A 72,089-nucleotide genomic window follows, 5' to 3' on the forward strand; every position below is an offset into this window, starting at 1 on the left:
ATATTTAAAGATGTGATTTTTTTGTAACTGAAACTTTCTGAAAACAGGCAAAGGTCTTTATACAACCCCCCGTAAATTTGTTCATTGGAATGTTCCATTTTGCAAAGATTTATGAACAAAACTTATATGTATTTAGGCTAAGTGAAATGATATATGCATTGCACAACGAAGTCTTGCCATGTCGTCCTTTTAATGTTTGCGCCTTATATTTCAATATGATGCGCGAAATTTCCGTTTTCTCCAGCAAATTAGGCCAGAGATCAAACACATGACATTATTGACAGCGAACAAGCTGAGATCGGTGTTATCTTCGGAAGGGCCTTTCTGTTCTCTGGTTACCTTGCCACGCAAGAACTACCTGAGAAGTGTTACACGAAGCAAGTTGTAACTGATATTTACTGACTAATTTGCTCTGAACCAATGCGGTGCAATGATTTCAGGAGCTTACAACAAAAAGTCAGCAAGAGTCACTGGCAATCTGTTTCATGAAATGCTCACCCGTTGTGTGGTTGTCTTGCCACACTGGACTTACCAGATAGTCTCCACATGCAGCATATACCTAACAATTCTAAAATCAATTCAGGATTGTTTTATATAATGCTTGGAGTTAATATATCTTTGTTAGACTATATTTAGGTCAGAAGTTCGGTGTATATGATATATAAATATGCATGGTCACAAGCAAGGTCCCGGGGGGGCCACTTACATTGACGAGTGGATACCATGCGCGACCAAAAAAACACGTAAAAGGGATGTCTTTTTCAAGATAGGGCACGTTACGTACGTAACGTGATAAGGGTGTCAAAAACACAAAAATATTGAAAAAAGGGTATCTATTTTGCCCGGAAAAATATACGTGTTTAGGGTCAAATGTGCGGGGATGATAAAACACTAAATCAAAATGTTTTATAAAGGATGTCCTTTTTGCCCCAACACTACGTGTTTAGAGTCCGATTTGCGCGAGGTGTGGAAGATGGAGCCGTACTTAACCAAAATAATGGTGTCTAAAGGTAAAACCGACGACCGACGGACGCGTGACATAAAAATAAAATATATATGTACTTGTTTAGGGGTTCATTTCAGGGAATACTTGCTAAGAGTATCGTTTTGTTTCCAATACTTGTTAAGGGGTGCATTTTCAGAATATGGAAAATACATCGCTGTACTTGTTTAGGGGCTCAGTTCTGGGAATACTTGCCATAGTATTTGTTTCCAATACTTGTTAAGGGTAGGGTTTCACACGCCAATACTTGTTAAGGGGTTCATTTTCAGAATATGGAAAATACGTGTTTAGGGTGCTTCTCAAGACCCCGTGGTCGCGCATGGTATCCACTCGTCAATGGAAGTGCCCCCCCCCCCCCGGGAGCAAGGTGCAGTCTTAGAATCAAAACATATTTGTAAAGAACATGAACAAAACACAGGTTTGGGTGTGTGTTAACACTGCAGACCAATGGCTCATGGTCTCCAACCATGCCAGCCTGCCATGTCTGCAGTGGTTGTTACAGCCGTGAGTGCTGCTGTGTCGAAACTTTACTTTAAAATATCCAGAAAAGGATCTTACTAGTGGTTACACACTCAATATGAATTTTTGATCAGAGATCTCTTTTATCTTCCAAAGTGTGCGCGCGTGTGTGCTTTATATATAGATACACACACAAACTACACTCCACACACGCCCAGACTTGGTAAGTGCAATTAAAAATATCACTGTATAATATACAATTCTCAGAACGGACATCTAACGATATATTGATAAAAATATTAGATCCAGATAAAGACTTATTAAAATGTATGTATACAAAAAATCACTGGCGGCTGTAGGTCTGTCAGCCAAAAAACAAAAACAAAATATTAAAATACGACTAGAAAGAAATAAGAGATATGAAAAAAAAAATCACATTCTGGAAATGGTGAATAAGATTGCCCTTCCAATTTTCTTGTAATGAAAAGCTGCCTGTGGTTGCCCGGCGGGGAAGGAGGGAAACGTTGGTTTTATTATGGAAAGGAGAGGGGATGAATAATTTCGATAATACTGACGCGTTGACAGTTATCTGTCATTAATTATCCCATCAAATCGTTACCAAGAACTCGTAATATCTCTGACCCTCTCAGTCTTGACAACCAACCCCATCCAAAAAGATTACCCAATTAAAATTGACACGCGTGTATTAACGAGATATACACCCAGCTCATGAGGCTAGGGGCCAGAATCCGCCCCGGGTTGCGATCGCGGTTTCGGAGCGTTACACATTACATGAGGATTTTCTTCCTGAGAACAAGAAGCAGCCAGGATATGATACAATCCCGTGATTATCCCATTTTTAGAGCCACCGAAATTCGATTAAACTCCCATTTTTTTTCTCGTCACACGAATCAGAAACTTCCAATTATTGTAACCATGGCAATATACAATTACCGATCGCAATCATTGCTAATATATCAAATAGGATGTTCCGGGAGAAAGGACAAATTAATTGTCGGGTGTTCTATTCGTACATTTAGTTTCATGAAAGTATATACTTTAGAGCATGTAGTCCCAAAAGCAGTACAGCAATTATTATCAGGATGTAGAAGTGACCAAAATATGTCTCACAGTCTCTCATGAGGCGATAGCAATTTCAAACGAGAAATAAGACTCTATCAAGTCTATTTATATGTGGGATGATTTCAGAAGACTGTATAATTTATGAATAAATAACATGCATTAAGTATGTTTACATGATTAAGCCGTACAGAGGGAATGTTACTTAATGATGAGCTCTAAATGTCAAAATTTTTAAACACCTATTTATAATTGAATTTTTTTTTTATGATGGTGCTAAAAGTAGAATCGAAAGCAGAAATTCATAGGGTGAATGTCATGCACTTTGCTACATTGGAGCTAATTGATTGATTTGATTTATTTCATTTCTTTTCTTTCCATTTTTCACATACAAGTCAAAAATACATAAATACAATTACAAAAATGAACAAAAGTAACGACCTTACATTTGCAAAGATTGGGTAATTATACGAACAAAATACGATACTTATATCCTCATTTTATAAATCTTAACATTCTTAAAAGCATGAGTATTCGTGTGTATGTTAAAAAAGAAAGGGGTGAAATGAAAAGAGAGACCAGCTGAGAAGCTAGGCTTGTTGGACGCTGATCTCTCGAATTCGTAATTAATGTAAATAACGTAATATAATGTAAACTTGGTAAATGATCATTCGAATCAAGGGAACATAAATAGTAGGAAAATCGCTGAACATATGGAAGATAAATGCATGGTCATGGATGATATAACAAAAAAAAAAAAAAAAAACAAACAAACAAAACAAAACAAAAGAAACAGAACAATGGACGGGGGACAAGGAGAAAGAATAAGATACAAAAAAAAAAAAAAAAAAAAAAAAACGATAAGGAAAAGACAAATAAGGAAAAGGGAGTGGGGGAAAGGGGTCGGGGGGAGGTGGGATCTGTATGATTATCAAGTAATTGTGGTTTGTTGTGAGTAGGGGGCAAGTAGTGATTTTTTAACCTTAAGTTTAAATGTACCTATACTTAAGCTCTCTCTCGTATTTAGGGGAAGGGAATTCCAAAATTTGGGGGCAGTAAATATAAAAGTGTTCTGTGTAAATGCTGTACGAGTCCTTGGCAGATGATACAAATTGATTTGTCTAGTTGGGTAACGGTGAATTTCATTATTGACTCGAAATATGTTGTTAAAAATGGAGGGTAACCCTTGGTTGTTATACTGATACCTAAGAATCGCAAGATTCAATCGATAAATATCGTAAATTTTTAGAATATTGTTTGATTGGAAAAGACCGTCTGTATGATGTCTAAAATCAACCTGATTTATGATCCGCATAGCTTATTTTTGTAAGAGTAATACTTTATTTAACATATATGTTGCACTGTTTCCCCAGGCGAGTATTCCGTAATTCAAGTGGGGTAAAACTAATGTTGAATATAAAGATTTCAGAATGTTAGGGGGGAATACCCATTTGAGCTTGTTTATTACACCAACATTTCTAGATATTACCTTACATATATTATTAATGTGATATTTCCATGAAAGTTTGTCATCAATGAATGTACCTAAACATTTTGTTGTAGTTGCCTGTTTTATTTGTATGTTATCTATTAGAATTGGATAAGGTAGTTCATTAAATGTGTTGCTAAATAGCATGAAATTAGTTTTCTCTAGATTTAGGGATAATTTGTTGGCCTTAACCCATGTTGACACAAAGTTTAATTCGGAGTTGACTATCTGATAAAGAGTTTCTATGTTTGTGTGTGAAAGAAAAAGATTGGTATCATCTGCATACATAATAAATGAAAATAAGTCCGAGGATCTGTTAAAGTCGTTGATATAAAGTATGAAAAGCAGCGGGCCAAGTATGGAACCCTGAGGGACACCACAATCAATATTTCTCAATTGTGACTCATGATTTTCAATGCTAACATATTGTTGGCGTTCGTGTAAATAATTACGGAACCAGTCTAACACAATGCCTCTAATACCATAATGTGACAGTTTATATAAAATAATTTGGTGATCTATTGTGTCGAACGCTTTAGAAAAATCTAAAAACATTCCTATCGTATGGGAGCCTTTGTCAAAAGATTTAGCTACTTTGTTGATTAGGGACAAGATAGCATGAGATGTATTATGATGTTTTCTAAAACCAAACTGACAACAAGTTAGAATTTCGTTATTATTCAAAAAGTCAATTGTACGTGAAAAAACTATCTTTTCTAATATTTTTGAAAAAGTTGATAATAATGATATGGGTCTGTAGTTTGATATTAAAAGAGGATCCCCTTTTTTAAAAATCGGTATTATCTTGGCTAATTTCATTCTATTTGGAAAAACACCAGTTCTCAAAGACAAATTACAAATATAAGTAAAAGGTTCAATAATACAAGAAATAATATTTTTCGTTATGGCATTATCAAAACCGTCATGTCCACAACTCCGTTTGCTATGTAAATTATTAACTATATCAAGAATTTCACTCTCATCCACCGGGGCAAAAAGCATAGAATTCGGGTTAGGATTAGGTAAATATTCATGAAAACTTTTGTTACTGTCTGGTATCTTACTGGCTAAACATCTAATCGATGTTATTAGATCGTAAATAACGGTAATATAAATCATCATGTAAATATAAATATATATGGGGTGAACCTGCATTTTTATCATGATTACAAGTTAAATTTTTTTGTTTTATGGAAATGGAAGTGATGAGATAAATTCCGTGAAAGTCTAAACAAACACCGCGATAGATCAAAGGACCTCTTGAAATTTATCCGACCTTCCCCATAAAGAAACGTTAATGTCATTCATCTTCATCGGTGTTCAAAATAGAAATAATACTTACCAAATCTAAGACATGTTTTATGAACGGATAAAGATAGCGCTTAGAATGTTAGCAATCATGGAAAAATGAAGAGAGCGATTGTTAGATGATAACTTAGCGATAGAGGAATAGTGCACGTCCACGAAATTACATTTAAGATTTTCACTATCTTAAGGCGAAACAAAATAAATTGAATAACATTTTTGTTACAAAGGTCTAGTAAAAAAAAGCAAAGAATATGAAGGAAATATACTTACACCCAGGGAAAGTTGGTTTAAAAAGTTCGTTTTCTGTGGTAAAATTTATGAGATTTGCGAAAAAAAAACATTCTCAATTAACGCTTTTTATTTGGTCCCATAGGACAAATATTCATTAAGAAGTCGCAATCTAAAGGAGATAACTTGCTATCAGTTATACATTCTAGCTTTAATAGGTATTTAAAAAAATGTGTTTTACAGATATTTATTCTCAGGAGCACACTCAGAGCCTGTATAGAATGCAAAGATCCCACTGAAATAAAGACGTAATTCCAGGGTTCGAACCAATGGCTTTTCTACTTCATGTCACAAAGCGGACGCTATAGCCATGGTAGCCGATACAATTCTGCAAGTCAGTCTCCATCATGTTAATGCTTTTGCTTCAGAAAATCCAGGTTCAAATAAAAGAATAAAGAAATATTCTTAAAAAACCAAGATAAAGTCAAAGAATAAGCATTATTATACTGAAAGAATATTATGTAGACACGAGTAGAGAGATAAAACATCGGATCTCTTCCTCGCTGAAAGTATTTTAGAGGTTTTACAAAACTTTTCTTGAGAAAGAATTCGTGACGAACAATGAAAAATGCCCAAACCCATGACAGCGACCGGATATATTGCAAATGAATGAATGAGATTTCTGATATTGGGTAATTTTGAAAAACTCTGAAACGGAAACGTGGTGAATATTCGATTGGGAAATGCGTCATGATTTTTTATACAGGCACGGAGAGACTTGATAAGTCGTCTTGCAAGATCTGATCACGGACCATGAATGGTGTAACTTTGAATTTACTTTAGCCATGGAGGGAGCCTCTTGTCGAGGCCCTTGCGGCTGCTCTGGGTTTGTGATTATGATCCCTTGCTTCGCTCGGGATCGCCAGGTATATGAAACGGTCCCATTTTGTTTTCCGTAACGCATAAAAAAGGAAAAAGGAAGAGGGTTAGAAATTAGTCAATTTATTTGAAGCTGCATAAAGAACCCTCGGTAGAGTAGGGATATCCCCCATTTTGATTTTGCAAACTTTTCCTGTATTATTTTGTTTGTATTGTTACTTGTCTTTTCAACTGAAATAAAAATTCAAAGATGTTTTTATTTCCCTCCAGTCGACGCAAGCAAAAGGTATATGGAACGGGTCCGATGGTGTTTCGTGACACTTTAAAGAGAAAGGGGGTAAAAGGATAGAAATTAGTCAAAGGTAAGTGGAAGAAGAAAGGAAAACGTACATTATTGAAACATCTGCACAGGAAAGCAGACAAGGATTTGATTGCACAATAAACCAAACTAAATCATTGTCTGCCGAGCTTGAGGCCTCATTGGATTAACCCCTTGTGTAACGAGATTAAGATCTCAGGTGGATGTTTCATAAAGCTGTCCCGAAGTTTCAATCGACTGTATGAACGGCTGGTGATCCTTTCGCAGGTGCTAAATCAACGTCAATGAAGAGTATTTGTCACAAGAAAGGATCCCAAATCGTTCATAAAGTCGGTCGTAACTTAAGAACAGCCTTATGAAATGCCACCGGGTGTGCAGGAGAGGTGGGTGGGTGCAGCTCTGGAGCTGGATGGGTTAACGGTTCTTGGTAGCTCTGGGATCGGTTTGTCACGACTTGAAAACAGTTCAGCAGGACTGAACGGAAGGAACTATTCATGTGATCCAGGTGCGCCTTGTTGAAACATTACACATGAGATGGTATCATTGTCGAGCTCTAAAGTTATATCAAGAAATAAAAGTTAATGTTCGAAATGAGATGTGTGGATGTAGATACACATCTCAGGTGACTGGATGATGTCTGAGACTATCGTCCGTAGATCCAACATGGAGTATACGTTTACGTATATACCATGACTCGAATTTACTAAAGGCCGAGAAACGCAAAATGAATGAATACCCAAAATGTCATAACTATAAAGGATTAAAAATTACATCTAGACTGAACGAAAATGTAGACGTAATCTCCTGAAAAAAAATTTCGGGGCTGCCCCGGGGGCTGCCATGAATGGGCGGATGAAACAAATTATTGTTAAGGGGAAAGTGATTAAAATTATACCGAAGAAGACAAAAAAAACCCATAATGGATAATAATTATCTTTGAAACCCAGATGAAAAGAAAAACACGCAATTCGATTTTCTATAAATACGATGATGTGGAGAAAACACTTTATAAATGCACGCGTGAGTATGGGTACGCAAAGGAGGGTGTGCGTACGTGTTAGGGGCTCCACTCCTAATCTCCATTACCCTACGGAATTTATCCACATGATAATGCAATATGTAGGTTCACTTAGCACAACATGAATAAATCGCATGGATATTAACAGATTGATGCGTGGCGGGCGTGTGGAAATGCTGAAACTTATCCCAGGTATGCATGGAGAATGTCCAATTAGTGGGCGTAGGCTACTAACGACAGACTGACAGAATGGATGTCTCCAACAAACCAGGGAATACCCTGCCTATTGATACAATCACACGAGCGAAACCGACTCCAGGGCCCCCTTGCATAAACGTTACTATTATATTAATTTTGCTATTCAATGGTATCCTTCATGGAATTATTTATTCTGATTGGCTGCTTAGCATTGTTACCATGGTAATTACCATTGGATGGCAAAGTTACTTATGCAAAGGATCCAGACCGAAAAAAGCTATTACGTTATTACCAATTACATACCATTGGTCGGATTGGAGACAGTTTCATTGGTGTGCATGTAGCAGTATGGCAACTAGCATAAAGGTAATCAGCATGGAAGCATAAGACTTCGTTCCTCCTAAGGAGAAGTTTACACTGACACTGGCGTTATATTGGTTTGAATTTAACATTAAAAGAAATAAACTTCTTGATGGAAGATTGTAAAATCAGTCAAGAAATAATACGGTTATGGGTTTTTAAATTATTATTCTGTGACCTCACGTGCAATCAGATAACAATCCGTATATATATATGTATCATGAAATATGAATTCCATGAAATGCCGTATTCTCAGGAAATTGAATATGATATTACATCTCCTATTCATCATATAATGAAACAATGTTTAAGAAAAAAAATTGTCGTCTATTTTAGTCCAAATGAACCATTGGATAATGAGAACGCATATGAAATTCATATGAATATTTTCTGTTACCCTGTAGAAGTCTATATTATATTCAGGTAGACCGGATAGCTTCATCGGTATTCTGGTAAAAAAAAAGAAGTGTTTACATTGCTCAGCGATCAGCTACATGTAAGAATGAAATAAAAATCCGATCTTTTTGTGAACGATGAACCCGTTTTCCGTTAATAATATTTGATGATGATGTAAATAAGTAAAAAATGGGTGTGAATTCCCAATTTCTTAAATGTGGGTTGCGAATTGGTTTACTTTCCACTTTAGAATAACGAGACGGAAAGTAACTGATAAAAAAAGGGGAAAGAAGCAAGAAAAATCTATGAATCACCCAAACCCTATTTTTATTCGACAGCGACGATAATTTATGGTTATTCTATGGTTATCATATACAGTGATATGATAAACACACAAATCCCGTCGCACTATTAAACTGTCACTTACTTCCCCTGCCATTCTCAAAAGACAAGCCGCTCCATCACGGAATGCAGCTGAACGCACGATCTGCCGGTGATTATAAATTTGTCATGAACTTCACCAAATTTCATCCATCCTCCATGTTATTCCTGTAGTCCGTCGGGAATTGATGATAGAATGACCGTGTCAACCACACAGGTTACACTGTACTCTAAATTCATTGTGTGAAGTTTATGATAATGAGTCCACCGGTTTTCACTCCGTAGAAGGGTAATCATTTTCCCGAATTCAGAGCCTGTGGAGAAAGAAAAGACAACAGAGATAAAATTAAGGAAATAGAGTAAAATTGAAAGACGAATGTTAATTACACAAAAAATATCCGAAGATATGGAGGCCTATATAACCTCATGAACATGATATTTTACGATTCAATTTGATTTCTATAGTTGTGCATTGGGCCCTATCCGTTAGTCAGTTAGTGAAATTGAAACTGATTGTTCACTCAATCCTGTAAAACGAATATACAGTAAACCATGATAACATTGTTTGATAAAAGAGTTCAAGTGTTACATTCTTAAACTGCGATCAAGAATTAGATCCTTTAAAAAAAAAACATATTTGGCCATATCGCAGACATGGCAGTGTTCTCGGAGCATTTACCTGAGCGGTGATGGCTAGTTTTATACAACGAGGACCAGGCCATTGTACTCCTCAGTTGTACCTATTTTCACCATCAAACTTCTAGCATTCGTGTTAAAGAGAAGAAAAAGGGGGAGGAAAAAAAAAAATATGATGGACAGATAATGTTTGAGCCTGATGACAAATGTGAAGGATTATCAAGAGCTGGCTAAGTGGGCCTCACAAAATATATTTTTATGGCCCCATTGCGCCTGTTGATTTTTATCGCACTCCTGACACTAATTGCCCTTTGCTTATAAAAAAAAGTAAAAAATCCTAGCAAATGATTCCCTTTAAAAATCAATCATGTTGACTCGGTTTGCAGTGAAAATGATTCATGGATTAAATGTGGAACATGCGAATGGAGATTGCCGATGCCTCTTGAAAAAGGGAAATAGACGGACATCCACTCACCATTAATAGAAAATGTATCATTTGGGAGGGCTGAAGGAGGGTTGGTTAGTGCACGGGTCCATGGTTAGTGACAACATATTGTGGAGGTAATACACGTATTTCTATTTGGACCGTAAGTCACTGTGTCGCTCCCCGACTGCACAATCAACAGTTGTCATTGGTTGTGGGAGGACTTTGTTTATTGCGTGTTCAGAATTCATTGTTAATTCTGGTTATTTGTTAATAAAATATCTTTAACATTGCTATAATTGATTTAAAGAGTAGATTCGTGATTATTGTCCAGTTGTTTTTTGTATATACTGTAGTAGGTCTATATACGTTTGATATAATTCTTGAAGTTAATATCAATCCACAAGAATTGCAGTTGGGCTGAAGGAAAAATCACAGACGATGATAGAAATGCAAACAGACATAAAGGCTAAGCAAACAATAAAACAATCATCATATTGGTCTTGTTCCAAACGGCTTTTATAATGGATCCTATTTTGAGGATGCCATCTCAGAGTGATGTGAATTAAAGAAAATTCAGAGTAATATCCAGCCAAGAGTTCTGGCATCTTACGAAGAGCATTACCACCACAAGCGCTATTTATGACTATACCAAATTAAATTACCGAGGTATATAGGACAATAGGAGATAGTTTACTTCCAATATAATAAATGACAGTGAGAGGAATGGGTGTCTGAACTTATAATCATTGATCCCCGCAGCTTGAGGGCACATCGGGCATATTAAACTGCCCTTCCACATCCTCTTCCAAATTATATCCGACTCGTTGAGAAGCATCTATCCAATGGAACTGTCAAGAAAGAAAAGGGGCCGACCTGATGCGATTGATTAGCAAGGATATGAAACATGTTATCAAGAGAAAATTGCGGAATCTCTTCTGACATCTACTGCTCTTCAATTCGATTCAGTCGCTTCCTTTGCCAAGATAATCTTTACCGGTGTCTCATATCCCAACGATGCCTAATGTCTTTAAGGTTTTGAAGATGTCTCCCACTTAGCCAAAACCTCAAGGAACCTTGTCCTTGAAGACTTCTTCCTTGTTCCCTTCTCGTATATCCTCTGAACAAGTAATTTGATGTTAAGCAAAGTTGAACCGATGGAAACGTCTTAATTGGAGCACGTTTAAAGAAACATTCATCCAATTTTTATTAAAAATACATTAGTTACATAAAATTTTAACACACGACTTCATTTACTTCTGAACAGGAGTGATTATGTAATAATTGAACTTTTCATTCGTCGCTTACTAATTGTAATTCAACTAATGTCTTTCTTCCTGTTGTGTGTTATGGAAGAACGTGCTACATCACCTGTTAGTCCTTAATCATTAATGACAAATGGTGGCGTAAATGTAGGGGATAGGGATACGGGGTACCTATTCAACATATCGTGATATTGTGACGAGAATTAAACAAACGAAAACGATAAAGATAAATGAAATACATTGTTTAAAGGCTTTTAAAATTTTGAAAACTCTCAACGATCCAATCCCTATGCCACAATCGGCGAACCCGACTCACGATCAATTATTATTTTTGTACAATGACATACCATCTGTCGGTTTGGAGTCACTGTTGTAACTGTAGGCCTGATCATAACAGTGTTTGTAGAATGGTACAAAATCATTAATACGAAGCCTTAAAATGCAGTTAAAGAGTTTAACCCCTTACCTACTGGAACATGGTGGTTCCTATGGGAATCACAGAATTCAGTAGTAAATAGGTTAAGTGATTTAAAAAAATTACACGCAAATGAATCAACAGAAAGTATCTTTAACCTTCCAAAATTCCTGCAGAAATCATGGCAAATTGAAATTGCCGATTGGTCCAATGCCCACATTGTCTAACATGGTTTGTCCCTGAATTCAAGTTCTCTAAATACATCTTATGTGAACACAAATTTGCAACTCACCATCTTACATAGTTGTTGCCTAGAATGTAAACATGCCAGTTAGATCAGACACTTTGCACTCTAACAGAACACTTTTAATTCGCATGTTTGGCATTTTTTGTCGGCTAGCATTTTATAGAAAAGATGATGATAGAGAAAGATTGCTTGGTAGGTATATATTCCTTATATGCTTTTCACACTGTACTTTTTTCCTTAACTCCGGGAAATTGGTGGGGCTAAGGGGGGTCTTAGCCCCACCAATTTCAGAAATATTACGATACGTAGAGCCTAAACTGGAACAACCTCCAACAACAGGATCTAGCCCATTACCCCTCTGTTGATGCCTTCAACGCCTTCTTGAGTGGGATGCAGAAGTAAACACCACAAACAAGAATGGTTTTACTTACAAACATGTATATATTCACACCTGCACAAGAACAAGAGCTTAATTTATTATGGAATAACAGTATGTGAAAAGTTCCATACATAAGAAACACAACTAGTGCGTTTATTTTCATCTCCTTGAAGCAGCACTTACTCTGGAAGAATAACCGTCATTTTAATTCAATTTTTCTAGTTTTACTCTCTATTCAACAGAATGAAACACGATTACCATGGCATACATGTTCTCTCCAGAAACGTCATACACTTCAATCGCCCTTGTTCTTTTAAGCCCCCATCACACTTATTCCGAATCAAGCAGAATTGGCTGGAATGAAAGAACTATTGTTCGACCACCAGTTGGTCATTTAAATCTACTTCGAATACCGTTCGAAAATACGCCTCGAATGTTTTGAACATGACCAAAACCTTCGGGACGGCCAAAAGAAATGACAAAAATATTTCGAATGCACTCAGAATGCAGTCAGGATATTTAGAATGCGCCTAGAATGTCCAAGAATGTAGCACTAATTATCAATATGACTCCATTGCGGTTCATTTTGACTAGTGTATGATGATTCACCTCGTCAATTTACTGAATTTCAACTCAACTAGTTTGGTGAATTCATAAGTTCCTCCCAAAAATGTCTAGATTTTTTGAATATTTTTTTCGTTCCAGCTTCTGCTTGATTTCTGCTGATTCCGAATAAGTGTGATGGGGGCTTTAGATTCTTACCAAAGCAAAGAGGATGATTATGCATTTCTCCAGGTGTTGAATGAAAGCCTGGCAGCTTTAGCCGCCCAATATCTTGAGATTTCCAGCCCTGATGTTTTCCTGTGTAACATTCTTGTATTTCCGAAAATTCGTCAACAGTGACATATTTACGTCTGCAAACGGGTTATTTTCATGTATCTGAAATGCCACGTTAGGTACGTATGGAAGACATGTGGCTTATATGCAATTTGCAGGAAAGAGAAGACAATAGAAGATGATGTTGACATCTAAGGAAGATTATTGAGACCTGGAGGAATTGGGAACAAAAGAGAGTGTGGGTGGTCTTCTAGGTTCGCGGCATGATTTGGCAGAAATAGACCAAACTCAATCCGATCCGGCCATCTGTACTTTCGAATATCATTTGAATTCGATGAAAAGAGGCACAATCTTTCCAATCCCATAATTTGTGATTTGAAGTATTGATTAAATTGGAAGGTAAGATACATGCTCAACAATCCAACAATATCAAGATGTAAGAAAGTTGTTGTAAAATAAGGCGTATTATTGTTTCAAATGGCATTTCACACTGTGATTACACCAGGAATTAGTCTTACTAACATATCCCTGAACAAACCAAGGATCGTACTTAGTATCTGGGGGTATTTATGATTTTTACAAATATGGAAATGTGACCCCCCAAAAAAAAAAAAAAAAAAACTGGCCAAGCCATTGTGCTAGTAGCGGATCTGGTAATTTAACCAAGTAATAATTTTTTTATAGATAAAGTGGATTTGATCAGTTGCTTGTTTATTTTTATTATAAAAGCGTGCACTGTCAATATGACGTGAGTGCGGGTGTGTTTGTGGGAGGGGTGTAATTACATTTTTACAGACGTGTATTAATCAGATATCATTATCTGCGCCTAGGACCGAACTTTCACCGTCCGAAAAAAAAAAATAAACGTGAATGACTCGAACCTCGTGCTAGCAAATCGTAATTTAGCCTACGTAGCTTGGTTTCCAGGGGGACGCCACAGGTCCCGTTGACACCAGCCTTCATGTATTTTAAACACCGTGGTAGGCCTTTTCATACACGGCAAACTGACAAGTTCATTCTAGGATTTCGACCATGAGTTATTAATGGCCATGATGCAAACTTAATCCACTCACCCCGACCTTTACCGCAGCCTACGCCCAACGAGCTGAAAAAACCCTCCCCGAATATATTGGAATATCAGGCACGTGATTTTAGGAAAAACAAAATCATAATGACATTGCCAGCTGACTAAACTGGTCAGCCGTGTTATCATAATTATCCATTTTTGACACCGGAGCGTCCAAATATTGTATCGGACCCAATTTCTGGATAATTTCCTCGAATAGCAGGTGGGAGACTCCGTATCCAACTTGTCAGCAGAGATCTAAGATGCATTCATCATCGGTGTGGGTAAAATGCCAGGAGGGGGTTCCGGACCATTGGGCTTCTTGGTTGGTCCAGAAGCACGCCTACATTTGACAATGTTGTCTTTAAATCATATACCAATGATGTACGAATAGAGTCCAGTAAAAAAATCAATGATGTGTGTATGAAAACGAGGAAGAGAAGAAATATGGGCAGGGGTGACGAATAGTGACTGCATAGAGCAGTCTATAAACGTACATGTTTGTACTTAAGTTGATAGAAAGCTATTGCATACATTTTGCATTTTCGATAAACAAACATATCACGATTAATTAAAGCATTTTTATTTGTCACAGCCTGTTCAGCTTTGTGTAGAAAATTGTCATATTGAAATTTGATTATGAATCGAACATTGAGGTTAAAATAGCTCGATTTCTGTTTAAAGATTCATTCGAAACAACTACTGTGATCTTAATCAGTTTTTTTTTGGTAAATCATGTACGAATATAGTTGAGATCATGGTTTGAGGGGATATCAGATGGGCTCATATTAGGGGAGTATGGTGATGTGTTTGTACGTGTGGAGAGAGATAGAGACTGAGGCCCGTATTCTGAGGTCAGGTTTAACTTAAACTCAGGTTTTAAGTTGTGGTTTAAGTATGGATAGCCAATTGTTACATTAATCACTAACAGTAGAGATGTAATATTTCAGCTAATTTGGCTCTCAAATCATTCATAATTGTCTAGGAAGTATAAATAGATGGTTGCCTTCACCATCGATGAATCAGGAAAGAGCACAGTAAACGTAAGAAACATACAACTTAATAAAAAAATTGACACTTTTGGCTTTCCATAATTTTAGCACAGAGCTAGACCATGGTCTAAGTTAAACCTGACTTCAGAATACGGACCTGTGTGTGTAGGTGGGGTGCGTGTATGTGTGTATTTGTGACAGAGGGAGTGATGAAGTTAGAACGAGAGGTATAGGAAGGGGGCAGAAACATAATTATTTCATGTTTGTCTTAGAACAGGATAGGACCTAACTATGGCCCCTGAAGAACATCCGCTTGATTGATTGATTACTGAAAATGGCATCCACTGTGAGTGACATGTGTCGAAATCCATGAACTACTTATTTTTGTCCCGATTTTGTCTATCAATAAACTTTTCAAGTAGATGTTATTTAATAAATTTAGAAGGCAAGTAAATTAGTTCACGAACCTCGATATGCCACACAAAATGAATATTCAATTTGAATTTGAATCATTTCATGTATAATTATGGGGGGGGGGGGAAGAAATATTCGTAGCCTATGAATTGTAAGGTAAGACTATTCATTAATCCGATTTTTTTTTAACAACAACAAGTGCACACCTACTTACCATAATAATAATGCATATAGCATTTCCATTTATTTGAAAGCAGGATAAAAGAGTATTGCATATTGAATGCCTTGCTCACGGGCATAGGTTCCGCAGCTGGGGATCGAACCCCGGACTTCTTTCATATCCAAGATCGATTCCAAATATCTTCACCGGCCCAATCTCTGATTAAGTTTATCGAAAACATGTCGAAAAAAGGGGCAGAAATTTGATTATGATGTCTGAGTATAAATTTAGAAATGACAACGGCCACTCCACCAATTAAACAGTGAAACATATTGGTGACAGATCAATTTCTGTCTTGTCATCTTCTTGAAAAGAATCAAAGAAAAAGAAGAAAATACTGGATACAAAAAACGAAACAATGGAACACATACTCTTTGTTGAAGGCTAATGTCAAAATCTTATTTTGGGGAACCCCCAGGGGTGCTTCTCAATAATGACAAGTGCTTAATAAAAATTGACAGGACTCACTGTGCTTCAAACTATATATCCTGCCGGGGAAGGAATAAAGATTATTTTTATAACAATGTATGCGATCGGTATCTTGTTGAATATGTTGCGATAATGTCCTAAATGTGAGGGCAACCGTAGTTTTTAAACGGATAATGTTGAAGATTACATCTGATTTAATTATGGCTGTGAATGGATCTCTGTGAGAGATGAAGTTAGGAGCGAAAGAACGATGGTTCTGGGAATAATTACGACAGCTTTATCAAGAAATCAGTTATTAAATACCCATGTATCGTATGCAGACTTTTCGACGACGACTTTCAGAAGTAATGTGTTGTCATCAATATCTCGTCTTTTTTAGTTAGAAATCACTTCCAAAATGTAATCAAAAATTCAGAAGCCATGTTTAGCATTTAAAATGATGAGATAGTGATTCAAATATTTTGTTGATTAGGGTTTGATATACATGTAGTTTCCATAAGTTCAAACTTCGGTTAATAAATAAAAGTGTAAATTTTAACACACTGATTGCTTTATCTATACTCATCAGCTAAGATGATATTTTTGTTTGATACCATTCATTACTACTACTTCTACTACAACTACTACTACTACTACTACTTCTACTACTACTACTACTACTACTTCTACTACTACTCCTACTTCTACTACTACTACTACTACTACTACCACTACTACTACTACTACTACTACTACTATTACTACTTCTACTACTACTACTATTACTACTTCTACTACTACTACTACTACTTACTACTACTACCACTACTACTACTACGACGACTACTACTACTACTACTACTACTTCTACTTCTACTACTACTACTACTTCTTCTACTACTACACTACTACTACTACTACTACTACTACTACTACTACTACTACTACTACTACTACTAATTCTACTACTACTACTACTACTACTACTACTACTACTACTTCCACTACTACTACTACTTCTACTACTACTACTACTACCACTACTACTACTACTACTACTACTTCTACTACTACTACTACTACTATTACTAATAATAATAATAATAATAACTTACAATATTTACAGAACATCTATCACAATAATGTCTCCAAGCTCTAAAGAAAATAGATGGACTTGGCAGATAAAGGATTTTAAGTCAAAAGACATAATAGTTTGAAATGCAAGTAGGTACATGATTTAATTTTATTTCCCCATTTCAAAATGAGGTTGGCATTAAAAATATTTGCATAATGCAGACATGTTTATTTCAGGCGGAGTTGTCCGTTTTCCGTTGACCTTTCAAATTAGCGAATTCATCCGCTCTCTTCGCCGAGATTTATTCATCTTTCATCGTTCTAAAGGACATTTGTCCATTCTGGGAAGATAATAATTTCGTTACATCTTCATTTAAGCCACTATGATTGGTATATCACAAAATGGGCAATTGCCATAAAACGACCGAATGCATTTATGTTTCGTAAATAACAAATACATAAGTTTTTGTTCGAAATTACAATTTAGAACAACAAAAGATGGAATGCAGCTCGTCAAAATACGAGGATAGGGTCGGTGTAATTAAACATGATTAAGACATCCAATTATGTAATAGCACTCTCTGGCATTACGGTATGATGCGTCAGGTGGGGCCAGACGCTAGATATGACCGATTCGATGATGATTTGAATACTACGGAGAAGTTGAGTGTTTAGAGTACGGCAATGCCTTTTATCTATTTTGATCAATGAAAATAACATGCAACCTTCCTTACGTTTTCAGTTTTAAATGAACTTGCACTCACCCGAACGTTTAATGATATATTACCTTCTCTCTTTATCTTACCGTGGTTCTCGCATTTGTGGCTGACGTTGTCAAGATTAAAGAAGACCTGTATCATACCGACACTGGCACATTTAGATTTTTTTTAAATCCAATTATAGTCAAAATGATTGACTAAAGATTAAAAAAAAACCTTAATACAAAGCTTCACTCTAAGAATATTGAAAGTACAGTGAACATGCATGTTTGTTGCGTTGATTTGTCCCATAATAATTTGGAAAATGAAAATTTGCGGGTAGCATTTTAAGAAAATGAGTTTTGTGTCAGTCTGTCCTTGCCCTATTTCCCAGTCGAAATATGGCTGCATTGTTTTTAGAGAGAAAACAAATTAGAAATACATTTCATTGATAGAGTTTGAATATTTATTTTGAATTAAACGACCCATAACTCTGTATCGTTGACTAACCTCTGCTATTGTGTTACTAATGAGATATAAGTATCCCAGTCCTAACAATGTATTTCCTTCATATCAAAGGGAATACGGAACCCTCGAATATCCAGATGTTTTTAGCCTTAATCACCGGAGGACTGTCAAAATTAATTTTTAGGACTTCCCCTCGAATTTGCCTCATACCGCAAGAAAAAAAAAGAAAAATTGAGAAAAATTCTAAATGTGTGCACCAGATGTGCGAAATAAAGGTATAAATGAACTTGAGAGGGACACAAAGATAATGAGCAGAAGGTACCTAGTTTCCGGTTCATGGGACCTAAAACAATAATATCTTGCAGAAAGCCCTATAAACTTTGATCATTTAAAGTTTCATCAATTTAGAGCGACTTTTCTATTAAATAATAATAATGATAATAATACGAATTATAATGATAATGATAATAATAATAATAATAGGCATTTATACAGCGCCATCTATCTAGAAAAAATCTATTCCTAGGCATATTGCTATTATTATTATTACCCCGGCTTTAGATCGAGTTGTCTTTCAGCGCTCAGCGCATTCAAGGAATAAATCATGCCGGGTACCCATTCACCTAACCTGGGTTGAGTGCGGCACAATGTGGGTAAATATCTTGATGAAGGAATACACGCCATGGCTGGGATTCAAACCCACGTTCCCTGATTGAAAGACGAGAGTCGTAACCACTAGAATACGTGGCCCCACATGAATTTAACTGGCGTTGTTACAGTTGGTTCAGGCTTCAAAGTACTTTTTTTGCATTTTTTTTCAGAGAGAAAAGGTTACTCTCGAAAATTTTCTATGACCTTTCGGCATATGTTCTTTCCTACGGTAGGCCTTTTTCGTTTTTATCGGATAATTCTAAGACTTTAGGATAATATGCATGTATATGGAGGAATGGAGTAAGTCAACATTGTGTAGATAATTCCAGTTTGATTCAGACCTTTTTGCTTTTCGTAAGCAGGATTTCTATTAAAAAAATTGCATTATCAATTGAAATGTATGTTTGATATATATATATAATGACTATGAGCTCCACACGATGTCAAAATTTCTAAGTATATGGAAAGGCCAGATGAATGTGGATGGCACTTTGTTTTTATTATTTTGTTCACGTTATTAACAATTTACAACATCATTTCCAGGATTTTATCACCTGCATAGTTAAAAAAAATATGCTTCTACAAAGGATTGGACAAAAGATACATATATATTAGAATTCAAGTTTTAATAAAAGAATGCACCCCTTCAACCTAATTGGAATATGTTTTTTTTATTTTTTACGTGCTCTATCTGTCAGGTCGGGAAAACTCATCACTTGCGACACGCGCACGCACGCGCCCACACACGCATAGGTTGACGCAAACACCGTAACGTTATGCTCTGGTAGACGGGCACCATCGCGGTCTAATCCGTCAACGGGCGTACTTACTCATTGGCGAGCTGCATGCCCCATGTATCTGCGGTTAATTAAGCGCACACGCGAGATCCCCCACAAGACATGAATGGATGAATTATGAAGAAGTGAAAAAAAAAAACTAAAGCAACAATAATAACAAAGTATCACAGCATCTTCAGGAATGCATCTTTCTTATAGGGAACTTGCACTGAATGGCAAGTCCTTCTATCACTGAAGTGATCTAAGAATTAGCAAAAATCAACGCAGATTTGCCTCCAAAATGCTAGGTGTCACCCTTCACATTCGAAATTCATGAAAAAAAGATGATGTACTAACTAATTCGTTGAAATGCATGAACACTGCTCGTAGTAAACCTTTGGTGACAAAATGATATGATTATTTCTGGACAAGTTTTATCTGTAAGATTTAATTTCTGTACTTGGTGAATGAATTTTAATTGCGGTACACTTAACCATTCCTTCAAGAATATACCAAATAACTTCTTTTTTATTATTGTGAAATTTTGCCTTGATGACTCGGGGTATAATGACGATAAATACTATTACACATTTCCCATCATATTTGCCGATAGGAAGACACCATGCATCTTAATATGACACGAGTCCTGTAACCTGTTTGTATTAATATTATGTCTCATATTGACTGTTAAAAATCATATATCATTCAGGAAATTATTTGTATTTTTTCAAACACAGAATTCTTTATACGGATTCCACAATAAGTGAACACAAATAAAGAAATGATGCAGAATGATTAACCAGAAAGGAAATTATGATGGATATGATCTAGAGCATTGGGACCCTCTTCATTTGGTTGGAACAGTTCCAGGATAAAAAATTCCTAAGAATGTTTATCCCTTGCTATTTCATGCAGACGCAAGACATTACACAGCAAATATCGCACATCTGCGTCACATGTGGCGTCGACTCTGCCTCGTTAACTGGTCATTGAAGAGGATGCACAATGGAGACGAGTGTAGGCATCAGGTCATCTTGGACTTATTAAGACTACAATCTGTTGAAGTTCGCTATCCTTCATGATACATCTGCGATCTCTATGACCATCCTGGATGCAGTCGGAACCAAATTCGGCCGATTATCGTAATCAAGACATGTCTGCTCTCACAGTCACACCAAGAAAGCCACCAAACCGATCACAACTATCATGTCATTTCGAAAGGCATATCATCGGTCGGTTTGGAGTCGGTTGTGACTGCAGCATATGCAGAAGATGTCACAAAGGAAAATGACAGGGGGTGGAGAGGGGGAAAAAAATAGAGAGAAAGGGGCAGGTGTGAAATTTTATTTATATATATATATACGAATTCAAAATGCTTCACGTATTGGCATTAAATGAATGATGACTCTGACGAATTGAATGCCAATTGCCCAAATGATTTTATTCTCCAAATATTTATAGGCCCTATTTATATCGCTTATCATATTTTAAATACATTGCCTCCTAGTTTTCTCCGACGATGACACGTCAGTGTCGTGTTATAGTAAAAAAAGCGTTCCCATCTTGAAGAATTAACCCGTTCTTCAGGGTATGGAACTCAATATCCGCCACGGGAATCAAACACCGGTTCACAATTAACCTCTGCTTAACCGGTCAGAGCTCAAATAAACCGAATATCGGATAGCCAATGCAGACGCGTGTACACATTAGGTTTTCAAGAGGGCATAATGGGATGTTCGTACGTGAACATGAATCATATAGTGTAGGTGTGTGTGGGTGGGTGTGTGTGTGTGCGTTCGTGTGATTTTTTTAGTGTGCAGACTGAAGGAAGTAACTTGCTATTTGTTTTTATTAAAAATTATGTTAAAAAGGTCTGGTAATATATATGCTTTTTGTTATGGCAAAAAAAACTTGTATTCACTAACTAAAAAGAACCTTCGCCCTTTGAATCTCTTTATTATTCCCTTTTTTAGGCTTTCGATATCGAGTTTATTGATTGTCATATTCGTTAGTTTTAACACATGCCATGTTTTGTATGTTGTTATAGGAAATTGATAGTCTTCTATAAGTGATGTTGATGAATTCAATTGAATCTATTAGAACGTCACTGGCATTCGCCAATATTTGGTTCAAAACAAGAAGTACAAAATAATACAAAACAAATATACAATTCAAGGAATATAAGCAGATAAACAAAAACAAAATAGTTTTTCGTCAAAAAGAGAAACAACTTATGTCTAAGTAAATAATTCCAAAAATTCCAAAAATTGAAAAATAGAAAAATAAAACGAAAGTACGTGTGTGTGTGACAGGAGGGTGGGTGGGTGTGTCACTTCATACCTCTTAGCCTGCACAGCTAGTCCAGCAATCTAGATGTTTCTAGTTTTGCTATCAACAGATCAGATGCGAATTTATATATCTATTGATGATATATGTTTCGACTATTTAAAACAAGCGTCTAGTCTGCATGGTCTGTAATTGCAGTGTAGTTTTACTTTGGGCCTTACGGATGACAACAATGTAATAAAATACATTTATCATACACATGTATGTGATGGTGATGACCAATACCCCATCCAATAGCCCGGAACAGGACTCTTACCAAAGCAAGTCATATGTATAACAATATTACAAGTATTAGGCAGAGTAGAATACATAGAAAAAACATGAACTTCATACAGAAAATGACCTTAGCTGAGTTGAATATATACATGTAAGCCCAATGTTACCTTTAGGAGATGATTGTATAGGCAGTACAAAAGCCACTTAGCATGCTTAGGCATGGTCGTGATATTAGGGTCTCCTTCATAATGGTTGCGTGTAGGGAATTTCCTAATTTTCAACCATTATGTCATCATGCCAGTCAATGACCTGCCTAAAGATACCAGGTGGGTGTTTCATAAAGCTGTTCGTAAGATACAAATGACTTTACGCACGACTGTTGACCCTTCTTGTGCTAGATGATACATCCCTATGTCATTCTAGGACATAAGATCATGTTCCAGTCGTTCGTAAAGTTGTGCGTAACTTAACGAGCAGCTTTATGAAACACCCACCAGGACAATATTCGAAATAAAGGTGGTACATCTACAAACCACTCCATTTTGGCCTCTGAAACTAATATCTTGTCTTATTAGAATACGTATAAAGAATCAAGAAGAAATAATCAATTGGTATGATTAAAACGTATGAAGGGGTCGTTACAGGATTTTGAAGTGAAAGACGGGTAGAATACGGAGCAACACGGTTAAGACATATTACCACGCTCCCAGTCACATACGTTCTTTTTTACACACACACACCCTCACCCAAACACACACCTCGGGCTCACCCACACCCACATCCCTCTTTACACGGACAGTCAGACATACAGACGAATACAATGCAAAAATATAGAGCTCGTTGTGGAAGAAGGTATAGGAGAAGAGTTGGCTGGCAGAAGTCGTGGTAGTAGGCCTATCTCCATACTTGCAATAGTATAGCTCAACACAGAAACGGACCGTACATCTTGTCGAACAATAATGATATGCAAATTGTTACATTTTTATTCATATCTCTGCCGTACAGACAACATCGCCAGACTATTCATAATTTGATTAACGACCTTTTAATGCTTTCAGTTATCACCTCTGGGCTTCACTCAGGCTACAAAGCCAGACTAATGCTATTAATTGCCATGATTTTTTTTTACATATTCTGTCACCTACGCACTTATTATCCCTCAGTGTATTTTTTAATGATATTTCCGATCGAACTTTCATTTTGTGTATACAATAATACAAATAATTATCATATACACACAGTTCCAAGTTACCATACCCATGCTTGATAATCAATTCATGGACATGTTTAACCCAATAATGATTTCAACATTATGTGCAGTGTTTTAGTTTTTATTACTATAACATAGCAGTTGGTTCAAAACGAAAACTAATCGACGAAGTAATAAGCCAATTTTTTTGGAGGGGTCCAGACATTGCGTTTGGTGCAAAAGTTCTAAAAGGCTATAATGAGCGACCGAAGCGAGCGAACAATTTTGTCCTTGTTAATACAAAAAAATTGACATAATATTAAGAGAATTATAAAAAAATTATACCACTTTCCATTTCCTTTCCTTTACTTTTCTCCCTTATTTTCTTGGTCGTGAACATTTTGTGTGTATGTGTGTGGGGGTATGTGTGTGTGTGTGATGGTGTGTGTGTGTGTGTGTGTGTGTGTGTGTGTGGGGGGGGGGGTCCATTGCGTCAAACAAGCCTCCTACATTGAGCGGGGATCTTTTAACTTCGGTGGATTATCATTCGATACTTTCTAGGTCATAGAGTCTTGTACACCATTAAGAGAGGGGATATTACACGTATTAAGGATGATGTATTTGCTTCTGATGAACTTCTTTTGACCCGTCTCTGCAGACAATGAATCCACTCCCAAGAAGAACCTCGTTTTTTACAGTGAAATACAGAACTTGTCAAGAGATATAAACGTCACCTATGACGTCATATATCTTGTCTTTGAAGAAATGGTAAACCGTATTTCAAGGTGTCACTATGGTCACGTACAGTAATATGCTGGTTAACCACCGTGTCTTATCCAAGCACGTACGACCGCCGTAGATCAATCTCTCTTCGACCCCTTGTCGCATTGATACCGTTCTCAAGACGATGGTTAGGTGGTTGAGGATTAGTGTTCGGTTCACCCTAACTTGGTATACAGTCAAACAACCGAAACCGACTCCAAACCCACCGATGGTATGTCACTGGAAATAACGTACTAGAAATAGCTTTCTTCGGTCTGGAGTCGGTTCCCCTGGTGCGACTGTAGCATCAGAATGGCTAGTGTGGGTGCGTCGTGATCTAGTGGTTCTGACTCTCGCCTTTGAAACAGAGGGTCGTGGGTTCGAATCCTAGCCATGCCGTGTTTTCATTCAGCAAGAAATTTATCCACACTGTGCTGCACTCGACCCAGGTGAGGTGAATCGGTACCCGGCAGGAGTAATTCCTTGCATGCACTGAGCGCCGGTGATGGTAGCTCGAGCTAAAGCCGGGGTAATAATAGCAGCGCTTTGTATCCTCAGGCAAAAAGCGCTTTATAAATCCAACTATTAGTATTATTATTAATGATTAATTAGACCCAGTCACAAGAACACAACCGGCTCCAGCCCGAACAGACAAGCAATGAAGCGAAAGCATGTACTACGGAGTTTTTACCTCTATGCACTTTATATAGATCATGAGCGTATCGTCCGGCCTGGGGCTCGTAACACAAAGGTTTGCGATTAATCGTACGCTTGATTTTCACGATTGATTGTACATTGTAGTCAATGGAATCAATCGTAGAAAAATGTTCTACGATCATTGCTAAGCTTTGTGTTACGGGGCCCTGGAATCGGTTTATAGGTGTGTCTGAAGCACGACACAATAGAGAGTATTGAATGGAATATAACATGTATAACATGGCGTTACATGAGACTCGTGCATGGGATGGCCAAGTCTGGATCTGAATACAATCACACATGAAACCGAGCTATGTCGTCAAGCCAATACCACAGTACGGTCACAGGAAATCTAAATCTTATTTCTTGATATTGTAGGCGAGGTTTGGCAGGACTGACAGAATGAAATCATCTCTATACCTGTCATGAATCATTATATGCTTCCTTGAAGGTATCTAATCATAATTGGAAAGTTAGGAGTCATCAACCTGGATGAATCATGAATTATAAACAACCATCTTACCCTAATCTATCGTCTACTGCTATGGCTACTAAGTACCAACCCTCGTTATATTTAGGTTTATTTCGCCAGTAAAACACAGGTCAATATTAATCTACGGTTTGAAATTGTGGTTTGAATATGGTTAGCTAGCCAAATGTGAATTTAAACCTGTATGCGATGTTATTTTTTTAGAAGACATGTGTGCTAGACCCTGGATTGGTGCTCAAATAGATCATCCTGTGACTTTTTTAAACAGTAAATAGAAGTGACCCCAAAAAATTATAAATCAAACTATTACTGCTAGAACACTAAAAGTGATGATTTATACATGTGAATAGATAGAGCCCCTTCATTTGCCCCAAAATTGTTTTTTTAACTCACGTTTAGTATCGTATACAGGTTTAGTACAAAATAAGCGATACAGCTTTAGGAAAAAGATTAGTGGCATTTAGAACTGAAAATGAGTAAATATTTAGTGTGAAACATTTTTAAAGGTATTTCGAAAAAGAACGCTTTTACTGTAGTCTTTGCATTAGCGCAAAGCCTCGATGTCATACTATTACTATGGGGGGGGGGGGGGGTATGACACAATAGATCACTCCCCCAACAGTAGGTTCACTGCTCGGATTTTTGCCAGTGAGTCTTTGTAAAGAGTTGTGGATAGGCTTCTTGTATAAATCATTTGTCACTTGTGTATTGAGCCCTGATTGGTAGTAGGTCTACCTGTATCGCCTTCGGTAGTACACTGTCGAATGGTGCTAAACATTATAGCAATTAGGTCATCCATGTAACATACTTTGGCAAGGATATCTCAGTGCCTTTAAGCACAGACTCATGTTCTCCATATGGTTAACACCTTACAGCGTCATCTTGTACAGCGGAACTGTCTTCATCTGCTTTGAAGTTCAAATAAGTGACTGTTAGTCCATGCCTGACGCAAGTGGGGGCATCAGGGGAGACCTGAATATTGAGGGGAGGGTGTAGATACGGGTGAATTCCATGCTCTGGTTCCGAAACACCCCGCAATTTCCTTTGGTTGGATGCTCGAAGGAAGCTTGCTTCTTGAAAGAGTCGTGTTCCTGATCCCCAGCAGGAAGTTGTTCGACATGTATCATCTTTCAAGGATGGTGCCGCAATGTGTGTTTGGTGAGAAACCGTTAATTCTGCATTGTCATCAGAGTCGTACCTGCAGTAGGTGAGATCTCTGGAGCTACCTGAAGGTCACAGGGGAAGTGGGTAACCCTTGGGTAACCTCTACGTTTGGAAACATGGAAATGAGATCCTTGTCTCAACCTCTAGGCTTCTGAGTTAACATGTTCTCTATTGCACCACAAACTTGATGGTGGTTGTATTTCAACATTATCCATGGTTTACACTACAGCCAGGCATTTACTCGAATGTGGCAATGAAACCAAAGTTTAAAACCCATTTCATTTCATCATCTGTATAACATATTAACATGGATAACCAAATCATTATTCTGGCCATAGTTCTTTTAGGCCTATAATGTTATGTTCATGTAAAAGAAAATAAAGTTAGTATTATAACCGGCGATAGACATGAGTTCATACTTCATTCAATTTAATTAGAATATGTATACGGTACTTTTCGAACAGTGGAAAAGGCGTATTTAATAACTAAGGTATATACAAAAAATAACAAATAAAAAGTATGGGGAAAGGCCAATACAACGAAAAATACAGAATATGTGACGAGCACATGTAAAAATACTTCTAAAATTAACAACTGCCATGAACATTTTTAAAAAGGAAAAATGCTTTTCATGATTAGTTTTGAAAGTCCTTACTTTTTATGGCTGAAAACAAGAGTCATATGATTTCAATAATGAAATTTAGACACCACAGACTTGCTACATATTATCAAAGTCGATTTGCCAGGCATTTTCACTGATAGTTGTTATACATTAGTGGAAAGCATTGCATTTGATTGGCTGATAGTATATAATAACCTGGGTTGAGTGCAGCACAATGTGGATACATTTCTTGCTGAAGAATTTTACGCCATGGCTGGGATTCGAACCCACGACCCTCTGTTTCAAAGTCAGAAGACTAATCCACTGGGCCGCAACGCTCCACGATAAAGTCAGCGAAAATCAATGACTAGAATGCTCCACTGGTAACCATGGGATAACGAGATTGGTTATAGTCAAATCTAATTTTACAATGAAACACGACTTTCCCAGACTGTATTCTTAAGTCCAGTTTAACTTAGACCATGGTCTATTAAACATTGTGCTAACACTATGGGAAGCCGAATACGTCACAATATCTAATACTCTTTAAATGGTTTTTGTCCATGCTGCAATGGCATGAATGGTGAAAATAATTATATGGTTACCATTCTCAGACTGTTATGATTGATTCAAGTGTCAAATGAGCTTATGAATTGAATCAGGAAAATTTGAGGTTCTCACGTCCCACTTCCCTGATTAAACATTGTTGTTAGAGATTTGTGTCACAGTTGGCCATCCATAGTTAAACCACAAATTTTAGACCAAAGTTTAATCAATCTCAAATCTCTCTAATTCCATTTGCAGGAGAGCCAGAGATGAAATACATTGCAAACATGCATGGCAATGAACCCATTGGTCGAGAGCTCCTTATTCACCTCGCCGAATACCTATGTATGCAATACTACAAGAAGGATTTCAGGATACAACGACTGGTCAATGAGACTAGGTTACATATCTTATTTTCGATGAATCCAGACGGCTTTCAGGAAGCCTACGAGCTCTTCAATTCTTCTCAGGTATGACGTTTTACAAAGATTAAGCAATTGCCAATCTGATGTTAACCTATTAGTGATTGCAGACGAATGCAAATTATGATAAATTACAATCGGTAGTGAAATCGATCCGATAATTCTACCCTTTGCCAATCAAATTGCAGGGCTTCTATAGCCTGCGACAACTCCAACATTTCAAAGCACGATTTTGATCGTTTACCCCGTCACATTTTTTTTTTAATAGAGATTTAAAAGAAATTTTTGTTTTGTCATGCGGTAATTTGACTTGGGGGAAAACATCAACATTCTGTTATAAAAAAGAAGATGGCAAAGAGCTTCTCTTTTCCAAACGGATTTCCTACTTTGTGTGAACTTTTTTAAAGTGGGGGCGCTATATTATGAACAGTTATTTCATCTTGGGAGCAATGGAAACCAGTAAAGTACATGTATATATCTATGTAAAAAGAGAAGAATAATAATCATTATGTTCCGAACATTTTCTTTAAATGATTTATCGAATGATTATTTTTAATTACCTTATGCCATAGGGACTGTCGCTGCCTTTCTACGGAAGAACGAATGGGAACGGTGAAGATCTTAACAGAAACTTCCCAAACCTCAACAACATGGCGTACGAGAGCGAGCGTCTGGGAGGACAAAATCATCATTTTATTCCACTCAAATCGGATCTTTTAAAGGTATGTTAGAAATGTAAAAGCTGCCTTGAAACAAAATAATAAAGCGACAACAATGTAAAAATGATTGTATTTGCATCTACGCATTGCAAATTGGAATTATGGCACCTTATAAGGACTCATGATGGTAAGATATTTTGATGGGGTGGGGTCGGGGCGACGACCTACTTGAGGGTCATTGTTAATAAAGACTTACACGATATTTACCTCTATTTTTCAATTTTGAGGGTCTGTCACTTCTTGAAAAAAAAATCATGGGGTGGGGGAGGTGCCCCCCCCCCCCGGGGGAGGCAGCGTAATTATGGGTGTAGAGTATGACGTATATGTATTCCCTCAATCATCCCTTCACGAATGACCACTGACTCATACCTTGAAAGGGTGTTTGCAGTAGATATGATACTATGACACGTTTATGGGTCTAACTGTTCAAGTTTGATTTCACGTTGTGTTTTCGTACGTCCTGGCAATCAAGGCTGTATAGGTAGTATGAATTTGAAAGATTATAGTTATGAAGTATCAAAAAACGGTGTTTTTACAAAAACATCTCAAATGTCTCTATAAGATTTGGGATGGGATTTCCCCTTATCCCTCAAAGCCCTTCCCTGAAAAGTTTACCAAGGGTATTATTTCCTTCATCTGTCTTCATGGTCTTTTACATTTGTTATGCCATATGAATAAAATATGGATATATTTATCTTTAGCTCTAAGTTTGCTCTGTTTTAATTCCCAACTGTATAAATGTAGCATAAAACGAAGTCTTGAATGATAGCCAGGCAACAACTAAAACAAAAACAATTGAATAGTTACAAAACTCTTAATATATTTTTTATCTACTTGCCTTGAATTAATTCATTTTATAAGCGTTATAACCTTGAAATTTAACCTGATAATATTTGAAGTGAAAATAGATTCAAGTTTTTTATTTATAGAAAACATATTGAATTATATTTATGTAACTGCAGGAAAATATGAAGTTTTCTTCTTTTTTTTACTTAAATTGTGATTTCAACTCAAGTTACAAATCCAGCAAAGAATATATTCATACCTATTAAACATTGAAATATCAACCCAAAGTAAAAAAAGAAGAAGTTCTGGTTGAAAAGGAAATCGATTACAAAAATGAATGCAAAGCATAATAGGCAGATGGGGGAAAATGAGCCGGTCTTCTAATAACATATAAGACAAGATAATCAGAGAGAAAGAGAGAGAGAGAGAGGAGATGAATAAACAAATCCATTACATTAAAAAAAATACAGAGGGCACTAACGTACATTGCATTTTACGTCATTATCATATTTGCACAATTTAAAATCTGGCATAAATCTTGTATACAAAGAAGATATTATGATATATCAATATGAAAGGTCAGATTTAACCTTGTATATATTCAGTATCCATGACAACGGATACGTAAAGAAAACGATTACCGAAATCGAATATACTCGAGAATCTCTTTTTCACAGCCAAAGGCAATACAAATATTACAAAAGGTCAATACTTGACGAAAAGGTGATTGCTCGGTGAGTGTTAATGATGAATAAAAAACGCACGATCGCGTGGTTCGGAGGCGTTTTGCCGTGAGGAATGGAACTGTTTGGTGACAAAATCATCTTTTATTTCAAATCTGAAATGTTAGCTGGTTTTTGTGGTCTTCACATCCCTTAAAAAATAAGTTTAAAAACCCATAACAAAACAGATGAGTAATCTATTATAGTGAAGTGTTTTCCTAACGAGAAAAGTCATATACACCGGTCAATATTTGTTATTAGAGAGTGAAAGGTGATCTCGGAAATGGCAATCTTTTCGGTACGAGTAATTACATGATTCTATTTTCTTCAATTTCAGCTATTAATGAAATAAAATAATAATTACCCCTTTGCAATAGTAATAACACTTAATAAATGTCAATGTTTGCAATATGAATAACATTAAATAATTAAATATTACTTTATTTTGAAGATAATGTAACGCAAAAATATGCTATCGAAGGAAAATCCATTGAAAAGAGTTTCAATTAGATTATGTGCTATTTCGAAGCAATCTTAAATCATCACATTGCTCAAGAATATTACAAACTTAAGGACAACGTAGACTGACATTTGGTGAGTTACGGATATCAAATTTAAATAATCTACATCTGTCCTTCCCTAAAAACTAAACTAGTAGGCAATATTTGTATTGTCCACGTATTCATGGTAAATTGTCAAAAGCACAAGGTTAGACTTCTAATCTGAACAGTTTCGTAACGAAATTGGGATATTAAGTTTTTTGATTTAGTTTCGTTCTGTAGATCATTCATTCATCAGTTTATATTTCTGAATTGTTTCCTTCATTCATTAACTGAATCATCAGCTGCAGCCCGAGACAGCCAACCTTCTAAGGTGGATAAGTGACTACCCATTCGTGTTATCGGCCAACCTCCACGAAGGCGAGATGGTTGCCAACTACCCTTACGACACGAGCAGAAGCAGAAGAAGCTTCTACACCGCCAGTCCCGACGATGCTGTCTTCAAGCACCTTGCAGAGACCTACGCTACCAAACACGCCTTCATGAGCACCAGGACAGAACCTTGCCCCTACTCGGGTGCAGAGGTCTTCGACGGGGGCATCACCAATGGCGCTGATTGGTACTCCATCAAGGGAGGTAAGCTGGAGGAAATGTTAATGGTTTTTATAGTGGTGGATGGAAGAGGTGGTTATGATGATGGCAGTGGTAGACTGGTAGTGGTTACGATGATAAGATGGCGATGATAATGACGACGATTGATGATGATGCCGATCGGATGACGATGAAAGTATCAGGTCTGATATGTAAATCTTCTTAGGATCAAAATATTCAAGTAAATACGACTGTATTTCTCATATCCTTAAACAGTGGCCCATCGCAACAATTTGATGAAACGAAAATAGCGGAAGCGTGTGTTCTGTAGCGAATGGACATATTTGATTATCGATGTAAACACAACACAAAATCACAAACTTAGTTTTAACTATAGTGCTTTAAGCAAAATAATTGGGGAGTAGTATTCATATTTCTTGTTTATACAACTGACCATAGTTTTTTTTATATAGCAAAACTTGGTTTCTATTCCTTGGTCAATAACTGGATGGATGTTAAGGATAGGGAAATTTAGTATTTTTCATCATAAGGACTTCTCAAGAACAAAGAATTGTAAATAATTAATATTCAGGTGTTAGCTGAACTGGAATAGGTGTTTTAACATTCTTCTATCGGTATGTCAAAGGTGTAACCCTAGCGGTGACACGAACGCTTCTGCGACATTTGCTCCAGTCTTAATATCTCAGAGGGCTTGGTTTGAGTTAGGATTTAATAGAGCTTTTGGTTCAGAAAAATGTTAAAATAAGGATTTAGGGTTCATTTAGTTTTGGAGGTTAGGAGCAATTGTCGCCGGAGCTAATGTCATGGAAGCACTCTAGCACAGTCGGTTCTTCATGGCTACCCAATGTGACATTTTAATTATAAAAATCGCAAGCATTATGCTAATTGTGCTACATTTTCTGTCTGATGAAGGGGGTCCTTATTGTCCTTGCTGGTCTTATCTCGACCTCAGATTCCTAAAGAACCGTTTCTTTCCGGTTCCGTTGCAACCATAAAGGTACTTTTTCGAAGATCCCCTAATGTGTCTGAGTGCTCTCCGGGGGAGGTTGCAAACTCTGTCTCCATGGCAACCTCTTACCTGGTCCAATGATGCAATCCCGTGTAGTATTTGTACTTGGCTTCATAAGGTTTTCTTCTGCCAAATTGAGTCTGTATTATGCCTTTGAGAATAAGGAAATCTAGATGTTAGAAGGTTAATTCTTCATGAGCATTACAAATGGCAAGACGTAGGCACCTCCGAATAAGTTCTGCGGGCCATTATGACAAATTATACAGGTATGGGGTACACGAGGAGGGGGTATATTGTGTAGCTGGCAAACATGTCTACGTGTGATAGTGCAAACATCATTTTTGGTTTATATAAAGAAAATGTGTTAGTGGACGAATAGGATATGTAAAATATAAATAATCATTTCATTTCGCAATGAATAAGAATCACGTTTGCAGCTTTGGTTATGGTGCGCAACGGACAAAAACCAAATTCTAAGGAACAACCTCGTGACTTCAGCCACTCCTCGTTGTATTTGATATTGCGTAATTAAGAAATTATGACGAAGGATGTTTTTTTCTTTAATTTTTTTTCAAACACATACAAATCGTCATTCATCCGTCATCAGACTGTATTTGATTAATTCACACCCCTAGAGCAGTATCATGATTATTTAAAATGAAACAGCTTGCAACCAACTCCAAATATCACCCAATCTCTTCCGGACAAAGATCCCTCATATCTGACAGATATACGAGTTAATCTCCTCTCTTTTACCATGATTAAATCGTAAACACATCATCTTTCAAAATTGCTACGCGAACTAATTTCATAGAAAAGACTTATGCTATTATTGTCCTACCACCAAAAAAAATACAAAATAAAAATGAAATAACAGGAACTGCAATTCTTGTGATGAATATGTAGTTTTTGTTTGAATTCTCTCCGAATTTCTTAATTTTCTTCATTGGGAGTCTGCCTTGAATATAGTGGACGTTTATTTATCATATTCATGGAATCATAATGAAAAAGAGGATATTCCAAAAGACCATTATTGTCTGATTAGGCAAAAAAGAATAGTCCAGTGATTCGACGTCATTTCATGAGCATGTGGAAGACCCTGACTACAAAAGCTCCTGGCATTTATCTAGTACAAACTACAAATAATTGAATGGCAAATGCTATATCACAAAAAGTAACAGGCCAAAAGACATAATAGTAAGTACAAGTTTAATTTGAAGAAAGTTGACTTTGCTCGAATAGAATATTGCAAACATCGTGCACTGGAGCCTGGAGGTGACTTCCATGTTGTGCGGAACTCATATAATTTTGCGCAAAATGAATGTTCTGCGAATGCGCTTAAATATCAAATGGCCATTAATAACCATATGCAAGGGGGAGTAGGGGGGGGGGTTCAAACTTACACCCCTGTGGCGGTGAGATCTTCGTCTACCAATATCCCAGTCGTATTGAATAAAAACTAGGGCGGTGGTGATTCGGAATGTTTTGACTGGTTCATTCAAGATGAAAAGGAAACAAGGTTCCTTGAAAGGTTATTTTCTCAAAAAGCACGATCACAATTTGTATCTAATTTGGTGGTGTCCTCTTGGGTCCAGGGGTGGGCGGCCGAACGAGGAGGGGTGAGTGACCGGTTCTTTTTCGAGGCGAAAGGCGACCCTGAAAAAATGAAATCTGGGTGAGATGTATAGAAAGGTCACAAAGAGGCATTGACAGTGAGTTCAAACCTCCCCTTCCACCCCCTCATATTTTTTGTCTGTTCTTCCTGTGCCACATGATTTCATCATTTTAAGACCATGTGATTCTTTCCATGTACATTTCCTTTCATGAACATATAAGGTTTATAGGCTGAAGTATAACAAAGTTGTTTACAGAGCTTTTGTACAAATTATTTTGAAATTTAATACACGAGTCTACAAGGAACATAGTTATAGGCCAATACGTTAATTGTGGATACATTCTTCATAAATCATTATAACATATCTATTTTAATTGAAGAAGCACAACATTTTTGGAATGGTATGTATTATTTACGTAAAAACAGCTTGATGGTTTTATTTCAACATTGAAAAAGTGCTGATGTTTAGTTGGCCATCATATTTAAAATTGTGCAATTTGTATAGGCCGATATCGAAAAAGATGTGGCCGTGAGACTTTATAGTCAAATCTGAATGTAAAGATTAACAATCGATTCTATGATGTAAATAGTGGAGGTGCCGTGGCCGAGTGGTTTTAGGCGCCTGGCTATACATGGAAAGTCCGGGGTTCGATCCCCGGCCGCGGCACCTATGCCCGTGAGCAAGGCATTTAATCTACAATGCTCTTTTATCCTGCTTTCAAATAAATGGAAATGCTATATGCATTATTGGTAACTAGGTGTGCACTTGTTTGTTTAAAAAAAAAAAAAAAAAAAAAAAATAGGATTGGGATTCAGACTGATAAAAATTTCAAAATGAAAAATAGCGTTTGATGATCTACCATACATGTAAACCAAAATTTGAGCTTGTAACTAGCCGGGTAAACTCAAGTAAGAATTCAATTTTGGGCGCTCTTCAAATATTAAAGGGATGCTCCGGGCTGGAAATATTTGTATTTGAATAAATAGAGTAAAATTCACAAAGCAAAATGCCAAAAATTTCATCAAAATCGTATAACAAATAACTAAGTTATTGAATTTTAAAGTTTAACAATATTTGTGAAAACAGTGATATGCACGTCGTCATGAATATTTATTAGGTGTACTGATGATGTCACATCCCCACTTTCCTGTTTCGTATGTTATTACATGAAATCATAATTACTTTCTTCATTATTTCATACATGTGTGAATAATATGTCTCCCTTATAATTAAATAATTTGCATCAATGAATATCTATGCACCAAATCAGTTTTTCAATCTAATCTGTTTAGTTCTTGGAGGAAAAATTAGAATAAACCTAATTTCATATAATAAAATACAAAAGAAGAAGTGGGGATATGACATCATGAATTTGCTCATTTGATATTTATAAAGACATGCCTAGAACTGTTTCACCGGAAAATGCAAAACTTTGAAAATGTCATAACTTTGTTATTCCTTGTCAGATTTTGATCAAATTTTCAGTGTTTTGTTCGTCTGATTTTTCTTTATCTGTTCAAATCATATTTACTTAAGCCTGGAGTAGCTCTTTAACGATGAGTACGTGGAATGGTTAATATCAACAACAAAAAAGAGGTTAGTGGTCTACTTTTTCTAGGGCATATTGTTTTGTTAAGCACCAAAATAGGAAAGGTTAATGCTCTTCGATGGAGAGATTTGGGAATGGAAAACATCAATATTAAGGTTGCTGATCTATGATTCATTCCCTTTTGAAAGTTGACGGATGCCAGTATTGAATGCATATTAATAGTGACCACTTTTACTAAATGAACTCTACGTCAACATGCAGGAACCAAGGAGACTCTCCATGCACAATGATGCAGGAGCTCTGGATTAAAACAAAATCAAACAACTTGCATAAAGTTTATATAACCTGGTTTACTGTATGAATCGATCCTATATTCGTCTTTAAGAATTGGAGTAAACTTAAAAGAATTGTTTAGAAAATGATATAATAAAACACCTATAGGTTCAAATTTTCCTTTTTATAATTAAAAAAACCTTTTTTTATATGAAAAACCTGACCCGTATAAAGCATCTTTTCTTTTTAACATAGATACACAATGCATTCGTTATATCGTCAACTGCAAAAGAAGATAAAGAGTCATCTTTGACTTAAAACTATACAATTATACGTATATTTAAAAAAGTTAAACGAGGGGCAATAGGATGCTATAGTTATTATGTGATTTTAGTAGGTAAAAACTTTGATACATGAATCTAACGCTGCAAAACAGCCAATTGAATAAGAATTGTAAAAACGCGTCAACGTCGGATTTTGTTGCGGCCTATAGGGTCAATTTAAAACCGGTTTTCGCTTTATGTGAATCCAAAAATGAATCCAAGTATTATCATTTAAATAAAAATAATCTTTATGATAATACAAAATCGTAACTACAATGTGTAAACCAAAATTATGTCATTAAATCTTTACAGATCATTTCAATTCAATTCAAAGTGTCCAATACCAAAACTACAGTAAAAGATATACGTAATTACCATCCGTTGACGATAGAAAGATATTTGCGGTCGGAATAAATCTGTCAGTAGAAGAAATTAGCCGTCAGTAATGAGCCTCTATGCGTCTACGCCTCTAGGCTACTCCGAATGAACGGATACATGGCAATACAGTGACCCAGCCACACTGACCCACGTGTCTCGAGTTTGAGCGGGGGGAGGGGGTGTCGATCCATGTTTCGGATTTTACATCCGAATTTGATGACATTTCAGTGTTATGCCTGTTGGAATTTTCTTTTTAATTCTAATAACATTTTTATTGGGTTGGACTTATCCTTCAGTAGCTCCATTGCCTGGCATAAATGACTTAAGATTGTTGAAAATAAAATTTTGATAACTGAAAACGTTTGCCTTGTTGGAAGGTTACGTTTAAATAAAGAAAGTAAGTTAGATGGGTTAGAGATGGTGAGAGCAAGAGAGTGGGGGAAACTAGATGGAATCAGGAGAAAGGAGGAGTTGAAGGAAACGGGGAATTGAATGGATAAGAAATAGTAATGATGCGTGACTCCTTTAACCTTTGCTTAACGTACCATTCTGACCTCATTCCGAGCCCCTTTAACTACTCTGAACGAATATCCCTTTTGAAAAATCATGTGACTTTAATCTCAAACAATCAACCAATTCGATACACCCCATTTCCCATTTCCTATTCAGGTTATTTTGTTGTACCCCCCCCTTTCTCATGCTTGTAGCCAGTTTTATACCAAATAAACGCCCTTGACGTTACTTTTGTCGTTATTGCAATCTATGACATAGGCCTATTTGATTTTGTATCTTTAAAAGTGCAGACGAATGTCTTACTGGTAGCACCTTTGCATCAAAAGGGGTAAGACTCCACTCAAAAGTTTTCGAGGTGTACTTCAGCTGAATTGACCTTGGTATCAGTGCAACGTTGAACCTATTAATGCACTCCTTCCCCCTGTAATCTTTCCACACGTATTTTGAGTCCCCCTATTCCTTTGGTCTTGTGATATTTATTTCCACTTGCCCTCTATATTTTGTAAACCCCTCTATTGGTGTACTTCATTCTCTCATTGAGTGACCTCTTTTTCCTTCGCACTCTTTCACTCTAAAATGATTCGTTAAAATGCAGGTTGCATAACAGCCGCATACATGTATGGTAAGATAACATTAACCAACCATCACATTAGCGGATTTTTTTTTACACAACTTGTCATAGAGTGTTCTCTTATAAGTTATGCCGTCACTTGATAGTGGAATGGCATTAATTATTGACATCATAAGCTGAGAAAGTACGTGGAAAAAAGGTACAACTGAACAATATTGACATGTCATACCGTAGGTAACGTTTCCAAAGCAACCCAATATATTACTTCATTTTCAATGACATACCATCGCTCGTTTTGGAGTCGCTTTACAGGTGTGTCAGCAGCTTAAATGGCCCATGTCCATGATGTCCTTCATATTTTGTGTGGGTATTACCATCTAAACTGTACGATTGGTGCGATCAAAGATATTGGTTCCATTATCATCCCATGGCCATCCCAAGCAAGTCTACTAAAGATTTTTTTTCTCGAAACCCCCCTCATTAAGCGGAGCTACATGTGGTATAGCTAACTCTCAGATTGTGGGCCGTAAGGTCCGGGGTTCGAACCAATTACTTCGCCACAATTATTAATTTTCAACCAGAGTCACAAGTTAGTGGATATCGGGTGGGTGTTTCATAAAGCTGTTCGTAAGTTAAGAGCGTCTTTAAGAACGACTGGTGATCCTTTCTTGTGGTAAATGGTACATTCATTGGTGATGATTTAGCGCGTAAGAAAGGATCACCAGTCGTTCTTAAAGTCGCTCTTAACGAACATCTTTATGAAACGGCCCCCTGGTTAAATTAATTCGTAATCTTATTCCAGTAGGGCCCATACTGGAATCTCAAGCCCGGGTAATTAATATTATCGTAAAAATAGATAAAGACGTTATCACTGTGCTATATGATTTTTAGTCTCGAACGGTTCGTTGCCCATGTGGTATAATATTTTTCTCACCTTGATTCCTTGTTACTGGTTTTTATCTTCGTTGTAGGTATGCAGGACTACAACTACCTGGCTACGAACTGTTTTGAGATCACGGTCGAGATGGGATGCCTCAAGTTTCCTCCAGCAAGCAGGCTACCAGATCTCTGGGATGATAATAAAGAAGCACTCATAGGATTCATGGAACGGGTAAGAAAGGGCGAAGTTACTCAGCAGGTGCAAATACCCTAATCCACCTCTGGAGGGTGGGGTGGGGTTGTTAAGTGGTAGAGGAGCACCCGCCTTAGTGAGAGGTTTGGGTTTCGATCCTCGGCCGAGTCATGCCAATGTCTTTTTCATGTGGCCTACTTACTTCTTGTCAGGCGCTGATTTTTTTTAAAAGAAATAATGATTATAGTAACATATTAACATGTTGTGCAGTGCCCCATTGCCCAGTAACGATCAATTTGTAACTCTTACATGTAGCTACGTAAGAAGCACTCCCTCTTCATCTCTCCCTTTTTATTCATTTCCATCCTTTTCTTCTCTTTTTTCCATTTCTTCTTCTCCTTCTCCTCATCCTTCTTTTCCTTGGTCTTCTTCTTCAACAAAAAAGTAGTCTAAACTTTTCCTGTCTTAAACTGTTCCTTATTTATGCATTATTCTCCCGAGAATTCCCCACCAAAACTACCCCACATTTTAATTTGCTCAGTAGGAGTACCGAATCAGAAAATTCTTTAAACCTCTTTGAAGAAAATGTCCATTATTCTTTATTCCTAAATAAGATGTATTGCATACAAACATGACAAATTCCAGTTTTAAGTCTTAAAAATTTAGCAATGACCCACTTTCTGTCTGTAATGTGTGTGTGTATTCTGCTCAATCATACCTTTTGTCTGCTTTAACTTCCTCTCCGTTCCTCGTCTTCTTTCTCATTGATGAGTTCGATTTCCGTCAACCAGGGATGTCGAGACTCGACGAAGACCTTGCCATCCGCCATTTTTAGCTGATTCACTATGTATACTGTCTAATGTCCCCCGCTCCTCCATTTCCATCCTTTGAAAATTAACAATAAAGGTCAATTAGATTAACAGTATCTCCTGTGTACGATATGATGTCTATTTATGATCTGTCTTCGGAGGGTGTAAACCGATGCAATCCACAAAGGAATAAGATATACATACTTTTTTATTCTTAAAATAAGAGTACCAACGCTTAGCTTCGTTCAGATATGATGCAAAAAAAAATCGGGAACATTGTCATCCAAACATGAATGCATGGTAACACATCAACAACAACAACAACAACTACTACTACTAATAATAATAATATGATAATATAAATAAAAGAATATTGATGCTTTAACAATTGAAAAATAAAATTTTAATCCGTGTGCATGCAAGAATCTATACATCTTGAGACATATATATTTTCATATAATCACAAGGAAATTTTATTTTTAAAAGTACGATTGCCCACTTTCCAATAACTTTGGAGTTTTGACAGAATCATATACTAGTAGTATAGTAAAATGCATTTATTAAATATTGAGCTTGAATAAAAAAAAAGTATAAGCATTATGTGTGCTGTTTTTTTTTTCAAAATAAATTTTTATTCTGCACCTGCAATTCTTTGGAAGAATTCCTATTCTTTTTATATGTTTTCAGATGAGTCAATATACCTCTGTGAAATATTGATTCTCTATTGAAATTGTGTACGTCTACTTACTTGCGCATGGGATGAATATTTGAATACCACAACTTCTTCAAGAATTGGTAGAAAGAAATCAATGGAAAAGGGGCAAAATAAATCAATTACATTTTTCTAAATTGAAAAATGACGCAGAACAGTCTTCATCGGTTGCTCGTTGCCATGGTTACCAATTGAAAAGAATGTAGAATATTTAACAATAAATGGATTGATTGCGTGAGATCGAGTTTCATCGGGATTTTTATATATAAAGTGAAAAGGTTCATGTGACATTTGAAAGAGCATTGCACTTTTTTTATAGCCATGTTTCACATGGAGATAATAACTTGCTCCAAACTGAATTTCGACATTTATTGCATCTCTTGATAAAGCTCTTTAATGTAACCGATTATTTCATGCTACGTGGACTGGAATGATGTCTGTTACATACCAAAAGGGTAATGGGCTCAATTTTAGATAGAACATAATTTCAAAAAGAGCTCAACGTGTCATGAAAAATGTATCATTAATGGACAAAACGTATTATTAAGATATGAAATAGCACAATATCTATGCGCAGTGCCATCATAATGTGCACCAGATCTCCTGGTATTTTGGTGCTTGCATGTCTGCTGCTCATTAACACCCGTTCAAGAAGGCGTGCAAGCACAATATCTGGAGGTAATGTCTTTGAAAACGAATAATGAAATCATAAAATTCTTACACAATGCATTATAATTTTCTGTTGTTTTATTTTCCTTTAAATTGCAGGTACACATCGGAATAAAAGGAAAGGTTACTGACACTAAAGAACAGCCGATTCCAGATGCCGTTATCAAAGTAACAGGACCAGCAATAAATCATGACGTCACTACAGGTATGCAATATTTTCGTTGTCGTGCTGTATTTTTGACATGATTAGAATTAATTCTTTTAAAGTACACGTCGAACCCTCGTTTATTAATTTTACAATGATGTTAGAGGGTAATTCAAAGCGTTTAACTTGTTTAGGACGTATTTGTCTTTCATATATCGTAACTCGTCACAGACATGACAGAGGGAGGCACTTTTGGAACAATTTTACACGCTATAAGCCTACAAATACAGAGATTATTACTTTATTATCATTATTACTTCGCATTTACTTTTCTACCCTTTCATAAAGGACCTCAGGTTTATTTGAACCTCTCCACCTCTTCTTTAGCAAGCCTAGTTCAATCCTTTTTATGATTATGTTAAACCGCGGGCCTTTATGTTATCTGCCAAGACTTTCCTTCCAAATATCTTGAAGAAATTCTCGTTTTATTTGTGGGGTCGAAATCCTGTTACCAAAACTTTATACTTTAAAAAGGATCATATCTTAGGATTCATAATTTTGCTAGATTTCATTTGATAATGAAATCATTTCATACCTTCCAAGTATTCATCTAATTCGAATAGTTCAGACAACTCTTAGTTCAATCCTTCTTAGTTCTCCTAGTTCAATCCTTTTCATGATAATGTTAAACCGCGGGCCTTTATGTTATCAGCCAAGACTTTCCTTCCAAATATCTTGAAGAAACTTTATACATTAAAAGGATCATTATTATTTCATACCTTCCAAATATTCATCTAATTTGAATAGATTTCTCACCCAATTCAAAGTGGGCGTATTTATTTTTCAAAAATCTATTCCGGTACTCGCGTCATGGCATCAAAATATGTTTTTCATTTTATGAAGATGTTCTTAACAAGCGAACAATGAAATGTCACGAGCGTTGGATGTCTAAAGGATGACAGCATCACATGTTCACAAACACAAAAACATCCAAGAAAGACATGCCTGTTGGAATCAAAGTAAAAATGACAACAGCTTGTTTGAATGAGGGTGATTTTCCGCCTCTTCCCACTCATTATTTCCCGCTTTACACGTTGTGGTGGATCACTGTCATCGCAACCAAAGAGGAAACATGCTTGAAGTTATCAGTTTGGTATTACCCAAAGGATGCAAATGATGCCATTGAAACCATATCGAGATAGCATGCTTATTGAATAATAGCAAACTCGCCCCTTTGCTCTTCTGGAATGTGTTTTTATTAGGTGGGAAATTAGAGATCACATGAAAATGAAACTTTCCCCTAAATTATATGTTTTTGATAAGATTAAGGCCATAGCGTGGGATGAAAGCGCCAGGGAATGGGGAAACTTGAAACACTGCACATACCTTACATCAACCATTCAAAGGTTGAAATTAAATCCACCACTGTTTCGATAATTCACGAACAAAAGAGGCGTAGCAAATATAAATTGTTTAGTTACAAGGCACAAATTAAAATCTCCATCAACGCCCTCCCCTCCTTTCGGGTATAATTTTTAGCAGGATGTAATTTTAAAACTTTGATATAAGACTGTATAACGGTTTTCAATTTTTACTCTAGACATTACTTCCGTATTTTTCACGTGTTTATTCGACACAATCATGTGATCCGAGATGACTCGCCGGTTCCTAACCGAGGAAAGAATGACTCTGGATCAATTTGATTTGAGCGTGTCGGCTAATCGAATTTTCCGCTCTACCTGTACCATGCGATTGATTGTTAACAGAAGACCGACGACATCAGTGAAAGTGATGAAATAATAATAATACTAAAACCTTCAATATAGTTTCTTAAACCTTTATCTCCTGTACCAGTCAGGTGAACTCTTAAACTAATGAACAGTGAACTAAATACTCTCTCAAAAGAGCTATCCATTTCATAATCTCACTCCGCACGGAGTGATATAGGGAACCAAGCATTTTAGAGTGAACTGTAAATCCTTAAAAAGTGCGTTATTGTTCCTTCTGGGGTGACCTGTGCATCTTTTCTGTTTTATCGTCTCACTCCGAGAGGCCCAAATTAGCCTTTTTGCATTTGAAGAGCATGATATTGAAATAGAGACCGTGGTATTAAGAATAAAAAACAATTTATTCCACCTGATGATGATGAAGACAAATAAAAAAAATATCCAAGGTCCATGACCAGTATGTAATCGTAAGGAATATGAAAGTAAGATATTATTTCACAGCAGGGGTGCCTGTGAAGACTATAAAAAATGAATAAGAAAGTTGTTTTATAAAACACTAGACATAGTGTTTTATTTTGCTATGTTTTATTTCAGATTTCAGGAGTTTTATTTGTCATGCCGGTATTACACACAAATGATTTAACATTGTCAAATAAAGGACAACAAATTAGTAATATGAATATAGAAGTGTATTCATATATCGCTATAGGTTATTGGACTTTTTTATGGCAGTATGCGAAGCATTTTCGTCACGTTTATTCGTAGAGATGAGGTGGTCAAATTACATCAATTAAATCTCCAATCTATGGTGTTTAAAAACTGTCAACAACTGGCCTTCGTAAAGATCTGTTAGACATCAGCTAATGATTTAATTATGTCTACCGGTTTGCGGGTTGCTAACCTTCTGAACAATCCAGGATTTGACAGGATAGAATACTAAAATCAATCACAGATAGTTAGGTGTTGACAGGTTGATAAATGACAGGTAAAATTCTACTGCTTCTTTGTGCATTAAACAATGTTAAATAAATAACTGCTCCTAATTTAAGACTATAACGTCATAACGAAGAGATTGGTCCTGACATTTCTCGTCCGTGTATGATCGACATCATCATTGTTAAATGAATAATTTCCCTGGGACGTCGAGTTCTTTATTACAATTTTTCATCTTGTCAGGCGCCTAAATGGTTTTAATCCTATTCTATATATCTTAGTGCAAACTTTACACAGAGAGGAACATACTAGATAAACTGAAACCTGGAAATGTAAAACCGCCAATGTCACCATTACAGTCGCTTCACTCCTTCGAAAACTTTAGATTTCACGTACTTTTGACCCCACCCAGGAATAATTTCCATGTACGGGCTTGTACTGGGTCAGCACTTCTATCCATTTTGCTAAGTGTTAGGCCTACGTCCCAAACCCCAAAATTCCAATTTTGTCTTTATTTTCAATATTTATGTATAATATGGATTGATTTATTTATTCACCTGTTCTAAAATGATATATTCATTTTATGTATTCACTAACTGATTCGTGTTTGACTCTTTGTTAAAACTTAACTTCCCTGAATTCTCCATGTAACTTTCTCATTAAATTAAATCGATGAGGGCGTAAATTACTTCCAGTATACAGCGCCACACATAATATGGAAAGCGCCGTTACTCCTCGGCCCTGTAGGCCTATAATGCTGTAAGGGTTGATTTACCACTTTCAACTCTTCAATTATTTGGAGTGCATTAAATATTCATATTGTGTTAACATTTTGATTTAATATAAAGATGTTTTCCCCTCACGCTGCAAGGTCTGATAGTTACAAGTACCCAAAGTAACGCATGCACGTTCTCCTTTAGATTTTACCTCGGACAGACACCTTTGGGGTAATGCACTCAGTATATTAAATAGAAAACAGTGTTGTGCGTCTTATCAAAATGACGGCACATAAACATAGGCCTGTATTATCTTCATGGGCATGGCCCTGGGAAGCGGGAGTGCTTAGGGTGCTGAAGCAGCCCCAATACTTTCCTTGGGGGTGCTGCGTGTATAGGCAGCACCTCATGAATTCTGGACGGTATGACAAAATTGAGAAATGTAACCAAAATGACCAACATTTTTTTACCTTGTCAAATTTCTCGGGACGAAAATGACGCCTATTTTGTAGTGACCCCCCTTTTTTTTGCTTGTCAAATTGACATCAGCGCCCCCAGTCAAAAAATCGTTCCCATGGCCCTGATTATGTTAACTAAACTGACTATGGTGACATATGTCCACATTAACTTGTTCAGTATTATTTCACATTTCATACCAATACATATCTTCTGAGACATTCTTATTCATTCCCTTGCTTACCTTTCAGCTATCGATGGTGACTTCTGGCGACTCTTGATGCCCGGCCTCTACACAATCACAGCCACCGCTCCAGGATACGAGCCCCAGAGTCGCGTTGCAACCGTCAAGAGGAACAGGTCTACTTGGATGACTTTTACCCTCCACAAAGAAGAACCCAAACCGGAGTGCATCGAAGAGGAGGAGGACGAACTCGACAATTCGAACATCCTCTTTGAGATCAAAGAAGCTTTCAAGGATATGGGATACGCTAAAAAGAAAGGCTGTGCACCAGAACGTCCGAGAGAGCAAGTAAACAGAGGACCGCTCCTTGCTACGCCCTGAAAAAAATTACAGACACTGAAATTAGTGATTGGGACTACAGCATAAAACAAATAGCGATATTTTTGTATTGAAGATGACAAAAATTTATTAGCATTTATATAAATGCGATTTGCGTACTGGAACCTGCTCTACCTTTAGCAGTGTTTTGTAGACATTTTGGGAGTAAGGCTTCTTTTTAATGCTTGTCCTGCCAGTTGTGATAATATAGTTTATTTCCACTGGAAATTCTCGTAGATGGTCAGTAATTCTCAGATCATCTAATATCATCATGGCTTAACTTGTTTCGTCTGCTATCGGTTTAGCCTAATAGACCAGTTTGTAGTTACTTCATGGACAATTTTGGTCAAATTACCTTCCATTTCTTTCATCATGATTGGCAGATTTCAAAACAAGATATTACGTAAGCATGCCTTACATAGCACGATGGAGACATATAATAGACCAGTGCCGGCCGCACACGTTGTTAGCCTAACCATGGACCTATAGGTACATGGCCTAACAAAGCGGATTGTGAAGTCAAAACATTTATTTCAATGTGTAAGTAATGCATTATAGCATCGCTGCCACAATAACCGGTTGTATCATGGCCTCTGTTGGCGCATTGTTAGCGCTAACAACATACCAATGAACACTCTATGAAGGTATTTGTTAATTTCTGCTTTGAATGCAGCATGTTGTACAATGTACTAGGCAAACTTTGAAATACCAGACATTCGTGGACGTATTGCTGTTTTTTGTGGATGTAAATGAAAAACACAATTCAAAAGAAGACATCAAAGTTGGTGCTTATCTCATTAAATTTTGAATCACCTTTGGCTTTGATACCAATGACCTAGCCTCTGATCATGCGCAGAATCTTCTAGTCATGCGCAGAGTAGAACTACGAACTGGCTTATTACCCGTTTGGTCCAATCATCACTTTGTTTAATACTCACTTGATACTATCAATTAGTTGAATGCCCAGGTAGTCATGTTTTAACTCCGTTTACTTCTTATTTTGCACTTTGTTAAAATGGATAGTTCCCATAATAATACGGAGTACGTAGTGTTTGATCAAGTGCATACTTGGCGAAATGGGCAAAGCCTAACAAGATATTAGACAAAATTTATTTATGGGTTAAAGAGCAATTGGAATAAATTAGTAGACAAAGTGGCTGTAGGCAAACAAGGATTTGATCTTGATGATGAGTGGGAGACCAAACGGAAAGTAGGTTTAGCAGGTGTATTACAATTTACATGTTGCATGTTGTATTTTATGCCACATGCCTGAAATACAGAGTTAAGACAGAAGAGGGCAGCATTCATCCAATCTTCACATTGAGCCGGGCAGCAAACACGCAGATGAAATATTACCGTTCTTCTTCCGTAGGCCTATAGTATATGCACAGCAGTGTCTTTAAATTTCAGATTAATTTTGCATAGTTCAATTCTGTATCTCGAAAAAGCTCCCGAACACTATTTTTTTACTTACTAACAAGCATTCACGCTTTAATACAATTAATTTGATATAACAACCATGACTAGAAAATCGAATGGAACATGGGATGAAGAAATTACGGATACCTTACGATTGGACTGTGACCCCATTTTGGAATCATTGGTGTTATTGAGACATTATGTTACTCTCTTGTTCAAAATCATCGTTAACAATGCAGCATAGAGTAATAATTAACAATAAACGACTGGTCTGTGTAAGATCCCAGGAAAAAAATATACATATACGGGTCCCGTTTTATAAAGACTTGTTCTAATGACAAATACAAAATATCTACAACAAATTTACTATCGGCCAATCAGATTAAAGGATTTCAGGAGCTTTTAACTGTTATTGTAAATTTGTTGTTGTAACAAGTTTTATGAAACGGATCCCTGTACTTTATTAAATGAGGTTTGTAAGTACTTTGAAAGATAAACACTGTGATTGATGTCGACCAATATCTAAGTATTAACGAGAAATAGTGACGTCAAAATTATGGCGCAACTTGCAAGCATGTATTTGAAATACACGTATAATGATAAGGCAACAGGTATGTGGATATGTTCAATATTTTAATTTTATTGCATTTTAATATATGTTGTTGTTCAGATTTCATTATTAAAATTGTTACTATTATTTTTATCATTATCATTATTATTATGATCACTATAATCATTATTAATATTATTACTTTTTAGGGGGAGGGGTGTCTGCAGAGAGAGAGAAGAAAGTGGGAGGGTATGGGGTGTATTGAAGTATTGGAATGAGACTATCGTGATCTGTGATCACTGTGTAGATATAATCTTATCCTGACGCAAATTTTGTTATGACAAGCAACTGTTCATTTTTTGTATTCATTGAAGCGACACAGTTTTGTAAATAGAATGACTGCGATTTAATTCACACTTTTCATGTTCTCTTTATGATGTGGACATTAATTTTTTTCATTATTACAGGTCAAGTCCGTCGCACAAAATACGTTGATTTGAATCATGAGAGAAAAAAAATCAAACAAGCATGACATTAAAATGTAGTCAAATTGGATGTAAAATTAAAAAGTTAATACATTTTAAAGCTTTTTTTCACAATAAATTGCTTGCACAACTTTGTAATACGCAAATGAAAGATTCGATGGTGTCACTCACTCACCTTTTTTGCTTTTGTATTGTTTGAATTATGCAATATTTCAATTTTTACGGATTTGAAAAGAATGAACCCTCTTGATTGAACCACACAATGTTTGAACAATGGCAATTCACAACTATAGTGAGGAATGGAAATCTTTTTCACATGACGAGGAGAAAATATTTCATTTCTTTTTGCATATTCTTATTTTCCATCCGATTTGACGACATTTTCAGTGTAATGATTTTTTTTTTTTTTTTTTTTTTTTTTTGGGGGGGGGGTATTTTTCTCTCTTTAATCAAATTAACTTTTTGTTTGGTTGGACTTATCCTTTATTAAGGTCGTATAAGATACATCTATGTAATGTGTGGAATAATGAGAGTGACTGCATGGCAGAGAGAGAGAGAGAGACTGGTAGAAAGAGAGATGAACATAGAGAGGCAAACAGACAGGGTGTGTGTGTGTGTGTGTGTGAGAGAGAGAGAGAGAGAAAGAGAATGGAATAGCATAACAGACTGTGTTGTATATTGACTTTATTTGATGGAAAGAAGGTTATAAATGGGCGGGTATACATGTTGGATGTGGGTAATGTGTTGAGTGTGTCTGCATGACAGATAGAGAGAGTAGAAAGAGAGAGATGAAAGAAATAGAGAGGCAAACAGACTGTGTGTGTGTGTGTGAGAGAGAGACAGAGAGAGAGGGAGGGAATGGAATTTAGACAAAGACAGAATGTGGTGTATATTGATTCTATTTGATGGAAAGAAGGTTATACATGGGTGGGTATAATTGTTTTTGGAAGGTAATTGTCAGCAAGCGTGGACGGTTGAAGAACATTATCAACTGCGGACGTTTGGTAAAAAAAAAAATGATTTTTCCCCCTCATTTTTGTGCTTCTCTAACGGCTTTGAATCGGATGTACATTGTGCCAAAATTCTTTGGAAAATGAAACAAACTTTGTTTGCAACATGTTCCCGTTACTGGTAAATTGCTACGCTTAAAACATCCTCAAACGTCCCCGGTTGTATTAATTTGAACAGAAATGTGTGTCTCAGATTTTCTCTGTCGTTTCAGAGTGTGTTGTTTATTGTAAAAGGTTGATCTTATAACTTCGAGTGAGTATAAGGGTGTGTCCCGGGGATGGGTGAGTGCGAGAGGGTGAGTGTATGTGTGTGTGTGTGTGTGTTAATAGAACGGCGTTATAATATTATATAGAAAAAAAAGAAATTGTTAAAAGTAAGCCTACCATACTCTTATCATTATTGCCTCCTTTGTTTTGAAGAGGATTTTCTGAAATATTTGTCCTTGCAAAATTCTGTGGTTCTTAGTCATGCCTTAATTACCTTTAGGCAAATTCTTCATTTTACAAACATGATTGTGTCAAAAACATATAATATCATGAAAATATGAATCACTCAGTCAATACGATTGATGACCATGGCTATCAACAGTGGCGTAACTATGGGGGGGGGGGGGGGCATGGGGGGACATGTGCCCCCCCCCCAAATCGGCTTGCCAAAAACAAAAAACAAAACGGGGAAAAGGAGAAAGAGGGAGAAAGGAAGAGAAACGTAGTGGGAAAGAAGAAATTATTGTTCATTAAATGTTATATTATATTATAATTGTTATGTTATATTACATAATAATTTTTTTTCATAACTTTATGAAACATAATTTGCTCAGGGCCTATGTCTTCATAGTTCATGGTGCTCGCATTGTCTGTTTAACGATATATACAATCCTTTTGTACTAAAACCTACCGTTTTCAAGTCAATCATTTCCTCACACTTCGAGTTATCATTGTTTTATGTAGTGACATATGCTTCTCTTTCATGACTACTTAAATTGATTGCCCCATTTTAAGGTCTTAATATAAAACAATTCCTGTCCGTGCTTACATTCGCATTAGTGGATTTTTGAGATATGTCTGCTCTTCATGAATTCCTAAAATCAGTCCTTAAAATGTCAATTTTTCTGATCTGAATATCAAAAATTTTCAGCTTGCGCTTCGAGCTCGCATTATTTGATCAGTGAGATAGTATCCGTTTAATGGCACTGTCCTTAAAATGTCTCTTTTCAGGTCAGTATACCTGACAACTGAGCGCGCTTCGCGCTCACAAAGTGACTCAATTGTTTTTTGCTGGTGCCCCCTCAATGCTGTGACCCACGGTACGCCACTGGCTATCAAGTATATCGTTAGCATCTTGATAAACGTAAGGGTAAGAAGGACTGACAGAAAGGAACTTACAGTACAATTGACATCGGGAACACATTACACTTGCAGTCTGAGTATTGAGTCATTTGATGCCTCTCTCTATTAGATTGGACACAGCAGAACAATTCTTGGTCACGTGTGTGACCAAAATCATGACAAAACTTAACTTAAATTAGTGATAAATCTAAAAAAAAATAGAGATATATTATTTCGAAGGTGATATGTTTAGTCAGCTATCATTTGAAAATATTTTTTTGCTGTCTCCAATATGGTTCAAGGTCAGAGGTCAAAAGAAGTGGGTCACGTGTGTGACTTCACACAGGAGGATGATTTTGTATTTTTGTTGTTGTAATTTTAAAATTCCTGCGAATTTCAAAATGAAATTAAACTTTCAAAATCAACATAACTAGCTCTAAATATCTAAAATTGTTAGATTTATAAATAATAATTTCTGTCACATACGCGACCAAGAATGACCCAGCACCGTATGAAGTGGAAAGCGGGTCAAAATAGGTCAAATTAAAAAAAGGTCATACATATCAGTCGGAAAAATATTTTTCACACGATAAATTGAAGCGTCCAAATTAATGAGTACATAACTTGCATACACTAAACCAGGAGGCCGTTTCATGTAAGTTGTCAGCACTGACAAGTTGTCTTTCTCCGACAGTACCATAGCAACAGTCAGAGGCCAGTGCCTCTCAGCCAATAAAAACCAAGGATTTCACTAAAATTGTCAGCACTGACAAGTTAGTCAGTGCTGACAACTTTCATGAAACACCCATATCCTGAAATAAGTCACCTCTCTTCTCGTGTGTGTCAGTGTGTGTGCGCTCGCTGTGTACAAAGTCAATGGGAGATGAAAGAAGTCACCGCCGCTGACAAAATGAACGGCAGTGAATGGAATGGTGAATTAAACCAGGATAGTGCCCTAATGCCCTATTATCGAAGATGGAGAAAGGGATAATAATGTTAAAAAACGACTTACTCATTAAAATTTCTCTTTTACAAAAGCCCTCGGAAACATCCCTCTGTTCCACGTCTACCAGCAACAAAGGCGCCATTCCTGGCCACATACAATGTCATAATAAGCATTCACCCGGCGCCACGTACACGGACACACACATTGCACATCCACTATGTAGAAAATCTACGTTACTTTCCGTCGCTATTATACATAACACCTTCTTTACCTGAAATGACACTTCTTTCAATCCAATATATCATCATAAATATGTATTCTTTCCCTTTAGAATTAGATTGACTACGTAGCACTTTGATAAAAACAAAATATAGCTACAATTTCGATAAAAAAGGCAAATTTACCACAGCATAATGATGCAAGATCACCTGTATGAAGGGGGAAACGGCCCGGGTGAAGGTCATGGCTAAAATATGGCTTTGGCGATAGATGTGCCTGCGATCAACGACCCCTCTTGATAAGGGTTTCAAAATAGTTTTTATGGATTACATTGGCAATGTTCATGATGAAAACAACATTTTTGCTGGCTAAATTTAATTTTATATTCTTTTAATTTCAGAAACACGACTTTAACGCATCATAATTGGTAATAGGAATGTGTCATTTATTAATATGGGTAAATCATTCGTCAACTCCGAATCTATACTCTTCCGCTTCACCGATTTTCAACAAAGACCTCCCAGCTGTTCAATGCCATTTTCAATAAATTTATTTTGTTCTTAAATACGTCCGTCGTGCGTCGTGAAAACAAAAACTCCCCACTAGTTTGGAGAGGAAAGCAAATGATACTCTGATGGTTTTCTCGTCGCTGTCATTGGCGCCACATCTTAGAACTGAAATTCCTTTTTTGAGCTTCGAAAATTCCTTAGATTTGGTTGAAATTCCTTGAATTGATGTTTTGATTCAAAGTGACTATATTTGTATTAGTGAAACGAGCCAAAACTTTTATAGGGACTCAAACAAGTCAAATGGGGCAAACATTTTAAAAGGCTGCGAGCGAACAAAAAATGCTGAATTTGTTATTATAGAGATATATATACATATGTATAACTCCTGAAGAAGACGGAGGACCGTCGAAAATTTGAGTGAACAATAAAAACTTTATTGGCAATCAAAGCATTATCTTCAGCATTATTTTGTATATATATTATATATACACATACATATATTAATTTCTATAATGAAAATTTCAGCATGTTTTGCTCGCTCGCTCGCAGCCTTTTAAAAATGTTGCCCCATTTGATGTATTAAAATCTATGACATATATAATATATGTCATAGATTTTATCACATTATTAAGAAAATGACATATTTCCCCCTTCTCCATGGCTTGTTACGATCGTCTGCGTTCGCGAAGCGGGGGTGGCCGCATCCTTTCGAGAAAACGGGGGGGGGGGGGGGGGGCGATACGCCATACTTGGCCCCCAAAAAATCTTTGACTCGTTCCCCGCCACTGATTTGTTTCATCACATTTCTATGCAAATTTAGGCAAAAAGAAGCTGCTGAAAACTGCTTATCTAATAAAAGAGAGCCAATGGAGTAAATTATAAAGTCAAAGAGGGGCCTAAGCTTTCGATCCTAGCAGAATCTTCGTCGGAGGCAAAATGACAAACATATAAAGTGGAACAACCATAATATAGACCACAAACAAGCTACAGCAACACTAGAAACAAGGAGACAAAAGGGGCATTAGTGAGTAGAGAAGACCAATCAGGTTAGTGAAGGGGATGAAAGAAAAGGAGTAGGCAGACACAAAGGGAAGTTAGTGTAAGTAAGGCCAAGAGGGATTAAGATAATGAGGCAGGCAACATCAAACAGGATCTGGAACAAAACAGTGATAGAGGGATGAATAACTAGAGAATTAGTGAGAGGTGGGTCAAACAGGTTACAAAGAAAGGCTTAATAAACTGGTGCATAAGAGTGGGGGGAAAAAAGAAGAAAAAGAATGGGGAACAACTGATAATGTGCAAAAGACATATAAGTATATATGATAAAGCATTAAACAAACTAAGAGAAGAAGGTAGGTGTAAATATGTATCTATAAGTGATATGTATATAAATATATCCAAAAAAGAAATGTATATGAAGAAATATATAAATATATACACATATGGTGTAACTGATATGGTAATCCGCTAGGTGTGACGGGAAAAAACATAAGACTATATAGTAGGAAAGAAAAAAAATCTGTATATGTGAAAAAGAGGAAGCAAATTGCCTAAAAAGGTAAAAGCAAATATAGAAGAGAGGGGGTGTATTATGAAGAAACCATAGTATACATGTAAATAAGCAAATGTGGTAAATCTAAAAGAGGTGAGTGGAGAAAAAACAAATTTATATATATATATATAAAATAATTATTATATCGCCTGAATAAGGAAGGAAAAATTGGAGTTGAGCTTGTATGAGATATGGGAGGAAAGTAGAGTAAGAAACTATAATGTAACTATTCAAAAGAGCTGAGGGGAAAAATTATATGTATATATAAATTGAAAGTGGATAGGAAAGAAAAATCAGTCGTTCCCCTCTTGGATGTTCAGGCCATGAGGTTGGGTGAGACGACTTCGCACCACCCAACCTCATGGCCTGAACATCCAAGAGGGGAACGACTGATTTTTCTTTCCTATCCACTTTCAATTTATATATACATATAATTTTTCCCCTCAGCTCTTTTGAATAGTTACATTATAGTTTCTTACTCTACTTTCCTCCCATATCTCATACAAGCTCAACTCCAATTTTTCCTTCCTTATTCAGGCGATATAATAATTATATTATATATATATATATATATATTTGTTTTTTCTCCACTCACCACTCACCTCTTTTAGATTTACCACATTTGCTTATTTACATGTATACTATGGTTTCTTCATAATACACCCCCTCTCTTCTATATTTGCTTTTACCTTTTTAGGCAATTTGCTTCCTCTTTTTCACATATACAGATTTTTTTTCTTTCCTACTATATAGTCTTATGTTTTTTCCCGTCACACCTAGCGGATTACCATATCAGTTACACCATATGTGTATATATTTATATATTTCTTCATATACATTTCTTTTTTGGATATATTTATATACATATCACTTATAGATACATATTTACACCTACCTTCTTCTCTTAGTTTGTTTAATGCTTTATCATATATACTTATATGTCTTTTGCACATTATCAGTTGTTCCCCATTCTTTTTCTTCTTTTTTCCCCCCACTCTTATGCACCAGTTTATTAAGCCTTTCTTTGTAACCTGTTTGACCCACCTCTCACTAATTCTCTAGTTATTCATCCCTCTATCACTGTTTTGTTCCAGATCCTGTTTGATGTTGCCTGCCTCATTATCTTAATCCCTCTTGGCCTTACTTACACTAACTTCCCTTTGTGTCTGCCTACTCCTTTTCTTTCATCCCCTTCACTAACCTGATTGGTCTTCTCTACTCACTAATGCCCCTTTTGTCTCCTTGTTTCTAGTGTTGCTGTAGCTTGTTTGTGGTCTATATTATGGTTGTTCCACTTTATATGTTTGTCATTTTGCCTCCGACGAAGATTCTGCTAGGATCGAAAGCTTAGGCCCCTCTTTGACTCTATGCAAATTTATTCAGAATACAGTGCGTATCAAAATAAAGTTTACACTTTGAAAAAGCCCTTGGAATTAAAAAATATACAACATGTGGGTAATTTTTTCACATATAATCTAAGGTTTGGGTCTCATCTATCCAATGAAAGTAAAAGTTCTAACAGAATGTTAAACTTGAGTGAGCAACTTCATTTTTGTATAGCTCGCAGAAATCTGTTTGCGCAGAAATGCTCGTTTTCACACTGTATCAAGGGGAAACGGGCGATATCAAACTTACCCTGCGAAACATTTTTCATACATTTCCCCTGCACTTTTAGTCAATTGAATTAAAACGGATACATTCAAGCATTTTGTTACAATTTTACCACCCAAACTGAAATTTCAACACTTAGTAAGCACAACCTTTACCCTTTTTGTGCCAGCTGGATCTGATGACATAACTGAATCTGAACAAAAGTTTATACAGACATCTCCAGTATGTTTTTCACTAAGTTTTTATCATTTAAAGTGAGTTTACAATTCATTTTTCATTTAATATTTGTTTCTCCACACTTTTTCCAAGCTTGACATTGATTAACAAAATAAAAATCAAGCCTAAGCCATTTCATGTAAATCTCAGCTCAGTGTAAAGCAAATATCGTCACAATGGCCGCGGTGTGTGGGGGAGTGGGGTGGGGCGCAATGCACTCTTCGAAGTGTTTTGGGCAAGGAAACAAGTTAAAAAAGGTAAAAGATATCTTCAAATCAATTTTGAATGTTCTTCATGATTAAGGTCTACTTTTATTCGCATAACTATTTCAAAGTTCTGCGCAAATCATTTTCACTAACTTTTCTAAAGTAAGTGGTGCTCACCCAAGCGGAAATATTTTTCGACATTTATATCGTCAATTGGTTGAATGGATCTGTACCAATGTTAAAATGTGGAAAAATCTTCAGGATATCACAAATGTATAATTTTACAGGATTTTTAAACTTTTTTTGATACGCACTGTAGAATACGATATTTCTCCTAATAATTCCATTGTTTTATATGGCTTTGTGGGATAGCTGGGGGTCTAGAATTACTTCATCAATATGCAATTTTATTCAAAATTACAAAAAAACTCTCTTCTTTTTCTCCTAATTATCAGTGGCGTAATGAGCCAGATATTTTGAGGGGGCCATATATGTCGTATCGGGCAAAATGTACTAAAAGTTGTGAGCAAGCAAAAAAAAAATCGAATTTTTCATTTAAAAAAAAATCAAATTTTGTATCAGATTTTTAAACCAAAATATTCGGAAAATGATAACATATTTCACCTTTCTCTATTTTCTTTCCTTCTTTTTAAGTCGTCATTTTTTGGGGGGAGAAGCGCCCCAAGCCCCCATCTTTGCACCTCTACCAATAGTCTATTAATATTATATTGTTGTTATTATTTGATGAATAATTTTCATAGAAACGACTTGTTCAGAAAACTATCAAACACAGACATTCGTGAAAAGCTCCCCCGGTTGTCCCGAAAAGTGTGTTTATTTGACTCCCCTCCCTCAACCCACCTTTTCGAGAAAAGCTCCCCCGGAAAAAGGATGCGGCCATCCCCGCTCCACGAACGCAGACGATCGTAACAAGCCGTGAGCTCCATTCCCTTTTTTCCATGTTTCTTGTTCTTGTTTTTTTTTCGTGGGGGGGGGGGTCCATGCCCCAACCCCGGCCCCTATCCCATCTGTACGGGAGTGTTGTGTGGTACAAAGCTGAATTTCTTTTTAGTATTCCGACCTGAAAATGGGGTATTGTTAACAGCGGCGTAACAGGGGTCGGTGGCCAGGGGGGGGGGGGGGGCAAGAGCCAAAAATTTCCCGGTCATAATCATGGTATGAACAGGCGTAATAGAGAAATGAGGCAACAATTTTTAGAGGGCCAGATAGGCCTATTGCGTATCGGCAGAATTTATCTTTTAACATTTTTTGACAGTTTTAATCCAAAAATTCAATTTTTTTGATATGCAGAGAATATATTTCACCTTTTTCTCTTTCCATTCCTTGTTTTCGTGGTCTGTACGCCACTATGAACAGGATTCTTTGCGGCAGTAACGTGATGAGTATAAAAAACAAACAAACGAGGGGCGCAGTATGGCGCATGTGTTAAAAAAAGCTGCTTAATATAAGTCCCGAGCGAGCGAAGCGAGCGAGAAAAAAATCACCTTTTAATGAGAATTTAACTTTGAGATATATTTTGACATAATATTCAGTAAAAAAAATTATATCCTACACTTTTCCTTTGCCTTCCTTTCCTCCTTGTTTTTTGTTCTTGGTTGTAGAACTTTTTGGGGCCATGGCCCAAAGCTACCATACTCATATACGAAGTGCTATGCGATTGGGGTCGGGGGCGGAGCCCCCGGAACTTCTTGATATCAAAGCCATTTGAACCTCGCAGATTGCCGCTATTTTTAATCAAATATCGCGGGTATATACAGAATATAGCTTTTACACAACACATTTATTCAGCCCAGTTGCGTAATGAACCAAATATTTTGAGGGGGGGGGGGCAATGTGGGAATATTATTTTAATAAAAGTCACCAGCGAGGAAAGCAAGCTGGAAAAAAAGATTGCCTACTGAACTTAAATTCTAATTATGTGATATATAGATTTTTTTCATTCAGTTAATAACAAATTTCATTGTTTCCATTTGTTTCATTATACGTTGTCTCCTTTAATTTATTTTATTTCCTTTGGGTTTGGAACCAAGACCCCCCGGGCCTGTACGCCATTCATTGAACGTAAAGCTTAATGTAAGAAGGGTCCCTACAGGGGGAAGTTATATAGAGCCATTTGAAGGTTATAGATGAAGAGCCCCTACTGCGTGGGGTCGGGGCAAAGCCCCGGTATCTTATTTGAATAAAATTTAGCAAGCTTACAGCGCAATGTTGTATGCAGTCCATCTTTCTTCCCGCTCTTCATTTTCAATCATCGGCAGCCCGGTCGTGTTATTAAGTGTTTTGTTTTTCTTGTCCCTTTTCTTCGTTTTCCACCTTCAGCTTTTGACTAATTCCCTTCTAACTTCATTTCCCGCTATTGTTTGTCATTCGTCATCTTTTAATTTATTTCCCATCACACTATTGCATTACATAGGCCTATTTCGGAATGATTTATCCTTTCTCAAATGTTCTTCTTTCGTTCCTTTTCCCGCTGTCCTTCCTTCCTATTCTGTTTAAAAAAATATATTTATCTTCGTTTTCTTTTCCATTTCCCTTTCCTTCTCCTCCTTTCCTTTTCCCCTTTCCCTTTCTTTCTCCCTCCCTTTTTTCTTTTTCCCGTTTTTTTTTCCCCCGGTGAAATCCGCCAGGGGGGGCAGCTTGCCCCCCTGCCCCCCCCGCCTGTTACGCCACTGATTGTTAATACGCTTTATATTAATAGCAAGCTTATTTAATTTTACTAATCAATCAATCTCAGTTTTGAACGAGAGTTGATATTATTCCTCCGCTAATCTGAAAGGCGGGGGGCATTTTAAGGACTGTAATTTAGAGGGATAGGAGTCTACTCAGACATGCAGAATAATGTGAGCGCACATCACTTCTTTTATCATGAACATTAACCATAATCATGATGTGTAGTTCTTCTTCTTCTTCTTCTGTCTTGTGATAATTTGGCAACCAGTCAAAAAATGACAATTTTTGCCACTGATTTATTTTGGAGCCTTCTTTGAGAGGATGAAAAACTTCTTTCCCTTCATCCTTTTTTTTTTCTATTTTACCTTTTCTCTCTTTTCTCATTTTGTTTTCAATTTTTTCTCCTTTTGTTTTCTTTTCTGTTAATCTTTTTTTCTACCTCCTTTCTTTTCTTTTTTCCCCCGTTTTCTTTTTTCTGTTTACTTTTGAGAATACTGTTGGAATTACCAGCTTCCCACTTCAGTCCCATGTTCCATGCTCTATGACCAGGTTTAAAGAAGTTCTCTCGCTTGTCAGATAGTTTCTTGGGGCCCATTGTGACTGATATTGGTTTGATTGGGAAAGTTTTTACTTGTATTTATACACTTTTCTAGCTTGTATCCCCCAACGATCAGAAAAAAAATCACAATGATGTCATGATTCTCTCCATATTTTACAGGGAAACCTTTTTCTTTTTATCCCACAAGGGCAGCTGCAGTGACGTATTTGTAGGTAGGATTCCCTGAGTACTTTCATGTCCTTCACCTAGTTTACATGACATATATACTTGTCATGCTGACAGATTCATAATTCCACACTGGCCAGCAATAAATGTCCCCTTATTGTACTGAATCATTACTCTGGATCATGATGATAATCACAATTTATTCAGCTATCATTCTCTGTCATTTTGGCTCTTCTCTCTCTCCCCCTCTCTCTCTCTCTTTCCCTCTCTCTTTCTCTCTCTCTCTTTCTCTCCCCCTCTATCTCTTTCCTCCTCCTTCCATTTCTCATCCCTTATTATCTGTAAGCCACTCATTTTCTCTGCCTTCTGTAAAACCCTCAATGAGACACTTATTTATTTCTTCTTTTGTTTTTAATTGTTTTTTCTCCTGAATTGTGATATCAATTTCAAGCAAAACAAATTAGAAAAATGAATCAAGTACTATTAAAACACATTTACAACATTGCAAAGGCTATGATTATCATGAAATTTCAATTCATTAACATGGATTGAGCTTAAACATTACACAATTTTCTTAGAGGTGCATTGTTTAAACTCGTGTGTATTCTGTATGTATTATACCCCTGGACAGACAATGCTTACTCCCTGTTCATAAGAGAACGGGGTTTCGAAACAATAATTTTTTAAACAACATTATGCATATGATACCATAAGGTTGTGCCAACATAAAATAAATCGCTAACAACACCAAGCATTTCATCTCCAACGTTATCACTCATCTTTATTTAGGCTGTACACTTAGGATGGTTAGGGCAGGTAGGTTCTTTTCCTTGACCAACTAATATCTGCCCTACTCTACAAAGTTTGTTCGTTGAATTGTAAGTTACAATGCACTTCTCTGGGGTCACATTTTCGGCCACAACATCGCGAGCTTGAGTCTCTGGTGCAAATGGTGTTCTCCCTTTTGCATGGCTGAGAGGGATGTTATATTGTCTGTCAATTTCTATGTCAATAGGTGTATTTCTGTCCATCCCTCTGTACTCCAAAATATCTTTCACCTTCCTGCGCCTTTCTGCCATATCCAATTCATTGGCAGTTGCCAAGATATCACCACATTTGTTAACTGGCTTCTGGAAACCGCTAAGTGATCCGGTTGGAATACTCATTGATGTTGGAATCCTGAGCACATTTTCCAATACTGCTTTGGTATTGCCCCACCTGTAGAGTCATGTTTGGTACAGCAGATTTTCTCTCAGATTCTGTTTTAACTATCCCTCTGAAAAACTTTAGAGCACTTGATTCAAATTTACAAGTCCTGCACTTGAATATGACAGTAACTGCAATTCCTCTTATTTTTCTTCTTTAGGAATAATCCAGTCCATGTTTAAGCACCCGAGGCTACAATGTGGATGCTGTTGGCAAGCTTCATTGATGGCCATGGTGAGCTTCTCTACATCAACAATCCGATGCATGGCCGACAGCGGAACCATCAGTGGATGTCAACACTTTCGCCAGTGGTACAGAGACTTCCGCTGTCTTTGGCCTGAGAATCATGGTTGTAGAAGAGCGACTGTCAGGTTGATCATGATCGTGAAGAAAGTTACCGCGTTCATCACGTGAAATTGTGCGGTCCAATTCCTCTCTTGTTAGACGTACATATTTGGTCTTGAGAATACTGTTGGAATTACCAGCTTCCCACTTCAGCCCCTTGTTCCATGCTCTATGGCCAGGTAGAAACAAGTTCTTTCGCATGTCAGATAGTTTCTTGGGGCCCATTGTGACTGCTTTTGGTTTGATTGGGAAAGTTTTCACTTGTATTTATACACGTTTCTAGCGTGCACCCCCCAACGATCACAGGGGCGGATCCAGCTTTCGCCAAAAGGGGGGGCCGAAAAATATTTTTATCAACATTTTTGTCGATTGGCCGCTATAATCTGATTTTGTTTTGTTGGTTTTTAGGGTGTAGTTCTAACTAAAGATCGAAGTCTTAAGTATATGTTAGTTTTTATTGTTATAAACAAGATAAGGTATCTCATGTGGTCTTAATATATAATGCGAGCGCGAAGCGCGAGCTAAATTTTTTGATATTTTATGTCCTTAAAATTGAATATTCTGAGCAGTTTTTGTAATCATGAACAAAGATAAGTATCCAACGAAACAATGCGAGCGCGAAGCGCGAGCCGAAATTTTATTGTAGTAACGTGAAAAGAGACTCAATTAGAACTGTTTATAGTGATTAATGAAGAGGATACAAGTATCACCAATTAAATAATGCGAAGCGCGAGCTCAAAATTTTTGATATTCCGACCTGAAAACTGAACAGTCTAAGCGCCTTTTTATTTAAAATTAAAGAACAAGCTTTTATGTCTCAAACAATTAAATGCGAGCGCGAAGCACGAGCTTAATTTTTTGATATACTGACATGATAAAGGAGCATTTTGACAAATTTTGGAGAGAATTTCCAAAGAGGATAGGTATCTCATAAATCAAACAATGCGAGCTGAAAATTTTGATATAACAATTTGTGTAAATCAAACAAATAATGAAAGCTTGATGTGCAAGCTAAAATATTGTGTGTAAAATTGATATCAGAACTGGATATATGAAGTGTCATTTAATCCTCTTGAATGGGATTCATTACATAGGTAAAGCGCGCGCGAAGCGTGAGCGAAAATTTCTATATAAAGTTTATTTTCCAATTCTTCCCCTTTCAGGGGTCGGGCCGGCCGTTACGAGGCTGTAAATTGCAAATCATTAGTATAATACCTATTTCTTACTTTTCTTTCTGTTTTTCGTAGTTTCTATCAATTAAGATAAAGAGTACACTTTTTTTCTGCAGGCTATCAAAAAATAGGGGGGGGGCCGGGGCCGGCTCGGCCCCCTGCTGGATCCGCGCCTGGATCAAAAGAAAAAAAAATCACAACGATGTCATGATTTTCTCCATATTTTACAGGGAAACCCTTTTCTTTTTATCCCAGAAGGGCAGCAGTGACGTATTTGTAGCAAGAATTTCCTTGAGTACTTTCATGTCCTTCACTTAGTTTACATGACATACTTGTCATGCTGACAGATTCATAATTCCACACTGACCAGCAAAAAATGTCCCCTTATTGACTGAATCATTTCTCTGGATCATGATGATAATCACAATTTATTCAGCTATCATTCTTTTTGTTCTTCTCCATACCCCCTCTCTCTTTCTCTCTCTCTCTCTTTCTCTCCCCTTCTATCTCTTCCCTCCTTCTTTCATTTCTCATCCCTTTCTCTCTATAAGCTACTCATTTTCTCTGCCTTCTGTAAAACCCTGAATGTTATGACACATGAGACATTGTGACATTAATTTCAAGTGACTTAGAAAAAATGAATCAAGTACTATTAAAACATTGCAAAGGCTATGATTATTGTAAGAGTAGAAATAATCAATATATATCTTAAAAAAAGAAACATTAGTTGAACTGTAATCGAAAGAGTTCACTAACCCAATACAACTGTGTTTATGTCCACTTGTTCCTACGTCACACTCACAAGGTTTCTTCCATGAAAATGACCATTACGGACTCAAGGTTTCTTCTTCATACTTGCTTCTCTCTTTCTCTCTCACAGTCTCTCTCTCTCTCTCTCTCTCTCTCTCTCCCACTCTCTGTGGTCTTCCTAAACACACCCATTTCCTTCTTATCCAGAAATAGTATGAGTCAACTGGTCCAAGAATATAGAAACATTGTGATTGTCATATCAAGTCCAAAGTTTGAATACAGAGTACACAAATATATTTGAGAGATTTTGGGGTTATTGAGCTACCGCCCCCCCCCCCCCCGCATGAAATCACACAGTTTGTTCTCCTGGCCCATCCCATGGCCGTAAACAAAGGAGTCCTATAGCTTTCACATATATTGTTATTCACATTTCTTCACTTGTATACTTCTCATCGTTATTCCATATTTGAAGAGCTCACTTGCAAAAGGGGTTAGGTCCATTTTTCATCAAATTTGATTTGTATGTCTTAATGTATATATTTTTAGTAGCTCTATAAGACGATACCAAAGAAAAGTTGAAATTCCTATTAAAAAGTGAACTAAAATGGAAAAGAAAAATCACTTTTTTTTCAAAAGGGGTTAGGTCCATTTCAGTTTAGTTGCAAAAGGGGTTAGGTCCACACAGAATTTTTTGGAAAATAATATCTTAAAACATATGAAGACAGGTAGATTTCTCTTTTACCCAATTCTATGTTCTCATGGTAGGGTATCATGAAAATTCAGTTTCGCATAAGAATATTGCAATATGGGAGAATTAAAAAAATGACTTTCTTGGAGTGGACCTAACCCCTTTTGCAACTAAACTCTTCTGAAGAACTCATTTGTCAAAAGGGGTTAGGTCCATTTTTAATAAATTTTATTGTTTTTTGTCTCTAAACCTCTTAATTTTTTGTCACTCTGATGATCCCAAAGACAATTTGAAATTCATATGCAAACGTGAATGAAAGTGGCAAAGAAAAATCACTTTTTTAATCAAAAGAGATTGGATTCATTTAAGTTTACTTGCAAAAGGGGTTAGGTCTACAATGATAATCTTTTTTAAAATATATAGAAAAAAAATTGAAGACAGGTAGATTTCTTTTATAACCAATTTTATGTTCACATGATAGGGCAGTACATCATGACAAAATTAGTTTCTCATAAGAAAATTGCAATAAGTGAGAATAAAAAACATGGTTTTTATCGGAATGATCCAAAGTGGACCTAACCCCTTTTGCAACTAAACTCTTCATTTGTGCTTCTTCAGTAATTCTCACATCATTTCTACCATCGAGAAAGGGCGAATAAATATATTATATCGGAACTTTAGTAATCATCGCCTTCTCGTCATCTTTCTTTGTTGTAACACTCGCCTCGATACGCCATCGAACGCTACCGCAACTACAAATTTATTTATTAACAATCATGAAAAAATACAGTGTTACAATTATCATTTAAATTTTAATTCATGAACATGGATTGAGCTTGAATATTACAAAATTTTCTTAGAGGTGCATTGTTTAAACTCGTCTGTATTCTGTCTGTATTGTATCCCTTCTGTTTACTCATGCACTGTTCATAAGAGAACGTGGTCTCGAAACATTTTTTTACAACATTATGCATATGATACCATAAGGTTGTGCCAACATAAAAACAAAATCCAAAGTTCATTGCGAATCGCACCCTCTGAAGGACGCACACCACTAATAGGATCCAGTAGTTTCGGGATTCCCCTTTAGACCCGTACCGTAATGTTTAGAAAAATATTCAAATCAACGGTGAATATCTGAACATTTTTTTTAATATGGGCATAGAGAGGGATTACTACTGGATCTGTTCAGTCCCATGTGGGAGCAGTGATTTGTCAATGCTGGATTTTTTGGGAACTTAATTAGTTGCCGAAGAAACCCTGTGAGCACTGTGACTGCAACCAAGTTTGCATGTGGTCTGGGTTTGAGCCCCTGTAGCGCGAAAAAATGCGGAAAAACCCCTTTTCATATTTTTAATGTTTGAAGGGCACTGAATGAACTAACAAATGATAAAAGGTTTGGATGGTGTCATTATTAAGACTTATTTTTGGCGATTTTTTCAAATGTCATTTTCAACACATGATTCTATGGGAAATAGGTAGTGGTGTGTGCCCTAGGTGACCCGACAATTGCTCCGCCGACATCTGCTCCGCCGACAATTGCTACGCAGAATAAGACAATTGCTCCGCCGACAATTGCTCCGCCGACAGTTGCTCCGTCGACACTTGCTCCGCCGATATGTGCTCCGTCGACACTTGCTCCGTCGACACTTGCTCCGCCGATATTTGCTCCGCCGATATTTGCTCCGCCGACATGTGCTCCGCCGACATCTTCTCCGCCGAAAATTGCTCCGCCGACAATTGCTCCGCCGATAATTGCTCCGCCGACATCTGCTCCGATTATACGACAATTGCTCCGCGACAATTGCTCCGCCGATATTTGCTCCGCCGAAAATTGCTCCGCGACAATTGCTCCGCCGATATTTGCTCCGCCGAAAATTGCTCCGATTATACGACAATTGCTCCGCGACAATTGCTCCGCCGATATTTGCTCCGCCGACATCTGCTCCGATTATACGACAATTGCATGAACATCTTATTTCTCCAAGTTGGTCTATGTTAAATGATAAGAAATTCATCCTGATACAAATTGTTTTGTCGTTGTTTTGTTCTTGTTATTCGTTAATGTTTTATTTATTTAATTCTCCCCCTATCATCACAGCTTTCTGCTTAAAAAAACAAAACAAATTGTTCTCCCTGCCGCTGCCACTTGACAAATTGTAACGGAGAAGGGGAATGACACACTCCCCATTGAAATTGTGAATCTGGATTTTTGTTTTATTATATTATATTATTATCATTGGTTTCACTCCGGTCTTGAGCGGGGAAAGAATTTGGGGGGGGGGGGGTGCTGGACACAATATCTCTTCTGCTTTCCAGCAACTTATACACCATACATTCGTGCGGGCTCTCTCTCTCTTTCTCGTTTTGTTCTTTCACGTTGTTTATTTTTATTGGTGACCGCTTAATTTATTGTATATTTATCAGTATTATAATTATTAATATTTTTATCAATAATTTTTATTTACGTCTTCGGCCTTATCTACCCTTGCACTTTTTTCCCTTCAATTTGTTTCAAACGAAAGTATGATCATCACTGGCGTACAGATGGGGGAGGGGCGTGCTAGGGGTCACGGATCCCCCATTCTCCCTACCAATGAAAAAAAAAAGAATAAAGGAAAGGAAAATAAATGTCATCCTTGTCTCGCCCCCTCCAATTTTTGTTGTTGGCTCATTACGCAACTGGTGAGTTACTATAAAACTAGACTTCGGTTGTATTTTTGTTCTATTCTGTGCAATAGCGATAATATAAATATATTATAATAAATGAATATATGTATGTATCTCTCTCATTACGTCTAAACAAATAATGTTATTTTTAAAAGACAATAATATATATACCAGCAATAATATAGTTACAAATTCATGAAACCCAATACGCATCTCACTGAATTTATAATGCGAGCACAAAGCACGAGCTGTTATTGACATGGAAAGGGGACATTTATACGCTTTTTTTAAATTGTAAACATGAAGCATATCTCGGGGGGGGGGGGGAGATATCTCGTAAAAGAAATGAGAGCACGATGCGTTAATTGAATATTTTTGATATATTTACCAGAGTTACAATTCTATATATTTCTTTTTCTTTGTGTTATTTCTTTCGATAAACTGTAATTGAAGTATTGAAGAGTATATAGGCTGTTATGCCTGCTGATCATGATAGAATGTGGATTATTTTGCTGATTCATTAGATCTTAACATGTGTTCTTTAAATTTTGTAATTTGGGTACATATTAGAAACACAGGCATTGTGCATTCAGATGCACATTGTGGAAATGAGATTCAGTATTCCTTGCAGCTAAGAAAGGTTTTGAAAATGACACTACTCTCAATTACATGTATACTGTGTCCATAGTTGCGAGTGTGTGAAAATGAAGGTGTTTGCAGTCATTAAAGTGTAGTTTTGGTTGGAAAACGTTAATAAAACTGTCGAGAACGTACAGTCTTCATGATTTCATTTATCTCATGTTCTGATCAGTAAATCAAATTAAAAAAAATGATAATGACAAGAACTTGTTAAGTTTATCCTTCTATTTCAATCCCATGAATAAATAGAAATCGCGATATTCAGAAATAATAAGTCATACACCTCTTTTTTTCTCAAGCTCTCACTCACTCCCCCTCTTTCTCTCTCTCTCTCTCTCTTTCCCTCCATAACCCTTTTCACAATAATTTTTGTTTGATTTCCGCATAAGCAAAACGACGACGACAATGATAATGATGGTGATGATGAAGATGCTGATAATGATGCTGATGATGATGATGGTGGTACAATGATAATGATAATAAGTACATGAACACACGTTTTCTTCTCATATAGTTCATTCTTGGAAAATACATAGGCGGCCATATACACATGAAGGTATATCATTTATAGAAGAAAACCTTGTTTTATTTTTTTTATTTTTTGAAACTACGTGTAAAATTATATCCCCCATCAACAACAAATTGTTACTTACATTATAACATCATAATGAATATAATTCGACTATTGGCGGACCATATTTAGATTTAGATTAAGATTGATTAATTTTCCGTTCACAAAGCACAACATAATCAAAGTAACAATACATAGTCAAATTTAAAGTACAATATCAATCGGAATAATGCATAAGAATTAGAACGTATAAACAATGAGAACTAATGCGAACTAAAGTAACCTTGACTAATAACTGTATAAAACAGAAGATATGGATTTTATTTTTGGATTATTAAAAAAAAAAAATTATCCTTTTTCTATCAGTGAAGAAAACAATCATGATCAACATAAAACAAAAAAGCAACTCACTATTATATACAGTATTATCATAATCTAAAAACCTACGGTGTGTATGACATGATGTGGATGTGGAGACCAGACTGAGAGCACTGTGTGTACGAGAGGATATGAAACCAGAGTGGAGGGGTGTGCCGAGAAGGTGACACGACATGTAGCCTTTCACAAGTTGGTATTTTCTTGAATATTAATTTTTACTTACTGAATGTCTTGGTCATGTTTGTGTGGCACAAAATTTGCCGACAGTAAACATTTTGCGTGACTACAGTACAGGTTTTCGACAAAATAAGGTGGGGTATACCGTTGAATTTCACCTGGAGCAAATGTCTCCACTTCGGAGCATATTTCGCCAGTCTGAGCGATTTTGACGCTAAGAATGGGGTATGTCTAATTTGTTTCTACTGTTATAACATGGAGCTATATGGTTATAATAATTACATGAAAACGCGTTTTTTTTTTTTTCATTTTAATCGCCAGGCACGTAATAAAACTTACACAAATGCTCCCCCCCCCCACCATGAATAAACATTAAGAATATCTCTCCCTCCTTTGTGCTTACCCCTTTTTTTCTATTTCTTTCTATATGCATGTATCAGGGGCCGCGGAGCCGGGGGCTTTAGCCCCCCAATTTTCCAAAGCCGTGTTAAAAAACGTAAGAATGACCATATGATTGTGATTTTTAGCATGGACAGCCCCCCACTTTTGACTCAGCCCTCACTTTGAAAACCGTTCCGCGGCCCCTGTGTATGACATGTAATATATCATGCAAGCATAGTTTAAGTTTACTTTGTAAATTCATGGAGCTATGCTCCATGGTAAATTGACGCCTTCAGCCTGTGCTACAATTGTTATGCGTATGAAAGTACGAAAAAAAAAAAATTATTGTCGCATTATCGGAGCAATTTACGGCGGAGCAGATGTCGGCGGAGCAAGTGTCGACGGAGCACATGTCGACGGAGCACAAATCGGCGGAGCAAGTGTCGACGGATCAACTGTCGGCGGAGCAACTGTCCGGAGCAATTGTCATGGAACCGTGCCCTACGCCTGATTTTCATTTGAACGCAAATTTCTTACAACGCCCTATACGGCCTATACGTATATTTTGAAGTTTAAATCTCCCTGTGGTATCACAGGCCTAATTCATTTCCAATAGACTCGTGTGTTAAAGTGGCACTTAAAAAGAATTCATAAAAAAATAAGGAGGAAATTCGAGGGTTGAATGTTTACTACAAGTGGATAGGATAAATGTCTGACATTCCATATCTGACCAGAAAAGGGTACCTCGACCGGCTCAATTTAAAAATAAATCAGCATTTATGAAGACTACACCTGACGGGATCAAATTCATCACTTGAGAGAGTGAAATGGCCCTAATTCTTCCGCCAGTAAAAATATAGTTCCATAGTGGTGATATATCTTTCTAATTTGGAAAAAGTAAGTAAGGTAAGTAGCCTCCCTAGAATCATATTCATTCATTTTTGTCATTCAGCAATACCAAATTTAAAAATTGAGAATGGGTTGGGTCGAATGAATATTTCTTGCCTGCCAGTTGTAATTAGGCCCGTTTGACCCTGTATAATCGGCTCGGTGTAAAAATGGCAGAGGTAAAAATGGCAGAGGTAAAAATGGCAGAGGCAAAAATGGCAGAGGCAAAAATGGCAGAGGCAAAAATGGCAGAGGCAAAAATGGCAGAGGTAAAAATGGCAAAGGTAAAAATGGCAGAGGTAAAAATGGCAAAGGTAAGAATGGCAGAGGTAAAAATGGCAAAGGTAAAACTGACAGAGGTATAAATGGTCAGTCTTAAACTCCCATGCCAAAAATCCCAAATCCCCTCCATGCATACAGTAGATTAAATAAGGTTCTGAGAATAAAATTTGAATTATGTTTGACTAATGGAAAGGATAACATTTTTAAATGATACTGTAGATCTTCTGCAACAAATTGATAACACTTGAGTTGGTATTTTTTTTACTTTTTCCTGGACTTACATGCACGGCCTTCTCATGTCAAATCGCTCTTCTAATAATCAAATTTGAATTTTGATCCCAAGTATAGGTTTCCCCGTACAATTTCGTCAAAATTTCAACCGATTTAATGATGTAATAATTCAATTTGCAACTAATTTGAATGACCTATAAGATCAACATTTAAATGGCCAAATACTTAATTCAATTTAATATTATTGACATACGATACATGTATAAAGAATGATCAAATTAAAATAGCTAAAGAAGTGTTTTCAAATTCCCACCGATACCATCCTCGCGAACGTTTAGGAATTCAAAATCATAAATGCAATTACGTATAGGATATGGACAGTGTTTTTCGTTGGTGTGTTTTCTTAAACTTCTATTGAATTATTATGGAAATGGGTTTTACTTTGAAATTGGATGTTTACCATTTTACTGAAATTTATTATCCATCTGACAAACCATCATCAATACAACTCGTTTTTGTTATACGTTCATAACTATAGACTGTGGTCAATACTCTGTCTCTTTTCCCTTCCCCAACACAATATATATTACAATTATGTAAAAAAAAAAAAAGAACAAGAAGATGATGAAGAGAAAACACCTGCCATAGGCAGAGGTCATCAACCCACTCACCAATCACTAAAAGAATAACCGTTTACAACCATATCCTATAAGTGTTTCATTAATTACGTCTTTATCAAACATAATGGAATAAAATGAATCGAACTAAAAAAAATGAAAAAATAGAAAGATAAGATAAAGTTTGAATTGATATTTTATAACGTGATAAAAAATTAACACAGAACATGCTATCTGAATTTGGACGTTTAAATTACAAATATGTGTGCCGATAAATGAAAATGAAAATGGTATTTAAGGCGAAATTAAACGATCAGTCCGTCGTAGCGAAATTAAATGACAACTTTGGGCCATTAATTTGAACGAATTTCTCTTTACATTAAATTTCTACAAAATTCAGAGGAACGATATGGAGCGAAATTGGAGGCTGAATGAATGAAAATGAACCATGTGTGCAGAGGGTGGACATTAAATCTTTCGAATTTAAACGTCCTTTCATTAATTTAAATGCAACTCTGATGAAATTGGACGGGAAAACCTATATTATACTTTCTTCATTACAGGGAAATTCACTCTGACATAAAGTTTATTGTAGAAATAGCAGAAAAATTCAAAATAATATTGGTGGGGGTTTTAGGAGTCCATCAAAGATTTAAAAAGCTATTAGAATTTTACATTTTAACGTTGACGCCATTTCCGAGCAGTTTTTCCCACATATGGTGAAATAATAAATATAAATGAAATGTTATTTTCTTAAGTATATCAACCTACAAATCATTTCACATCCGCTCCTGATATAATTTTTTGGGCAATCATGAACCACTGATCAAAAATTGAAAAATATATATTTTGGTGCATAAAATACGGGGCAGCTGCTAGTATATGACGTCACAGATCAAAAACTCAAACTTCTAATCACTTTCTTAATTTTTGATGGACTTTCTACAAACCACCAATATATTTTTCTGCTAATTAATTATCCAAGTTATGCAAGTGGTTCAAAGAAATCCCGAAATGTCTAATTAAGTGTGTTAATAGTAGCGCACATTGGTGTTTACATATGTATGGGATGAGGTGCTGTTTTTTATATACGAACTGGCCAAGATAAATCCTTTCATCGATCACTAATTGAAATCATTTTGGCATGAAAATGTCTGAGTTTAATCATATGAACGATAAAGTATAGACCTAAAATGATGACAAATAATCCATATAATATCTAATTAGTTCATAATACTCATTTCGTCGAGAGGAGTCAATTCAAGTTCAATAATTAAGACTAATATTAACCGGAAAGGCTCTGTCTTTTCCTTGTTGATGTAGCATGTCATGATCTTTACCTCTGTCATTTATGCCTCTGCCATTTTGATCTCTGCTATTATCATGATTATTACCTCTGCCATTTTTACCTCTCCCATTTTTATCTCTGCCATTTTTACCTCTGCCATTATTACCTCTGCCATTTTTACCTCTGCCATTATTACCTCTGCCATTTTTACCTCTGCCATTTTTACCTCTGACATTTTTACCTCTGCCATTTTTATCTCTGCCATTATTACCTCTGCCATTATTACCTCTGCCATTTTTACCTCTGCCATTATTACCTCTGCCATTATTACCTCTGCCATTTTTACCTCTGCCATTATTACCTCTGCCATGTTTACCTCTGCCATTTTTACCTCTGCCATTATTACCTCTGCCATTTTTACCTCTGCCATTATTACCTCTGCCATTT

The 72,089-nt window shown here is 36.5% G+C and overlaps 1 protein-coding gene across 1 annotated transcript; it reads left to right on the plus strand.

Annotated features, from left to right (window-relative positions):
* Positions 1–28,337: 28,337 nt before the first annotated feature.
* On the plus strand, positions 28,338–48,271 carry LOC129277818 (carboxypeptidase E-like). Its single transcript, XM_054913987.2, has 6 exons — positions 28,338–28,568; positions 29,093–29,242; positions 31,592–31,883; positions 39,063–39,202; positions 41,453–41,558; positions 45,582–48,271. The coding sequence occupies exons 1-6, from the start codon at positions 28,368–28,370 to the stop codon at positions 45,893–45,895; spliced, it is 1,203 nt and encodes a 400-aa protein (XP_054769962.1). The 5' UTR covers positions 28,338–28,367; the 3' UTR covers positions 45,896–48,271.
* Positions 48,272–72,089: the final 23,818 nt, after the last annotated feature.

The sequence above is a fragment of the Lytechinus pictus genome, chromosome 15 (assembly GCF_037042905.1).
Source record: "Lytechinus pictus isolate F3 Inbred chromosome 15, Lp3.0, whole genome shotgun sequence".
Taxonomy (NCBI): Eukaryota; Metazoa; Echinodermata; class Echinoidea; order Temnopleuroida; family Toxopneustidae; genus Lytechinus; species Lytechinus pictus.

What these genes read in the sequence shown, in the direction of transcription:
- LOC129277818 (XM_054913987.2), top strand. Translation starts at nt 28,368, where the DNA reads ATGAAATACATTGCAAACATGCATGGCAATGAACCCATTGGTCGAGAG. An exon ending in AGCTCTTCAATTCTTCTCAG is followed by an intron (nt 28,569 to 29,092) that starts GTATGACGTTTT and finishes CTTATGCCATAG; the next exon opens with GGACTGTCGCTGCCTTTCTA. An exon ending in TCAAATCGGATCTTTTAAAG is followed by an intron (nt 29,243 to 31,591) that starts GTATGTTAGAAA and finishes CTGAATCATCAG; the next exon opens with CTGCAGCCCGAGACAGCCAA.